We start from the raw sequence: 72089 nt of genomic DNA, 5'->3' as shown, positions 1-72089 counted from the left end.
AGCCATGTAGTATATAGCACAGCCCCCGAGAATGGCCCCACAGTCCAGTACTCACTGTTATAGTAAGAAAACAAAACAAAAAAACACTCTCCTCACCTCTCCTCGTGCCCGCGCTGCTCCGTGCTCCTGTCTCAGCGGCTGCACTGCCTGGCACACAGTGAGTGCACGATGACATCATCACGCACCCGCAGAGTCAGTGGCAGAGCGAGGAATGATGGGAGAAGGAGTGTCAGCTGACATTCTCTGCTCTATCATTTCTTTGAATTGTACCGGCAGACACCAGTATAGTTCAATGCGGCGGCAGGGGAGTTGGCACTGGTGGCAAGCGGCAAGCGGGCCCCCCTAACTCACAGGGGCCCCATAGCAGCTGTGTGATGTGCCACAAGCTGAGGGCCCCTGGGGGAGTGGGGGCCCTAGGCAGCTTCCTGCCCCTAATGACAGCCCTGCCTGGAAGGGCCACCCAGAGCCTCAGTGTACCATACCGTGAATGGGCCCCCCATCTCTCCAGGGCCCCGACACTTGCCCGGGTGTGCCGGGTGCTGACATCAGCCCTGTAGGGGCTCATTATATGGAGTCTGCAAACTATTCTAAAAAAATGTGCTCTCCAAGAGTCAAAATGTAACATATTATGTGGTAATTTTTACCCTATGTCCCATTGTGAAAATGTAACATCTGGGGCTTAAACAACATAGAGGTAAAAAAAAAATTTTTTCTTCTTCGCCGCTCACTGGTATAAAATTTTGTGAAAAATAGTCACTTGTGGGGTGTTTCCACTTTTAAGGCACATCAGAGGCTCTCCAAATGTGACATAACATCCTCTCTCAATTCCAGACATTTTTGTGTTCCAAAAGTCAAACGGTGCTCCTTCCCTTCCAAGCCCTGCTGTGCTCCCAAACAGTAGTTTTCCCCCACATATGGGGTATATGAGTATTCAAGAGAAATTGTACAACAGATTTTGGGGCCACTTTTTTCAGTTACCCTTGTGAAAAATAAAAAAATTAAAAGGGCTAAACATTTTTGTGGAAAAAATTGGATTTTTATATTTTCACAGCTCAACGATATCAACCGGGGGCGTTCAAGGTGCTCACCACACATCTAGATACATTCCTTGAGGGGCATAGTTTCCAAATGTGGGTCAGTTGTTGAGGGTTTCTACTGTTTAGGCACATTAGGGGCTCTCCAAAAGTGACGTCATCAGTTATTTATTCCAGACAATTTTGCACTACAAAAGTCAAGTGGCGCTCATTCCCTTCCGAGCCCTGCTGTGCGAAAATTGCGAAAGTTTAAAATGTTTCGACAAATTTCTGATATTTTGACAAATAAAGGGGCAGGGAAGCAGGACCAGATAGGAACTGATTAACAGGAGGACCTGTGGCTGGTTAGACAGAACAGGTTCCTTATATGACCTTACAACTAGGTAGCAGGATAGCACACTGGTACTAATGTTGCTAAGGTATTTCCCAATAGGGGAGGGTGCCTTAAATATCAGATGTCTCTCTCCCTTTAAGAGGTAGGGAGTGCGCATGCATGCTAAGCATACTCACAGGAGACCTGTGTGCCATGCGCTGGTTTTGGGTGGAAGCAGATGCTGCGGGGACTGACACAGCGCAGGAGGGCATGTGAACACGCCGCTGTCCCTACTGAGAAGAGGAAGGAAACTCACAGTGCCATCAGCGTTGTTCTAACAAATATTCTGCATCTAATAATATACTTGCAGCAGGCTGGAGTAAACAATTAGAATAAAAATTACTCCTTTTAGAATAATGTTAGCAGGCAGAATGGAACTAGGTATCACGTCCATCCACCCCGACGTGCGTTTCACCCTGATTATTCCGGGGGCGGGACAACATGGTTCAGGTGACACTCATTTGCAGATTGATGTAGGAATCTTACTGATACAAGCCAGTGGAGTGGCAGCCATTCTGTACAAATGTTATAAATGGTTAAAATAATCATTAAACAAGATTTATAATGTCTAAGATATTTTGAAAATGAAAAAAGTACTCTTGTTACTTTGAGCAACTCAAATGTTTTTTGTTTTTTTACTGATTTTGATAAATCTCTCCAAATGAGAATCTGTATCTGTATGCCTTTTTCATTAAAAAATAAGTGACATTTATAATTATTTACTTAAAGAGGTTTTAAACATTCAAAAAAGTGGTCCACAAACAATTACTGTAATTTACATTAACAAAACAGATAGTACTCACCCTCCCCGGGTTCAGTGCCACATCTCCATCACTGATACCATTTCTTTGTTTTGGCTGCAGCAGTGATGCAGCCAACTATTGAGCTCAGTAGCTCTACGTATGAGCTGCTTTGATCAGTGATTGGCTGCAGCCCAGCCATGATGCTTGCTGTAGTTGTGACCATGCCGCTGCAGCCAAAACACAGGGACAAGAGGTGAGGTTGAATGCTGGCACTGGACATGTGGAGGGTGAGGATTATCTATCTTTGTTATTTTACATGATTGCAAATGGAAAACCTCTTTAAGAAATCTTTAGCATTTTAGATCTACAATTTCACTTTTCACAAAAATTACAGCAGAAGAGGCCTTTGCTCAATGCACTGTAAAGGCAGCCAAGTCTTTACTTAAATACAAAATCAAAATAATGTTGAGTGAAAGTGACATAAGGCTCTGTTCACACTGCTGCATAGTTTCATGATATTCTATCCTACATGTTAGATTTTTTTAACTCAGCGTGATCTGTCAAATCGGATAAAAATTAAAACAATGATGTGATGCCACACATTACAATTTTTAAAAAGTATTATAGTAATTACGATAATGTTTGTTTTAGATTCTGGACTTTAACATAAGTTTTATTTTAATGCACAATTGTTTTCACCCATAGAAAATCACATAAATCTGTTCTTTATCGAAGATCATTAAGCATTTGTTTTACTGAATCAGGAGCGCCCTCTCGTGGGACTTAAGCTGAGTTAAATCACTGTAAAACAAAAAGTTTTTGAAAACTTTGAGCTTAAAGAGGAATTTTCACATTTGGGTACATGATTGATTTAGTAAATATTTATAGGGTCGGACTGGGGTGTCTGGGGCCCACCAGGGGAATGGACTATAGGGGCCCACCCTACAGCTATATGCAAACATCTGTCAGTCTGAATCTTCATCAGGCTACTTTCACACTTACGTTGTTTAGAATCCGTCACAATGCGTCCTTTTGGGAAAAAAACGCATCCTGCAAATTTGCCCGCAGGATACGTTTGTTTCCCATAGACTTGCATTACCGACGGATCGCGACGTATGGCCACACATTGCATCGGTTGTGCACTGGTTGCGTCGGATTTTGGCAGCCCGTCGTCTGTAAAAAACGTTCAAGGGAACCTTTTTTCTGTGCGTTGTATCCTGTTTTTCTGGCTGCGCATGCCCGGCAGGAAATCTCTCTCCCTGTCTCTTTCCTCCCCGGGAGTGCAGACGGAAATGTGAAAGGACACACTTCCGTTGGTACGTCGCACCGACGCTTTGTGACGGGCAACTACCGACGGAAATGTGAAAGTAGCCTTACAGTGGAGCATCGGCTGTAAAACACAGGTGGCTCCTGCACATCTACTGTGCGCCCCCATAACTGGGATGTATAATTACAGTAGTTTACATTAATGGGGTTCTTTGGTTAAAACAAGTTATTACCGATCCATGGGCTCAACAGGATAGGTGATCGCTTAGGTCCGACCATTAGAAACTGCACCAATCAGAAGAATGGGAACGTTTTATCATTGATAGGACACTTATCCCCATTTTAAAATGGAGCGGCAGGTGGGATATCTGACTGCGGCTCCATTCATTTTCTTTGGGGTTTCTATAAAAAAAAAAAGTGCAGCCACTGAGGGAATGAATGGATCAGAGATCAAATCGGACATGCCACTCCAGTCTAATGGGGACAAAAAGTTCCACATTTTGCTGAATGGGTCCAAGTAGTCTGACCCCCACCAGTCAATACGTTATCACTTATCCTGTGGATAAGTGATTCCTTTTTTACCACAGGAAACCCCTGTAAGTGCATCTCTGCTGCTGTGTACAAAGTATTTAATCTCTAATGGAAATAAAGAATCTCCTAATTAATATCAGAGATAACAAATGACGCCATACACAATGCAATGCCCTATACTAAGACCAATAATACCAGATACAGGGAAGAATGCACCACACCATGACCAGACCACATAGTGACCGAATAGTAATACATACAAGGGACAAATACCGCCACACCATGACCAGACCACATATTACCACCACATAGTGATAGAATAATATAACATATTACCAGCATATAGGGACCAAATGATACCACATGCAAGGAGAAATACTGCCACACCATGACCAGACCACAAATTTCCACCACATAGTGACCGAAAAATACAATTCTGATTATTAATACAAACCACAATACTAACAACACTGTTATTACCACCAGTGACATTATACACAGTACCTCTGTACATAGTGTGAGTGTACAGGTAATACAGTGATCACTGGTGACATTATACACAGGAGCTCTGTATATAGTGTCTGTGTACTGGTAATACAGTGATCACCAGTGACATTATAAACAGAAGCTCTGTATATAGTGTCAGTGTACAGGTAATACAGGGATCAGCAGTGACATTATACACACGAGCTCTGTATATAGAATCAGTGTACAGGTAATACAGTGATCACCAGTGACATTATACACAGGAGCTCTGTATATAGTGTCAGTGTACAGGTAATGCAGGGATCACCAGTGACATTATATACAGGAGCTCTGTATATAGAGTCAGTGCACAGGTAATGCAGTGATCACTGGTGTTATTATACACAGGAGCTCTGTATATAGTGTCAGTGTACAGGTAATACAAGGATTACCAGTGCCATTATATACAGGAGCTCTGTATATAGCTTATAGTGCACAGATAATACAGGTATCACCAGTGACATAATACACAGGAGCTCTATATACTGTATAGTGTCAGTGTACAGATAATATAGGGATTACCAGTGACATTATACACAGGAGCTCTGCGTATAGTTTACAGGTAATACCGTGATCACCAGTGACATTATACACTGGAGCTCTGTATATAGTGTCAGTGTACAGGTAATACAGGGATCACCAGTGACATTATACACAAGAGCTCTGTATATAGTGTATAGTGTACAGGTAATACAGTGACCACCAGTGACATTATACACAGGAGCTCTGCATATATTGTCAGTGTACAGGTAATACAGTGACCACCAGTGACATTATACACAGGAGCTCTGTATATAGTGTCAGTGTACAGGTAATACAGGGATCACCAGTGACATTATACACAGAAGCTTTGTATATAGTGTATAGTGTACAGATAATACAGTGATCACCAGTGACATTATACACAGAAGCTCTGTATATAGTGTCAGTGTAGAGATAATACAGTGATCACTAGTGACTTTATACACAAGAGCTCTGTACACAGTATACAGTATATAGTGTAAGTATACAAGTAACACACTGACTCACCGGTGACGTTTGTAGTTGAGGTCTTTCATCTTCATCCAGTGCAGACCGTCATCACTTCTTCCAACAAGAACTCGTTTCTGCAGAAAATAAGTTATCTATAGCTGATCGTTTACAGCGTACATTCCCCGCTATTTTCTCTGACTTCTACACTATGGAAGATGAAGAAAAAAAGACATAGTGCCGCCCTGCACAGTAGCAGGACCCCTTTTGTTCTCCCCCATGGAAGACAGTAAGCTGAAAAGTAAATTACAGCAGTAATAATGTCCACTGATTGGCTCCTACGGTAATTATCCACACTTGCCACCATAAACCAACAATGTATGTTCCTCATCCTGACCTCCATACAGTAATTATGTCACCCCTTTATTTAATGTCCCTATCCTGGACCCCAATGTCCACTTTAATAAGTAAGGTCCCTATCCTGGGCCCCTTCCAGTAATAATGTCCTCTTCCTGGGCCCCTGTCTCCACTTTAATCACGTCCCCTCCCTGGGCCCCTATGTCCGCCCCTATTGCCACTACCTTGCCCAATAACAGAGGGGGCATTCTTCTCACCTTGCGCTCCCCAGCATCCTCTTGTGGCTTCATATTCAGCGTGGTCGTGAAAATGACTGCCTCTGTGACAGGGCGTTCTGCTCCAACAGGCTGCGTGCTGAAGTCACATAGGGATAACATTGAAAGGCCACCGGCCTAGCAAAGGCTGCAGGATTCATTTAACAAAACTGCTATGTGACGTCGACGCATGGCCTGTAACAAAGCAGAGCGCTCTGTCACAGCAGCAGCCGGTATTCATCTTGATGTGCGTTGTCACCAGGGTCAACACCAGGTTTTCGTGGGCCTCGGGCGACAGTGTGGGCCCCTATAACACATGCCACGATTCCTGAAGCACAGATAAAAAAATATAGGTATAGTACAATACAGTATATGGGCACCACATAGTCCACCATACAGTATTATGGGCAACCACATAGTTCTACATACAGTATAATGGGCAACCACATAGTCCTCCATACAGTATCATGGGCACCACATAGTCCTCCATACAGTATTTTGGGCAACCATAGTGATGAGCAAGTGTGCTCGTCACTCGGATTTTCCCGAGCATGCTCGGGTGATCTCCGAGTATTTGGGCATGCTCAGAGATTTCGTTTGTATCGCCTCAGCTGCATGATTTGTGGCTGCTAGACAGCCTGAACACATGCAGGGATTGCCTGTTTGTTAGGAAATCCACACATGTATTCAGGCTGTCCAGCAGCCGCAAATCAAGCAGCTGAGGCGACACAAAGTAAATCTTTAAGCATGCCCAAAATACTCGGAGATCATCCGAGCATGCTCAAGAAAACCCGAGCAACGAGTATACTCGCTTATCACTAGCAACCACATAGTCCGCCATACAGTATTATGTGCACCAAATAGTCCGCCATACAGTATTATGGGCACCACATAGTCCAAAATACAGTATTATGGGCAACCAAATAGTCCGCCATACAGTATTACGGGCACCTCATAGTCCGCCATACAGTATTATTTGCACCTCATAGTCCTCCATACAGTATTATGGGCACCTCATAGTCCGCCATACAGTATTATGGGCACCTCATAGTCCGCCATACAGTATTATGGGCACCTCATAGTCCGCCATACAGTATTATGGGCACCTCATAGTCCGCCATACAGTATTATGGGCACCTCATAGTCCGCCATACAGTATTATGGGCACCTCATAGTCCGCCATACTGTATTATGGGCACCTCATAGTTCGCCAAACAGTATTATGGACAACCAAACAGTCTGCCATGCAGTATTATGGGCACCACATACACCATGTTCCAAATTATTATGCAAATGATATTTTTCTCGGATTTTCTTAAATGGTCGGTGCAAATGACAGTCAGTCTAATAAAAGTCATCACCCGTTAGATTATACATCGAATTTTATTGAAGAAACCTCCCAATGATAACAGTATAGTCTCCAAAATGAATAAAAACTCAAAATGCACTGTTCCAAATTATTAGGCACAGTAGAATTTCTAAACATTTGATATGTTTTAAAGAACTGAAAATGCTCATTTGTGGAATTTACAGCATTAGGAGGTCACATTGACTGAAGAAAAAAGCTATTTAACTCCAAAACATCCTAACAGGCCAAGTTACATGTAACATAGGACCCCTTCTTTGATGTCACCTTAACAATTCTTGCATCCATTGAACTTGTGAGTTTTTGGAGAGTTTCTGCTTGTATTTCTCTGCATGAAGTCAGAATGGCCTCCCAGAGCTGCTGTTTTGATGTGAACTGCCTCCCACCATCATAGATCTTTTGCTTGATGATACTCCAAAGGTTCTGTATAGGGTTGAGGTCAGGGGAAGATGGTGGTCACACCATGAGTTTATCTCCTTTTATGCCCATAGCAGCCAATGACTCAGAGGTATTCTTTGCAGCATGAGATGGTGCATTGTCATGCATGAAGATGATTTTGCTCCTGAAGGCACGTTTCTGCTTTTTATACCATGGAAGAAAGTTGTTAGTCAGAAACTATATATACTTTGTAGAGGTCATTTTCACACCTTCAGGAACCTTAAACAGCCCTACCAGCTGTTTCCCCATGATTCCGGCCCAAAACATGACTCCTACACCTCCTTTCTGACGTCGCAGTCTTGTTGGGACATGGTGGCCATCCACCAACCATCCACTACTCCATCCATCTGGACCATACAGGGTTGCTCGATACTCATCCGTAAACAAGACTGTTTGGAAATTATTCGTCATGTATGTCTGGGCCCACTGCAACCGTTTCTGCTTGTGGACACTGTTTACGGGTGGCCGAGTAGTAGGTTTATGCACCACAGCAAGCCTTTGATGGATCCTACACCTTGAGGTTCAAGGGACTCCAAAGGCACCAGCAGCTTGAAATAACTGTTTGCTGCTTTGTAATGGTATTTTGGCAGCTGCTCCCTTAATCCAATGAATTTGTCTGGCAGAAACCTTCCACATTTTGCCTTTATCTGCATGAACTGTGTCTGTGCTCTGTTTCAGTCACAAATCTCTTAGTCTTCACAGTATGATGATCACTCTTAAGTTTTCGTGAAATATCTAATGTTTTCATACCTTGTCCAAGGCATTGCACTATTTAATGCTTTTCAGCAGAGAGATCCTTTTTATTTCCCATATTGGTTGAAACCTGTGGCCTGCTTAATAATGTGAAACATCATTTTTAAGTAGTTTTCCTTTAATCAGAATCACCTGGAAAACTAATCAAATGTTTAAGATTGATTTCAGTGATGCATTGAGCCCTGAGACACAATACCATCCGCGAGTTTATTTGAAAAACAAAACAATTAAATCTTTATGACACTTAAATCCAATTTGCATAATAATTTGGAACACGGTGTAGTCCGCCATACAGTATTATGGGCACCTCATAGTCCGCCATACAGCATTATGGGCAACCAAATAGTCCGCCATATAGTATTATGGGCACCTCATAGTCCGCCATACAGTATTATGGGCACCACATAGCCGCCATACAGTATTATGGGCAACCAAGTAGTCCGCCATACAGTATTATGGGCACCTCATAGTTCGTCATACAGTATTATGGGCACCACACAGTCCACCATACATTATTATGCGCAACCACATAGTCCGCCATACAGTGTTATAGGCACCAAATAGTCCGCCATACAGTATTATGGGCATCACAGTCTGCCATACAGTATTATGGGCACCACATAGTCCGCCATACAGTATTATGGGCACCTCATAGTCCGCTATACAGTATTTTGGGCAACCAAATAGTCCACCATACAGTATTATGGGCAACCAAATAGTCCTCCATACAGTATTATGGGCAGCTCATAGTCCGACGTACACTATTATGGGAATCTCATAGTCCACCATATAGTATTATGGGCAACCAAATAGTCTGCCATACAGTATTATGGGCACCAAATAGTCCGCCATACAGTATTATGGTCACCAAATAGCCCGCCATACAGTATTATGGGCACCTCATAGTCCGCCATACAGTATTATGGGCACCTTGTAGTCCACCATACAGTATTATGGGCACCTTGTAGTCCTCCATTGTTATGACCCCAGTGGACAGGGTCTCAGAGGAACGTGTAAGTCTGCGAGATTCAAAAATCCAGCTCATAGGGCTGTGGTATCTGGGTTGACCAAATAGCTACTCCTAACGCCAACACTAGAAGTAGCCGGGGATCATGCCTACGGTGAACGCTAGATGACTCGCGCCAGCCGGAGAATCTAACTACCCCTAGGAGAAGAAAACAAAGACCTCTCTTGCCTCCAGAGAAAGGGACCCCAAAGCAAGATACAAGCCCCCCACAAATAATAACGGTGAGGTGAGAGGAAATGACAAACACAGAAATGAACTAGGTTCAGCAAAGAGAGGCCAGCTTACTAATAGCAGAATATAGCAAGATAACTTATCTGGTCAACAAAAACCCTATAAAAATCCACGCTGGAGATTCAAGAACCCCCGAACCGTCTAACGGTCCGGGGGGAGAACACCAGCCCCCTAGAGCTTCCAGCAAAGGTCAGGATACAGATTGGAACAAGCTGGACAAAAATACAAAACTAAACAAAAGCAAAAAGCAAGGAAGCAGACTTAGCTTGAAATACAGGAACCAGGATCATAGGACAAGAGCACAACAGATTAGCTCTGATTTCAACGATGCCAGGCATTGAACTGAAGGTCCAGGGAGCTTATATAGCAACGCCCCTGAACTAACGGCCCAGGTGAGGATATAGGAAAAGACAGAAGCTCCAGAGTCAAATCACTAATGACCACTAGAGGGAGCAAAAAGCAAAATCACAACAGTACCCCCCCCTTAGTGAGGGGTCACCGAACCCTCACCACGACCACCAGGGCGATCAGGACGAGCGGCGTGAAAGGCACGAACTAAATCGGCCGCATGAACATCAGAGGCGACCACCCAGGAATTATCTTCCTGACCATAGCCCTTCCACTTGACCAGGTACTGAAGCCTCCGCCTGGAGAGACGAGAATCCAAGATCTTCTCCACCACGTACTCCAACTCGCCCTCAACCAACACCGGAGCAGGAGGCTCAGCAGAAGGAACCACAGGCACAACGTACCGCCGCCACAAGGACCTATGAAACACGTTGTGGATAGCAAACGACACAGGAAGATCCAGGCGAAAGGATACAGGATTAAGGATTTCCAATATCTTGTAAGGACCAATAAAACGAGGTTTAAATTTGGGAGAGGAAACCTTCATAGGAACAAAGCGGGAAGAAAGCCACACCAAATCCCCAACACGTAGTCGGGGACCCACACCGCGGCGGCAGTTGGCAAAGCGCTGAGCCCTCTCCTGTGACAACTTCAAGTTGTCCACCACAAGATTCCAGATCCGCTGCAACCTATCCACCACAGAATCCACCCCAGGGCAGTCAGAAGGTTCCACATGACCCGAAGAAAAACGAGGGTGGAAACCAGAGTTGCAGAAAAACGGCGAAACCAAGGTGGCGGAACTAGCCCGATTATTAAAGGCAAACTCAGCCAATGGCAAGAAGGTCACCCAATCGTCCTGATCAGCAGAGACAAAACACCTCAAATAAGCCTCCAAAGTCTGATTAGTTCGCTCCGTCTGTCCATTAGTCTGAGGATGGAAAGCAGACGAAAACGACAAGTCAATGCCCATCCTACTACAAAAGGATCGCCAGAATCTGGAAACGAACTGGGATCCTCTGTCTGACACAATATTCTCAGGGATGCCGTGCAAACGAACCACGTTCTGGAAAAACACAGGAACCAGATCGGAAGAGGAAGGCAGCTTAGGCAAAGGAACCAAATGGACCATCTTGGAGAAGCGATCACATATCACCCAGATAACAGACATGCCTTGAGACACCGGAAGATCAGAAATGAAATCCATGGAGATATGTGTCCAAGATCTCTTAGGGACAGGCAAGGGCAAGAGCAACCCGCTGGCACGAGAACAGCAAGGCTTAGCTCGAGCACAAGTCCCACAGGACTGTACAAATGACCGCACATCCCTAGACAAGGAAGGCCACCAAAAGGATCTGGCCACCAGATCTCTGGTGCCAAAAATTCCTGGGTGACCTGCCAACACCGAGGAATGAACCTCGGAAATGACTCTGCTGGTCCACTTATCAGGCACAAACAGTCTGTCAGGTGGACAAGAATCAGGCCTATCAGCCTGAAATCTCTGCAACACACGTCGCAGATCTGGAGAAATAGCTGACAAGATAATACCATCCTTAAGAATACCAACAGGTTCAGCGACTCCAGGAGCATCAGGCACAAAGCTCCTGGAAAGAGCATCGGCCTTCACATTTTTTGAACCTGGTAAATACGAGACAACAAAGTCAAAACGGGAGAAAAACAATGACCAGCGGGCCTGTCTAGGATTCAGGCGTTTAGCAGACTCGAGATACATCAGATTTTTGTGATCAGTCAAGACCACCACACGATGCTTAGCACCCTCGAGCCAATGACGCCACTCCTCAAATGCCCATTTCATGGCCAACAACTCCCGATTGCCCACATCATAATTTCGCTCCGCAGGCGAAAACTTCCTAGAGAAAAAGGCGCAAGTTCTCATAACAGAGCAACCAGGGCCTCTCTGCGACAAAACGGCCCCTGCTCCAATCTCTGAAGCATCCACCTCAACCTGAAAGGGAAGCGAGACATCAGGCTGGCACAAAACAGGCGCCGAAGTAAACCGACGTTTCAACTCCTGGAAAGCCTCCACGGCAGCAGGAGCCCAATTAACCACATCGGAGCCCTTCTTGGTCATATCCATCAAAGGTTTCACAATGCTAGAAAAGTTAGCGATAAAACGACGGTAGAAGTTAGCGAAACCCAAGAACTTCTGAAGACTCTTAACTGACGAGGGCTGAGTCCAATCAAGAATAGCTCGGACCTTGACTGGGTCCATCTCCACAGCAGAAGGGGAAAAAATGAACCCCAAAAAGGGAACCTTCTGTACACCAAAAAGACACTTTGAGCCCTTGACAAACAAAGAATTTTCACGCAAAATTTTAAAGACCATCCTGACCTGCTCCACATGCGAGTCCCAATTATCAGAAAAAAACAGAATATCATCCAGATAAACGATCAAAAATTTATCCAGATAGTTCCGGAAAATGTCATGCATAAAGGACTGAAAAACTGAAGGGGCATTAGAGAGCCCAAAAGGCATCACCAAGTACTCAAAATGACCTTCGGGCGTATTGAATGCGGTTTTCCATTCATCCCCTTGCTTAATGCGCACAAGGTTGTACGCACCACGAAGGTCTATCTTGGTAAACCACTTGGCACCTTTAATTCGGGCAAACAAGTCAGACAACAGCGGCAAAGGATACTGAAATTTGACAGTGATCTTATTTAAAAGCCGATAGTCAATACAAGGCCTCAAAGATCCGTCCTTTTTAGCCACAAAAAAGAATCCTGCACCAAGAGGGGAAGAAGACGGACGGATGTGTCCTTTCTCCAGAGACTCCTTGATATATGAACGCATAGCGGTATGTTCAGGTATCGACAGATTAAACAGTCTTCCCTTAGGAAATTTACTGCCTGGAATCAAATCTATTGCACAGTCACATTCCCTATGAGGAGGCAATGCACTGGACCTGGACTCGCTAAAGACATCCTGATAATCAGACAAATACTCCGGAACTTCCGAAGGCGTAGAAGAAGCAATAGACACAGGCAGGGAATCCTCATGAATACCACGACAGCCCCAACTAGACACTGACATAGCCTTCCAGTCAAGGACTGGATTATGGGTCTGTAACCATGGCAGCCCCAAAACAACCAAATCATGCATTTTATGTAGAACGAGAAAACGTATCACCTCGCGGTGTTCAGGAGTCATGCACATGGTAACCTGTGTCCAATACTGCGGTTTATTTTCTGCTAATGGCGTAGCATCAATACCCCTAAGAGGGATAGGATTTTCTAATGGTTCAAGAATAAAACCACAGCGCTTAGCAAATGAGAGATCCATAAGACTCAGGGCAGCACCTGAATCTACAAACGCCATGACAGGATAAGATGACAGTGAGCAAATCAAAGTTACAGACAGAATAAACTTAGGATGCAAATTACCAACGGTGACAGGACTAACAACCTTAGATATACGTTTAGAGCATGCTGAGATAACATGTGTAGAATCACCACAGTAGTAGCACAAGCCATTCCGGCGTCTATGAATTTTCCTCTCATTTCTAGTCAGGATTCTATCACATTGCATCAAATCAGGTGTCTGTTCAGACAACAACATGAGGGAATTTGCGGTTTTTCTATCACATTGCATCACATCAGGTGTCTGTTCAGACAACAACATGAGGGAATTTGCGGTTTTGCGCTCCCGCAACCGCCGGTCAATTTGAATAGCCAGGGACATGGTATCATTCAGACCTGTGGGAATGGGAAAACCCACCATAACATTCTTAATGGCCTCAGAAAGGCCATTTCTAAAATTAGCGGCCAGTGCACACTCGTTCCAATGTGTCAGCACGGACCATTTCCGAAATTTTTGGCAATACACCTCAGCCTCGTCCTGGCCCTGAGACATAGCCAACAAGGCTTTCTCTGCCTGAATCTCAAGATTGGGTTCCTCATAAAGTAAACCGAGCGCCAGAAAAAACGCATCAATATCAGCCAATGCCGGATCTCCTGGCGCCAACGAAAAAGCCCAATCTTCAGGGTCACCCCGTAAGAATGAAATAACAATTTTTACTTGTTGAGCAGAGTCTCCAGACGAACAAGGTTTCAGGGACAAAAACAATTTACAATTATTCCTGAAATTCCTAAACTTAAATCGGTCTCCTGAAAACAGTTCAGGAATCGGAATCTTGGGTTCAGACCTAGGATTTCTGGTAACATAATCTTGTATACCCTGCACACGAGCGGCAAGCTGGTCCACACTTGTAATCAAGGTCTGGACATTCATGTCTGCAGCAAGCTTAAGCCACTCTGAGGTAAAGGGGAAAAGAAAAAAAAAAATGAGAGAGGGAAAAAAAAACCTCAAAATTTTCTTTCTTATAATCCCACTTCTGCAATGCATTAAACATTTAATACTGTCCTGGCATACTGTTATGACCCCAGTGGACAGGGTCTCAGAGGAACGTGTAAGTCTGTGAGATTCAAAAATCCAGCTCATAGGGCTGTGGTATCTGGGTTGACCAAATAGCTACTCCTAACGCCAACACTAGAAGTAGCCGGGGATCATGCCTACGGTGAACGCTAGATGACTCGCGCCAGCCGGAGAATCTAACTACCCCTAGGAGAAGAAAACAAAGACCTCTCTTGCCTCCAGAGAAAGGGACCCCAAAGCAAGATACAAGCCCCCCACAAATAATAACGGTGAGGTGAGAGGAAATGACAAACACAGAAATGAACCAGGTTCAGCAAAGAGAGGCCAGCTTACTAATAGCAGAATATAGCAAGATAACTTATCTGGTCAACAAAAACCCTATAAAAATCCACGCTGGAGATTCAAGAACCCCCGAACCGTCTAACGGTCCGGGGGGAGAACACCAGCCCCCTAGAGCTTCCAGCAAAGGTCAGGATACAGATTGGAACAAGCTGGACAAAAATACAAAACTAAACAAAAGCAAAAAGCAAGGAAGCAGACTTAGCTTGAAATACAGGAACCAGGATCATAGGACAAGAGCACAACAGATTAGCTCTGATTTCAACGATGCCAGGCATTGAACTGAAGGTCCAGGGAGCTTATATAGCAACGCCCCTGAACTAACGGCCCAGGTGAGGATATAGGAAAAGACAGAAGCTCCAGAGTCAAATCACTAATGACCACTAGAGGGAGCAAAAAGCAAAATCACAACACTCCATACAGTATTATCGGCAACTAAATAGTCTGCCATACAGTATTATGGGCACCTTATAGTCTGCCATACAGTATTATGGGCACCTCATAGTCAGCATACAGTATTATGGGCACCTCATAGTCTGCCACACAGTATTATGGGCACCTCAGTCTGCCATACAGTATTATGGGCACCTCATAGTCAGCATACAGTATTATGGGCACCTCACAGTCCACCATACAGTATTATGGGCACTTCATAGTCTGCCATACAGTATTATGGGCCCCCTGCTCCTCCATGCAGCACATTATGGGCCCCCCTGCTCCTCCATGCAGCATATTATGGGGCCCATGTAATGCTGCATACATAAAGAAAAAAATAAATAAAATACTTACCTGTCCCGTTCCCACCGCAGGTCCCGTACACTCAGCATCTCTCCCAACTCTGCAACACTCAGGACAGAGAGGCTGAGTGTGCAGTAATGATGTCATCGCACCCTCTGCCCTGAGACATCGCAGAGTCAGAGGGCGCTGAAGACACTGCAGCCGCCGGAATGAGGAGAGGTATTAGAAGCGGGGCGCCGATGCCAGCGCTGGCACCGGGCTCCCCCGACTCACGTACCCCATGCTGTCCCCCCCCCCCCGTTTGCCCAGGGCCCCCAGCGATTACCTGGGTTCGCCTGGTTGGTGCTGCGGGCCATGGTCCTGGAGGTGGGTCGGGACTGCATGCATGCGCACGCGCACGCGCACGCCTCTGCCTCCTTTCATTTTAAAGGGCCCGCGTCCCTAAATGTTTTTTTTTCTTCCTCCTGTCTGGGGCCCAGGGGCCCACCGGGCATTTCACCGCTGTCCTGGTGGACCAGCCCGACCCTGTTTATACTCCCCATAAAAAATCCAAAATAGTGCACAAATTTATTGTATAACTCTCCACTGATCCTTTCTGTTATTCCTCCTAGAAATGTATGACTATTAACTGAGTGCAATTAGCTGAGGGTTGTTCCTTTACACAGACACTGTCCAATCAGTGCTAGCAGTACCTGATTATTTTAGGGACACACTCAGTTGTCAATATATTTCTACATTTCTAGTAGGAGTAACAGAGGACCTATACAATGGTACTGGTACTGGTTGTGAGATAAGATGCTCCAGATCTGTTATAAGTGAGAAAAACAAGATAATCTTGTAGTTATGATATTTTTTAATGGCCAACAAAAATAAAATAAATGATGCTACAAAGCAAGTTTAAGACTTTTCAGGTCTCTTCCTCAGGCATGGTATAACAAAGTATGTGAAGAAACACAAATATATATTTTCCCTAAAAGTGCCATCTTAGCCATCGTGGATGTGGAATCCTATATTCAAACATCCCACACGAAGATGGACTATCCATCTGCCAAATGATTCTTGAAGCTAATTGGTTACCTTCTGAGCCTGTATTAAGACTCACCAGATTTATCCTGACACAACTTTTTCTCTTTCGGGGAGGAGCTAGCTACATCTACAACGCACTGACACTGCTATGGGCAGCAAAATGGCATCCCAGAATGCCAACCTTTTCATGGCTAAACTGGAAAATGACTTTTCGCCATCCTGCTCCGTCAAACCATTGACCTTCTTCCGTTATATTGATGTTATGTCAATAATCTGGAGACTGAACATGAACTTCTAAAATTCCATGAAAAATTCAATACATTTCATCCTACCATAAACTTAACATTGAACCACTAAAAAAGATAAATCAGCTTTCTGGATACCACCATAAAAATTCAAAATGATTCAATCTAGACATCAGTGTATCGGAAACCAATTGACCATCCAACATACCTCAGATGGGACAGCTTCCACCCAAAACATATTAAAAACTACATCGTCTAGAGCCAGGCTGCCACAAAGTGACTGTTCTAGTGTGACCCGACCCGACGAGTGGTCGGTCACCAAATGGCGAAACACACAAAGGTACACTGGGGACATTTTAACAACAGTGGTCCCTGTTGGTAGTGAACGGGGAATGGACACCTCCTGCACTAACCTGAGGATGTCTTACTAGCGTCCCTATATGGGTTCTTTCACCCCGTAGCCGAGCAGGATACCTAAACCCTCACTTGCCCTCCTCCTATTCCTAAGTATGGAGCTGGCAAGTGAGAGCACTGGTCCCACCGCTGCACTAATACAACACAGGGGCGAATACAAACAACAAAGGGACAAAGCAACAATAAACTCCACACTTAGCTTTCTCTGCTGCAATGCACCGCACAACAGAGTAAGGCACCAGATATCAGTATTCAGCTGAAGAACCACTGCACTCAGCAAGCTTCTGTCTCCAGCTAGGTTGGTCTCGAAACGGACCTGTATAACCAACAGTCAGATGATGCATCAGGTGACCTTTTGAAGGATGGTGGGAGTGGTCACCACCCACATCAGCAGAACTAGCAGCAATGCAATTACACCAGCGGCCACCAGGAAAAAACTGAGGCCAGATCTGCCACAGATCCAAACATGGATCGTGACACAGGCACTTAATTAACTTTAATTGTATCTGTTCCAGCCCAACGGACAGGGATAAACACTTAACACATCTTAAAAGTGCATTTCTAATCCAAGGCTACCACCCCACCTCCATTTATGATCAGATCATTTGAGCCACAAGAATCCCTAGAAGAGGAAAATAACCGTGTAAGTACAACCCTCAGCTTGAGGTACTGAGAAAAACTGCTAAAAATTTCACCTCATCCTACACAAGGATGACTGGCTAAAAACAATATTCAAAGACTCTCCCTTTTTTATTTTTCTGTTAATATGGACATGTGAGGGCTTGTTTTTTGTGGGACGAGCTGTACTTTTTGAAAGACACCATTTATTTTACCATATAGTGTACTGGAAAACTGGAAACAAATTCCAAGTATTGTGAAATTGCAAAAAAAGTGAAATTCTACAATTGTTTTTTTAGTTTGCTAAGTGTCTTCAGCGTGCTTGAAAACTATGTTCGAGTCTCCGCAGTTACAAGATTCGTGGCTGTTCAACAGCCGCAACACATGCAGAGATTGTTTGTTAGGCATTGCCTGAAGCACAGATGTCCAGCTTAAAATCAGTGCTGTAAGAGCACTGATCACACCCATCAGAGTGCACAGACGTAACCTGACAAAACAAGTGACTGCTCCATACTTTCTTATTCTAGCTGTGGATGTGTTCATGGCAGTTACTGTGTCGTTCTGTCCCGCTGTGATAGGCCTTGTGGTACCACAGACTTTTTGAAGCCTGCGCCATCACTTCTGCTGGTGCTGCTGCTGCTGAAGTAAGAAGACGTTCCTGATCCTACCATGATCAGTTCCAGATCCCTGATCTTTCCTAACCTAACCCCCATCCTCATCTACCCCCTTCACCCACCCTTTTACCCTCTTTTTTTCCCTCTCGCCCCTACTTGTGCTGATCGATACTTGATCGGTCGATTTTTGTGAATTTTTTTCTTTTTCATGAATACTGCAGCCACCCAGTGCTGATCAATGACGCAAATCACTGATCTGCACTCATGTTTGCTTTTTTGAAGGGCTTTTTTTTATCCCTATTTCCCCCCTGCTCTTTGCACCACCTCCTTGTGTCCTGCAGTCACCGAGCACTGGTCAGTGACACAAATAACTGATGCTCGCTGTTTTCTAGGATTATTTTTGTCCATATTATTCCCTATTATTCCCCCTTCTTTGCACCAATCCGTGTGTGCGTCCTACAGCCGCCGAGCCACTGATAAGATGCACATCACTGATTAGCGTCCGTGCTCTTTGTTGGCAAGGACTTTTTTTCCTGCCTATTTTTTTTATCCCTTTTTTGCACTACATCCATGCGTACTTCCTAGAGCCGTCTAGCGCTGATCGCTGATGCACATCAGTGTCCGGACTCAGGTTGTTTTTTTCGTGTGTGTGAAAAAAGAATTAAAAGAAATAATTTAGATTAGTTGATAAGACTAGATTAAGGACAGTAAAAATCTACTGTGGTAATCGGCGTCTACTACAGAATTTTTTACGGAATTGAGATAGGATTAGTATCAGTTGCGGGTGCTCATTATTTTTTTTTTACCGACGTCCGTTTAGTAACTTTGTTTTCTATTTGACCAAAGTTGTATATTCATTTTTTTTTATTTTTATCTTTTTCCTTCTAGTTTGTTTTCTTTTTTTTCTTCTTCTAAATTAAAAAAAAGTTTACACTAAGCACTTACACACACCTGAATAAAATTTGGTACATACAGAAACGCCACGTATGTGAAAAAATGTCCCGCTCGTCCCAATCATTGTATTCAGGAGGCATATGCCTTTCTTGCCTCCAACATTGATGGTGAGTGAGATGATCTCACCTTCCTTTATTTTTACTCATCCTCGTCCTCAAGTGATACTGAACTGCTATGCAGACACCCTAGGACAGAAAATGAACCAGCCCCATCATTACTGACTCCATGTGAACCTCACCCCCTTAAAACTATGAGCCACTGATTCCTGATTTTGTGGCACAATCAGGAATTAAATTTGACACCACCGGCTTCACAGAAATTGATTTTTTCAAAGTCCTTTTCTCTGAGGATTTTGTAAACCTCATGGTGGCCCAACAAATTTGTATGCTCATCAATTTCTGGCACAAAACCATCCTTCATCCTTTTTTAACTGGACCCCTGTAGACGCATTAGAAATGATGATGTTTTGGGGCCTGGTCTTTCACATCGAGTTAGTGAAGAAGCCAGATATTCGGCAATATTGGAATGTTGATGCTATGTACAACAACTCCAGTGTTCCATATGGCCATGACTCGTAAATGATTTGAGGCAATCCAAAAAATGTTGCATTACAACGCTAATGCACAATGTCCTCCCCGATATAACCCCAACTTTGACTGACTTTTCAAAGTTTGGCCGGTCATTGTGCACTTCAGCAGCAAGTCTGCGGAGGGGTACATTCCCCAAAGGAATATCAGCGTGGATGAGTCCCTAATACATTTCAAGGGGAGACTCAAATTCCTTCAGTACCTGCCCAGTAACAGGGCCGGGTATGGAATTAAACTCTGCAAGCTGTGCGACAGAGCCTCAGGGTACACCCACAGGCAGAGGCGTAGCTAAGGTTTTGGCTCAGGGGGGCGAAGCTTCTGAGCGGGCCCCTAACCAGGTAACCTTGATTACAACTCGGTGTCGCACCCTAATAGTGGAGGAGAACCACAGCAGATGACTGCGCTGTTGCTGAAAATAATATCTATACAAAGACTAACATGTATATTACCGCCATATGGTCAGTGGTAAATACCAGTCCTACAGAACATATAAGAGATCACTGCACAGTTACAGATGGTGACTTACCGCTGACGTTCTTTCTGATGGAATCGTTCATTTTTCCCATCTTTTCCATCTGGCCCAGACCGACATGACAACTTCTTCCAGGCACGACTCGGCTGCAGAGAATACAACAAAGACACGTTTCACTTCTCATATTCCAGCCCCATCACCAACTATTCCCAACCTGTACAAACTCTTCATCCTGCTGATACCCCATTGCTGAGACGCTGCTGTTGTATGTGCCCCTATTACTGCACCTGCTGTGTGGTTCTCTGTGCCTTCTAAATTCTAAAGCAACCCTCTAGAATATAGTAATGCCGGGTGCAAGTGTGCTAGAAAACAGTGCCCATATTTTGCCCCCTAGAAAGTAATAATGCCTTCTGTGTGCGCCTTTGCTAGTCACAGTAACCTGAGTTACCCTATAACCAGGGCCGGACTGGTCATTGGGCACTTCTGGCAAATGCCAGAAGGGCCGGTCCCTCTAATGGGCCGCTCAGTCACCTCCCTCTTCAGCGTGCACGTCAGGCAGCATTAGCTTGCCGTGCACACAGAATCACGCTGCAGTGCACTGATGAAACCAGCAGGACCAGGGGGGCGGCTCTGTGCTGTTCTGTGCTGCCCCCTCCCTTGGCCCTGCTGATTTCATTTCTGCTGCGTGATCATGTACACAAGCAGGGGGCGCTGTGCAGGTCCCTGTGCAGAAGTTGTAGGCCTCCCGGCACTGTACTGTACCATAGAGTTGTACAAGTGCAGGCCAGCCATTCCAGGTTTACAGACACACATGATGGGAGGGTGGACGTCACCTGCGAGCCACCGGGATCAGAGGAGCTTCTGTGATGAGGTCAGCCAGCAGACAGGGGGCCGGGGCTGGAGGTCACTGGCAGGGTCGGATCTTGCCTTTTGGTATCTGCAGTGGAGCTGAGGCAGGTGAGATTTATTGGGCAGCTTGAAGCTTGACTCAGATCTGGTCGCGCTGTCAGTGGGGTCATCAGCTCCAGTGTGGCCTGATCTGTGTGTAAGAACAAGCTGCAGAAATAACTCACAGCAGACTGTTATGACCTGGTGGTTTAGGAGCAACATGGGACGTGCTCTGGAGGAGGTGGTACCTGTACTGACCGCAGACCCTGAACTTAACACAACAACTAGAAGTAGCCGTGGGATGTTCCTAACACTGCCTAGACACCTCGTCACAGCCTGAGGACTAAATACCCCTAAAGATAGAAACAGGAAAGCTATCTTGCCTCAGAGAAAATCCCCAAAGGATAGACAGCCCCACACAAATATTGCCTGTGAGAGGAGAGGAAAATAACAAACGCAGAATGAATCCAGGATTTAGCAAAGGAGGCCACTCTTGCTAGATAGAAAGTATAGGACAGAATACTGTGCGGTCAGTATTAAAATATTAGAAAACTCCACCACAGAGATTACAAAAATCTCCACACCTGACTAAAGGTGTGGAGGGTAAATCTGCTTCTCCAGAGCTTCCAGCTTAACTGAATAAATCCATACTGACAAAGCTGGACAAGAAAAAACATAGAATGCACAGAACTATTAAGTCCACAACATGTGGACTGCAAAAAACCAAGCCAAGACTTATCTTTGATGATTTGGTCAGAATAGCAGGAGAATCCAAGCAGAGATGTGAATCCACAAAGAACAATTGACAACTGGCACTAAGGAAAGGGTCTAGCCAGATTAAATAGCCCTAATAATAAGTGGACGCACCTGATAACTTGCTGAAATCCAAAGGAGCAGCGGTACCACTTATAACCACCGGAGGGAGCCCAAGATCAGAACTCACCACATTAATAATAATAATAATTTTTATTTTTATATAGCGCTAACATATTACGCAGCGCTTTACAGTTTGTACACATTATCATCGCTGTCCCCGATGGGGCTCACAATCTAAATTCCCTATCAGTATGTCTTTGGAATGTGGAAGGAAACCCACGCAAACACGGAGAGAACATACAAACTCTTTGCAGATGTTGTCCAAGGTACTTATAACCACCGGAGGGAGCCCAAGAGCAGAATTCACAACAGCAGACAGCTGTATTCAGGATCATAGGCTGATCACTGAGCCTGGCTGCAGGGCATCATACACTGCATATATACTGTATATAGAGCCACCATATACACTCACTGGCCACTTTATTAGGTACACCTGTCCAACTTCTTGTTAATACTTAATTTCTAATCAGCCAATCACATGGCGGCAACTCAGTGCATTTAGGCATGTAGACATGGTCAAGACAATCTCCTGCAGTTCAAACCGAGCATCAGTATGGGGAAGAAAGGTGATTTGAGTGCCTTTGAACGTGGCATGGTTGTTGGTGCCAGAAGGGCTGGTCTGAGTATTTCAGAAACTGCTGATCTACTGGGATTTTCACGCACAACCATCTCTAGGGTTTACAGAGAATGGTCCGAAAAAGAAAAAAAATCCAGTGAGCGGCAGTTCTGTGGGCGGAAATGCCTTGTTGATGCCAGAGGTCAGAGGAGAATGGGCAGACTGGTTCGAGCTGATAGAAAGGCAACAGTGACTCAAATCGCCACCCGTTACAACCAAGGTAGGCCTAAGAGCATCTCTGAACGCACAGTGCGTCGAACTTTGAGGCAGATGGGCTACAGCAGCAGAAGACCACACCGGGTACCACTCCTTTCAGCTAAGAACAGGAAACTGAGGCTACAATTTGTACAAGCTCATCGAAATTGGACAGTAGAAGATTGGAAAACCGTTGCTTGGTCTGATGAGTCTCGATTTCTGCTGCGACATTCGGATGGTAGGGTCAGAATTTGGCGTAAACAACATGAAAGCATGGATCCATCCTGCCTTGTATGGAGCATCTTTGGGATGTGCAGCCGACAAATCTGCGGCAACTGTGTGATGCCATCATGTCAATATGGACCAAAATCTCTGAGGAATGCTTCCAGCACCTTGTTGAATCTATGCCACGAAGAATTGAGGCAGTTCTGAAGGCAAAAGGGGGTCCAACCCGTTACTAGCATGGTGTACCTAATAAAGTGGCCGGTGAGTGTATTATATCATGTATGCCCTGTAGCCAGGTCCAGAAGCGATCAGTCAGTGCATATATCTTAGAATATACAGTGTTTAGGAGAATATGTCACTGACATATCCTATACTGTGTGCACAGACATCTGATATTATATACAGGATAATCTGTGATGATATAAGACCTGATGTCTATATACACAGTGTAATATATAACACTAGCTAAAGAGCCCGGCGTTGCCCGGGCAAAGTAAGTAACTGCCGTCCCGCTCTCTCCCTCTGCAGCCCCGCTCTCCACTCGCCATCCCACGTTGTCCCTCAGCAGCTCCGCAGCCCCGCTGTCTCCCTCCGCAGCCCAGCTGTCTATCCACCGTTACACTCTCTCCTTCTGCAGCCCCACTCTACAATCACCGTCCCGCATTCTCCTTCTACAGCCCCCTCTCCCCCTCAGCAGCCCCGCTCTCCACTGGCCGTCCCGCTGTCTCCCTCCACAGCCCCGCTCTCCAATGTCCATCTGGCGCTCTCCATCCACAGCCCCGCTCCACTCGCCGTCCCTCTCTGCACTTGCCGTCCCGCTCTCCACCCACCGTCCCGCTCTCCATTCATCCATCCACATGAGGTCTGGCATTGTCCTGCATTAGGAGGAACCCAGGGCCAACCGCACCAGCATATGGTCTCACAAGGGGTCTGAGGATCTCATCTTGGTACCTAACGGCAGTCAGTTTACCTGTGGCGAGCACATGGAGGGCTGTGCGGCCCTCCAAATAAATGCCACCCCTGTTGTGAATTCCACTCTTGGGCTCCCTCCGGTGGTTGTAAGTGGCATTTTTGCGAGTTCTGCTCTTGGGCTCCCTCCGGTGGTTTTAAGTGGTACTGCTGCTCCTTGGATTTAGTAGTCAGCAGCTGCTTCCACTGATTGTCTTTCTGGCTCGGCTATTTAGCCTGGTTCTATCCTTCAGCCTGGGCCAGTTGTCAATGGTTCCTGGTTGGATTCACATCTCTTCTTGGATTTCCCTGATATTCTGACCAGTTCAGCAAAGATAAGTCCTTGCTTGTTCTTTTGCAGTCCACTTGTCGTGGACTTAATCGTTCTGCACTTTCTATGTTTTTTCTGTCCAGCTTGTCAGTATGGATTTATTCAGTTAAGCTGGAAGCTCTGGGAAGCAGATTTACCCTCCACACCTTTAGTCAGGTGTGGAGATTTTTGTAAACTCTGTGGTGGATTTTTCTAGTTTTTAATACTGACCGCACAGTATTCCTTCCTGTTCTATCTATCTAGTTAGACTGGCCTCCTTTGCTACATCCTGGTTTCATTCTGCGTATGTCATTTCCCTTTCCACTCACAGTCAATATTTGTGGGGGGCTGTCTGTCCTTTGAGAATTTTCTCTGAGGCAAGATAGCTTTTTTTTTCTATCTTTAGGAGTAGTTAGTCCTCCGGCTGTGATGAGGTGTCTAGGGAGTGACAGGAACATCCCACGGCTACTTCTAGTGTTGTGTTAAGCTCAGGAACTGCGGTCAGTACAGGTACCACCTCCTCCAGAGCATGTCCCATGTTGCTCCTAAACCACCAGATCATAACACACCCCACACCATTACTGACCCACTGCCAAACCGGTCATGCTGAAGGATGTTGCAGACAGCAGATCACTCTCCACGGCATCTCCAGACTCTGTCACGTCTGTCACATGTGCTCAGTGTGAACCTGCTTTCATCTGTGAAGAGCACAGGGCGCCAGTGGCAAATTTGCCAATTCTGGTGTTCTGTGGCAAATGCCTAGCATCCTGCATGGTGTTGGACTGTGAGCACAACCTCCATCTGTGAACGTCGGGCACTGAGACCATCCTCATGGAGTCGGTTTCTAACCGTTTGTGCAGACAAATGCACATTTGTGGCCTGCTGGAGGTCATTTTGCAGGGCTCTGGCAGTGCTCCTCCTGTTCCTCCTTGCACAGAGGCTGAGGTAGCGGTCCTGCTGCTGGGTTGTTGCCCTCCTATGGCCCCCTCCATGTCTCCTGGTGTCCTGGCCTGTCTCCTGGTAGCGCCTCAAGCCTCTGGACCCTACACTGACAGACACAGCAAACCTTCTTGCCACAGCTTGCATTGATGTGCCATCCTGGATGAGCTGCACTACTTGAGCCATTTGTGTGGGCTGTAGAGTCCATCTCATGCTTCCATGAGTGTAAAAGCACTACCAACATTCAAAAGTGACCAAAACATCAGCCAGAAAGCATTGGTACTGAGATGTGATCTGTGGTCTCCACCTGCAGAACCACTCCTTTATTGAGTGTGTCTTGATAATTGCCAATAATTTAATCTGCTGTCTATTCCATTTGCACAACAGCATGTGAAACTGATTGTCAAACAGTGTTGCTTCCTAAGTGGACAGTTTGATTTCACAGAAGTTTGATTTGCTTGGAGTTATATTCTGCTGTTTAAGTGTCCCTTTATTTTTTTGAGCAGTGTATATACAGTAACTGTACTGTGATCTCTTATATGTTCTGCAGAGCTGATATCTAGCAGTATATGGTCACGATATGGCGGTAACACAGATCTTGGCCTTTGTAGAGATTTTTGGTGGCTTAGTGGTTAGCACTGTTGCTTTGCAGCACTGGGGTCCTGAGTTCAAATCTTACTAAGGACAACATCTGCAAGGTGTTTGTATGTTCTTGTGTATGTGTTTGCGTGGGTTTCTTCTGGGTACTCTGGTTTTCTCCCACACTCCAATGACTCATAGGGAATGTAGATTGTGAGCCCCAATGGGGACAGTAAAGATAACATCTGTGGAATTAATGGCGGTATATCAGTGAGTAAAATAAATAGATAAATATTAGCTCAGTGGGTATATGACTCTTTGCATCATTGTCCATCAGGTATATGAAGATGCCGCAGCATCATCTTCATTATCTATGAGACTCAGCTCTGTGTGTAAAATAGCAGATTTGCCCGATCCTGCACCTAAGAGAAATAAAAAGGACTGAGCTGCAATACTGGGCACAGCTCTATGTTATATAGTCGTGTTACACGCACCTCACTTCTTGTGACCTATAGGTACACATAGATATTACATATTCACCATGCGACAAATGGGCCTGTGTACCTTCAAATGCCAGGGCTGAATTTTAGTCCCAGTCCGGCCCTGCCTATAACAATAAGTGACCACTTTACATTTAATAATGTCCCGAGTCTTCCCAATGTACAGCTCCCCTATAAACAGTATGATGCTCTCTTATACACAGCATAATGCCCCCTCACTGTATAGTATCACCCACACAGTATACTGACCACTTAGTAGCCCCCAAACTGTTTGATGGCTCCAACATTGTAAGATGCCCCCCTCACTGTAATCTTCACACTGTATGATGGCACCCTAGATAGCCTCCATGTAGTATAATGCACCAGATAGTCCTCAATATAGTATAATGCACTCCCCATAGACCTTCACATAGCATAATGCACTACCCATAGGCCTACTCTATATTGTATAATGTACCCCCATAGGCAGACTCTATAGCATAAGGCAGCCCCCATAGGCAGACTCTATAGCATACGGCAGCCCCCATAGGCAGAATGTATAGCACAAGGCAGTCCCCTTAGGCAGACTCTGTAGTATAAGGCAGTGCCCCATAGGCAGACTCTGTAGTATAAGGCAGTGCCCCATAGGCAGACTCTGTAGTATAAGGCAGTGCCCCATAGGCAGACTCTGTAGTATAAGGCAGCCCTCATAAAAATAAATACAATACTCACCTCTCTTCTTCCTAGCTCCTCCGCTGCTCCAAGTGCCCGCACATCTTCGGACAGCGGGCGCCGTGTAGTGACGTCATTGCACCCGCTGCCAGTGTCTGAGTCAGACGCTGACAGGGGGATGATGGGAGGAGTGTAATGCTCCTTCTCTCATCAATGCGATCAGCTGTATCGGCATGTAGCCGATGCAGCTGAACCTGCTATGACAGGTGGGGGGCCCACTGCCGGTACCTGCCCCCCCCCCCCCCCGCCTGATCAGGGGCCCCATAGCGGCCCTGCGGCAGAGCAGAGAGATCGATTCCCCCTGCTCTGACGCAGAATGTAACTGTATCAGCGTGCTGTGCACACGCCTATACAGTTACAGTAGCGTAGCTCCGGGTGGGCCCCCTCAGAGCAGGGGGCCAGGGGCGATGGCCCCCTCTGCCCCACGGTAGCTACACTTCTGCCCACAGGCTTAGAGTTTATAAAGGAACGGACACCCGGATTGAGCGTCCAGCTGTCTTTTGAGAGAGTGGGAAAATTGTGTGGGATGTGGGGCATCCACTGCTGAATCAAGGTCATCACCTCTACATAGATAACTTTTATACCAGCATCCCACTCTTCAAGTCCCTCTCCGAGTGAGCTACCACAGCCTACAGTACTGTCTGAAAAAATCAGATAAGCCTCCCTAAGACGCTAATTGGGCAGCTGCTCAGCAAGGGTGAGAGCAGAGACCTATGTAGAGACAACATGTCAGTGGTCAAGTACAAGAACAAGAAGGATGTCCCTTTTCTTGACCATGGTGATGGCAGAACCCCCATCACTGAACAAGGAACCTCTACACAGGTCCACAAAGCAAACTGTGTACTGGGGTTCAACAAGAACATGGGGCGAGATGGTTCCTCTGATCAAGTCCTCCAGCCATACAGTGCCATGAGAAAAGCCAAGGTGTGGTACAAGAAGCTGGCCATGCACATCGTACAGATGGCAATGTCCAACACTTTTGTGTCAAAGTGATGTGCAGGCCAGACTACTGCGTCATACCTTCAGGGGTAGTGATTAAGACCCTAATCTTTGGAAGTCAGGAAGGAGCACGCCCCAGTACTTCCGGGACTGAAGGTGCTCATATCGTAATAGGACAACATTTTCCCTGGGAGGTCAACTTGACGTACACTACGCAACTCATGTATGCCAACCTGATGCACTCTACACAACTGGCGTGTGCCACTACATTATAAAACTCACATACCAGGAAACACTAGATCAGTTCCAAAATTGGGTCACTTGTGGGCGATTTCCATTGTTTGAGCACATAAGGAGCACCCATCAAAGTCTGCATACCAAAATGTCCCTCCTTACCTTCCGAACCCTGCTGCACGCCAAAACAGTAGTTTTCCTCCACATATGGGGTATCTGTGCTCCCGGTACAAATGGCACAACAATTTTTGGGATCCATTTTATGTTCTCCTGCTACCTTTGTTAAATTAAAAAATTGGGGCTAATAGATCATTTTTGTGGAAAAAAAAGGGGTGATTCTTATTTTCATGGCTCAACATTATAAACTTCTGTGAAGCACCTGAAGGTTCAAGGTGCTCACCACACATCTAGATAAGTTCCTTGAGGGATCTAATTTCCAAAATGGGGTCACTTGTGGAGGGTTTCTACTGTTTAGACACATTAGTAGCTCCCCAAACGTGACATGGCATCCGCTCACGATTCCAACCAATTTTGCGTTCACAAAAACAAACGGTACTTCTTCCTTTTTGAGCTCTGCCATGTGCCCAGTGATTTTGCCCCACTGATTAGGCACATCAGGGGCTCTACAAATATGACATGATGCCCTCAGACCGTTCTATCAAAGTCTGCATTCCAAAACATCACTCCTTTTCTTTCGAGTCCTGCCATGCGCCCAAACAGTAGTTTTCCCCCACATATGAGGTAACGGCGTACTGAGGAGAAATTTCACAACTATTTTTGGGATCCATTTTCTCCTATTACCCTTGTGAAAATAAAAAATGTTTGTCAAAATTAAATTTTTTTGTGAAAAAAGTTAAATATTCATTTTTGTCCTTCCACATTGCGTCAGTTCCTGTAAAGCACCTGAATAGTGAATAAATGAAAAAACAATCTCAGAATAAGTGGGATCGGTTGACTCATTCCAGAGTGATTACCACATAAAGTGACATTGGTCAGAAATGGAAAATTTGGCTTGGTCATTAAGGTAAAAACAGGCTTGGGGGTGGGGTGAAGACAGGGCTGGCACTAGAAATTTCGGGGGCCCCATACAGGCAAAATTTTCAGGCCCCCTTGAGTCTCCACCCAAGCTCCACCCCAGCTCCGCCTCCACCCCTCAAACCATCCACAGTCCCACCACCCTCTCTTGGAAAAACTCCACTTCTGCACCACATCCTCTCCATCCCCAGTCACACATTTACAGTTCCCATCACCACATACATAACCAACAGCTTTTGTTCTGGCCAAAAGATTTTGTAATCCGCCACCATGACAAGGTAGACTCTTTTGGCTGGACTCTACTCTACTGTAACTTACTAAACATTTGTTAAAATATCCAATACAATTTAGGTATATTTTTATTTATTTTTCAATTTTTAAAATGACCAATAATATCACATACAAGGGACAAATATCGCCACACCATGCCCAGACATCATATTACCACCACATAGTGACCTATAATACCACATACAAGGGACAAATATCGCCACACCATGACCAGACCACATATTACCACCACAGTGACCAAATAATAGCAAACACAAGGAACAAATACCGCCACACTAGGACCAGATCACATATTACCACAACATAGTGACCGAATACTACAATACTGATCATTAATAAAAAAAAAACCACAATACTAATATCATCATAAGTGACATTATACACAGGAGCTCTGTATATCTGTATATAGTGTCTGTGTACAGATAATACAGTCATCACCGGTGACATTATACACAGGAGCTCTGTATATAGTGTCAGTGTACAGGTAATACAGGGATCACCGGTGACATTATACACAGGAGCTCTGTATATAGTGTCAGTGTATAGTGTCAGTGTACAGGCAACACACTGACTCACCGGTGACATCTCTAGTTGAAGTCCTTTGTCTTCGCTTTTCATCATCTAGCGCACACCGCCATCACTTCTTCCAGCCAGGACTCGTCTCTGTAGAAAATAATACAGTTATCTAGAGCACATTCCCCAATTTTTCATCAACATCCACACTACACCAGATGTAGAAAATAAGCGACCGTGTCGCCCTGCACACTAACAGGACATCTCCTCCCCAACACTGAAAACAGTATCCTCAAAAAATCTATCCCACATTCTGGACCCCACATGTCCTCCTATTTGACTCATGTCCCTCCATATTGCCCCCAGTCATCCATAATAGTATAATGTATAGTCATATATAATATAATGTGCCCCCATAGCAGTATAATGCACCCTCATAGCAGTATAATGCACCCTATAGTACTATAATGCACCCCCAAAAGAGCATAATGCACCCCCATGGCAGTATAATGCACCCCCATAGCAGCATAATGCACCCCCCAGAGCAGTATAATGCACCCATAGTAAAATGCAGCAGCCTCATAGTATAATGCAGCAGCCCCATAGTATAATGCAGCATCCCCATAGGGATATAACGCACCCCACAGTATAATGCAGCAGCCTCAAAGGGATATAATGCATCCTACAGTATAATGCAGCATCCCCATAGGCATATACATCCCCTTTTCCTTCCTCCCTCATAGTAGTGTAGTATGCCCCATACCGTGGCTTTACAAAAAAAAAAGGATTTTCCTAACCAGGCTGAGCTCCAGCGTTGTCCTCCTCTCCAATTCGGCTGAAGCATGCAATGTCGTTCCCGCGTCAGCTGCCAGCCTGTGATTGGCTGGTGGCTGTTCACTGTTACCTTGCGGGAGGAATCTCCTGCACGGCAACACATTTTTTAACTGATTGTGCGTCAGAGGATACGCGATCAGTTACTGAGCGGCAGCATGCTGCTGCTTGGGCCCGGTGAGCAGAACAGGCCCCCCTCTGTTCATCGGGCCCCGAATGGTAGTAAGGGCAGTAATGCCCCGTTGGCGGCCCATGGTGAAGGGGTTAATGATTGTGTAAGGAATGCTCTACCACACTAAATGCACTTGGGTAAGTAATCATCAAGATCCGCTGCTGGCAGTTCTCCTATAAATTGCAGATTTGTTGAACTAAAATTTTGAGACATTTCTGCTGAAAACTGATGAACCAGACACTATGATAAACTTGGCGCATTTTACGACTGTCTCGTACAAGTTTGCAGTATGTGCAGTTTGCACACTTAGTGACGCCGCCATACTGTAATCTTTGGCAGAACCATAGTAGAAAGTTTTCTCATCAGTACCACTGGGGTCCACAAGGTGGCGCCTCCCTGCAGCCTCTCGCAGAACGCGCTGAGCAGGAAAAGTACCAGAGAGAACGGCCATTCTACTGAGCGGGGGGTGGGCGTGTCATTCTTTCGTGGGTGTAACTGGATATGACCAATAGAATGTGACCCTTTGCACTTTTACCCTCTGATTGGCGAAGACGCGCAGAAGCTGGAGGTTGTGGTAGGTGACGAGCGCTGACGTTGTGTGCGGCAGAGTGTCCAGGATGTAGTGCGGGCTGTGTGCGGGATGTGGTGGCTGTGTGCGGTGTCCGCGCTGCTCCTGACCCGGGCACCTCCTGCGGCCGGCGCGGCATGTGAGGGGAAGCCGGTGAGTACTGGGCGGCGTTCCTGCACTCACTCCATAGAAGTCACTGCTCTGCTGCTGCTAAGGGTATGTCTCCACGTTCAGGATTGCATCAGGATTTGGTCAGGATTTTACATCAGTATTTGTAAGCCAAAACCAGGAGTGGAACAATTAGAGGAAAAGTATAATAGAAACATATGCTCCACTTTTGCATTTATCACCCACTCCTGGTTTTGGCTTACAAATACTGATGAAAAATCCTGACCAAATCCTGATGCAATCCTGAACGTGGACACATACCCTAACTGCGGGAATAACCACGCACTGGTGTCCTGGGAGGCTGCTCACCTTGTGCTGCTCTGTCACCTGATATGGTGGAGTCGCCATGTATGCACTTCCCTGGTGTATCCTTTAGCGCCTGAGACACCATAAAGGGATCTCTGACAGCAGCGAAGACTCACAAGTCTGCGCCGGGGCAGTCCTCCGTCTGCAGAGCAGCTTTATATGGGGTCACGCGTTAGCGCGCTGGAATAACATGCGCCAAACTGGTGACGAGCCGTACGCCACTCCAGGCAGAGAGCGGGGTCAGTTCTACCTTTTGGGGGGGTAATTTGTGATGAATTTGTTTGTCGCGCTCAACCGATCCCCTTTGGACACAATTCCACCAAAAGCTGCAAAATTTTTGTGCAATTACAATTTGTAGGAAAAAAAAAAGTTGTGATATTTCAAGCATTTTTACGGCAGAAAACTATTTGTTGGATCAAAACCTCGGTGTTTGTGGTTTCCCAACCTGCAGCTGCGGCATAAGACACTGCCAGCTAAGTTAGAGACCCTAAATATCTGTAGGTTGCCCTTTGACCTGCAGCACAGATTTTAACTTACTGCGTGTGAGTTCTCTCTGCAGAATTCATTGGTGGAGGAAAGTCTGCAATAAAATTGGAGAATGGGCTCGTGCAGATGTCCGTGGGTCTACTCCGATCATGGCCTGGCCGCGGCTCTCATAGAAATATATGAAGCTGTCACACTGTTCGGGAGACCAGCGGCCGATCCGTGAATGAACTGAGAAACACGCTTGTCTGTTGAGCCCTATAGCGTATGCAGATATACTCAGAAAACTTTATCAAATCTGCAATGTGCGCATTCACACGTTATTTTTTGTTCTACCAAATCTGCTGTAAATATACAGATTTGACAGGAAAATGCTGTGTAAAATATGCGCTTTTTATGCTTTTTTTTTTTAACATGTTTTTTTTTTTTTTCATTCGAATGGGTGAAAAAAGCTACTAAGCCACTAAAAGAATTGTCACGCTGCAGATTTGAGAAAAAAAAACCAAAACACTTAGATGGTTATAATCTGCAAGGAAAAAATCAGCAGCTTCTGCATGAGCTTTCAGAAATATTTCATTTTGTTGGTACTGTAAACTGCATGGTTTTTACCCTTGAAAAACACGAAGGACAAAAGTCCTCCGTATAGCATAATGCACTCCCCATAGTCCTCCGTATAGCATAGTGCACTCCCCATAGTCCTCCGTATAGTAAAATGCACTCCCCATAGTCTTCCGTATAGTAAAATGCACTCCCCATAGTCTTCCGTATAGTAAAATGCACTCCCCATAGCCCTCCGTATAGTAAAATGCGCTCCCCATAGCCCTCCGTATAGTGTAATGCGCTCCCCATAGCCCTCCGTATAGTGTAATGCGCTCTCCCCATAGCCCTCCGTATAGTGTAATGCGCTCTCCCCATAGCCCTCCGTATAGTGTAATGCGCTCTCCCCATAGCCCTCCGTATAGTGTAATGCGCTCCCCATAGCCCTCCGTATAGTGTAATGCGCTCCCCATAGCCCTCCGTATAGTGTAATGCGCTCCCCATAGCCCTCCGTATAGTGTAATGCGCTCCCCATAGCCCTCCGTATAGTGTAATGCGCTCCCCATAGCCCTCCGTATAGTGTAATGCGCTCCCCATAGCCCTCCGTATAGTGTAATGCGCTCCCCATAGCCCTCCGTATAGTGTAATGCGCTCCCCATAGCCCTCCGTATAGTGTAATGCGCTCCCCATAGCCCTCCGTATAGTGTAATGCGCTCCCCATAGCCCTCCGTATAGTGTAATGCGCTCCCCATAGCCCTCCGTATAGTGTAATGCGCTCCCCATAGCCCTCCGTATAGTGTAATGCGCTCCCCATAGCCCTCCGTATAGTGTAATGCGCTCCCCATAGCCCTCCGTATAGTGTAATGCGCTCCCCATAGCCCTCCGTATAGTGTAATGCGCTCCCCATAGCCCTCCGTATAGTGTAATGCGCTCCCCATAGCCCTCCGTATAGTGTAATGCGCTCCCCATAGCCCTCCGTATAGTGTAATGCGCTCCCCATAGCCCTCCGTATAGTGTAATGCGCTCCCCATAGCCCTCCGTATAGTGTAATGCGCTCCCCATAGCCCTCCGTATAGTGTAATGCGCTCCCCATAGCCCTCCGTATAGTGTAATGCGCTCCCCATAGCCCTCCGTATAGTGTAATGCGCTCCCCATAGCCCTCCGTATAGTGTAATGCGCTCCCCATAGCACTCCGTATAGTGTAATGCGCTCCCCATAGCCCTCCGTATAGTGTAATGCGCTCCCCATAGCCCTCCGTATAGTGTAATGCGCTCCCCATAGCCCTCCGTATAGTGTAATGCGCTCCCCATAGCCCTCCGTATAGTGTAATGCGCTCCCCATAGCCCTCCGTATAGTGTAATGCGCTCCCCATAGCCCTCCGTATAGTGTAATGCGCTCCCCATAGCCCTCCGTATAGTGTAATGCGCTCCCCATAGCCCTCCGTATAGTGTAATGCGCTCCCCATAGCCCTCCGTATAGTGTAATGCGCTCCCCATAGCCCTCCGTATAGTGTAATGCGCTCCCCATAGCCCTCCGTATAGTGTAATGCGCTCCCCATAGCCCTCCGTATAGTGTAATGCGCTCCCCATAGCCCTCCGTATAGTGTAATGCGCTCCCCATAGCCCTCCGTATAGTGTAATGCGCTCCCCATAGCCCTCCGTATAGTGTAATGCGCTCCCCATAGCCCTCCGTATAGTGTAATGCGCTCCCCATAGCCCTCCGTATAGTGTAATGCGCTCCCCATAGCCCTCCGTATAGTGTAATGCGCTCCCCATAGCCCTCCGTATAGTGTAATGCGCTCCCCATAGCCCTCCGTATAGTGTAATGCGCTCCCCATAGCCCTCCGTATAGTGTAATGCGCTCCCCATAGCCCTCCGTATAGTGTAATGCGCTCCCCATAGCCCTCCGTATAGTGTAATGCGCTCCCCCCATAGCCCTCCGTATAGTGTAATGCGCTCCCCCCATAGCCCTCCGTATAGTGTAATGCGCTCCCCCCATAGCCCTCCGTATAGTGTAATGCGCTCCCCCCATAGCCCTCCGTATAGTGTAATGCGCTCCCCCCATAGCCCTCCGTATAGTGTAATGCGCTCCCCCCATAGCCCTCCGTATAGTGTAATGCGCTCCCCCCATAGCCCTCCGTATAGTGTAATGCGCTCCCCCCATAGCCCTCCGTATAGTGTAATGCGCTCCCCCCATAGCCCTCCGTATAGTGTAATGCGCTCCCCCCATAGCCCTCCGTATAGTGTAATGCGCTCCCCCCCATAGCCCTCCGTATAGTGTAATGCGCTCCCCCCATAGCCCTCCGTATAGTGTAATGCGCTCTCCCCATAGCCCTCCGTATAGTGTAATGCGCTCTCCCCATAGCCCTCCGTATAGTGTAATGCGCTCTCCCCATAGCCCTCCGTATAGTGTAAAGCGCTCTCCCCATAGCCCTCCGTATAGTGTAATGCGCTCTCCCCATAGCCCTCCGTATAGTGTAATGCGCTCTCCCCATAGCCCTCCGTATAGTGTAATGCGCTCTCCCCATAGCCCTCCGTATAGTGTAATGCGCTCTCCCCATAGCCCTCCGTATAGTGAAATGCGCTCTCCCCATAGCCCTCCGTATAGTGTAATGCGCTCTCCCCATAGCCCTCCGTATAGTGTAATGCGCTCTCCCCATAGCCCTCCGTATAGTGTAATGCGCTCTCCCCATAGCCCTCCGTATAGTGTAATGCGCTCTCCCCATAGCCCTCCGTATAGTGTAATGCGCTCTCCCCATAGCCCTCCGTATAGTGTAATGCGCTCTCCCCATAGCCCTCCGTATAGTGTAATGCGCTCTCCCCATAGCCCTCCGTATAGTGTAATGCGCTCTCCCCATAGCCCTCCGTATAGTGTAATGCGCTCTCCCCATAGCCCTCCGTATAGTGTAATGCGCTCTCCCCATAGCCCTCCGTATAGTGTAATGCGCTCTCCCCATAGCCCTCCGTATAGTGTAATGCGCTCTCCCCATAGCCCTCCGTATAGTGTAATGCGCTCTCCCCATAGCCCTCCGTATAGTGTAATGCGCTCTCCCCATAGCCCTCCGTATAGTGTAATGCGCTCTCCCCATAGCCCTCCGTATAGTGTAATGCGCTCTCCCCATAGCCCTCCGTATAGTGTAATGCGCTCTCCCCATAGCCCTCCGTATAGTGTAATGCGCTCTCCCCATAGCCCTCCGTATAGTGTAATGCGCTCTCCCCATAGCCCTCCGTATAGTGTAATGCGCTCTCCCCATAGCCCTCCGTATAGTGTAATGCGCTCTCCCCATAGCCCTCCGTATAGTGTAATGCGCTCTCCCCATAGCCCTCCGTATAGTGTAATGCGCTCTCCCCATAGCCCTCCGTATAGTGTAATGCGCTCTCCCCATAGCCCTCCGTATAGTGTAATGCGCTCTCCCCATAGCCCTCCGTATAGTGTAATGCGCGCTCCCCATAGCCCTCCGTATAGTGTAATGCGCGCTCCCCATAGCCCTCCGTATAGTGTAATGCGCTCCCCATAGCCCTCCGTATAGTGTAATGCGCTCCCCATAGCCCTCCGTATAGTGTAATGCGCTCCCCATAGCCCTCCGTATAGTGTAATGCGCTCCCCATAGCCCTCCGTATAGTGTAATGCGCTCCCCATAGCCCTCCGTATAGTGTAATGCGCTCCCCATAGCCCTCCGTATAGTGTAATGCGCTCCCCATAGCCCTCCGTATAGTGTAATGCGCTCCCCATAGCCCTCCGTATAGTGTAATGCGCTCCCCATAGCCCTCCGTATAGTGTAATGCGCTCCCCCCATAGCCCTCCGTATAGTGTAATGCGCTCCCCCCATAGCCCTCCGTATAGTGTAATGCGCTCCCCCCATAGCCCTCCGTATAGTGTAATGCGCTCCCCCCATAGCCCTCCGTATAGTGTAATGCGCTCCCCCCATAGCCCTCCGTATAGTGTAATGCGCTCCCCCCATAGCCCTCCGTATAGTGTAATGCGCTCCCCCCATAGCCCTCCGTATAGTGTAATGCGCTCCCCCCATAGCCCTCCGTATAGTGTAAAGCGCTCTCCCCATAGCCCTCCGTATAGTGTAATGCGCTCTCCCCATAGCCCTCCGTATAGTGTAATGCGCTCTCCCCATAGCCCTCCGTATAGTGTAATGCGCTCTCCCCATAGCCCTCCGTATAGTGTAATGCGCTCTCCCCATAGCCCTCCGTATAGTGTAATGCGCTCTCCCCATAGCCCTCCGTATAGTGTAATGCGCTCTCCCCATAGCCCTCCGTATAGTGTAATGCGCTCTCCCCATAGCCCTCCGTATAGTGTAATGCGCTCTCCCCATAGCCCTCCGTATAGTGTAATGCGCTCTCCCCATAGCCCTCCGTATAGTGTAATGCGCTCTCCCCATAGCCCTCCGTATAGTGTAATGCGCTCTCCCCATAGCCCTCCGTATAGTGTAATGCGCTCTCCCCATAGCCCTCCGTATAGTGTAATGCGCTCTCCCCATAGCCCTCCGTATAGTATAACGCGCTCTCCCCATAGCCCTCCGTATAGTGTCACGCGCTCTCCCCATAGCCCTCCGTATAGTGTTGCGCAATGCGGGGGGGGGGAGTGGAGCCAGCTCTGGCATCGGGTCCCCCATCTCACAGGCCCCATACCAGCCATTGGCCAGGGGCCCCAAGGTGAGTTGGAGCCCTAGGCAAATGCCTAGTTTGCCTACCCCTAACGCTGGCCCTGGATACAATGTAGTCGCCTGTTTTAGTACTTTCCCTCCATAAAGCCCCAAAGATCCTGGATTGTCTACATTTATCCACAGATTCTGCAGCCGATCCCTGAGCCATGATTCCTACACATGAAACACGTTACATTTGTTATTCAAAATCTGTTTTGCCTAATTGAGTATACAGATTCGATTACCCTCAGATGACACTGGCAATTTTGGTGAGGACTCCTACTGTACATTTTTTTTATAAAGTTAGTTTTAATTACAAAAACTGTTTTTGTTTTGTTTTTTTGCTGCATTTTTGAACTTTCTCATTGCTTTCTTTGGGTGGAAAAAAACCTGCTGATAAATTGACACGCTGTAGTTCTCAACTTCACTACTTTCTGCTCAGACATTTGTTTTAATATTTATTTTTACAGACTTGTTTTAGGAAACATTACCGAGAATGTTTCCGTACTCCAGGTCAATCGGTGCTGTGTACGTTTCCACAGACGTTCGCGCTCTGAGCCACATGGACAGTTCTTGGTCATGGAAACTACTGTGCTTGACAGATGTTCCAGCTCACATAGTAAAGTGGCCATCAGTATACTCATGTACAGCTGTCATCAGTCTGTTCTCATAAATGTCCTTTACTCTCCTAGTCTGATATACTGCTGGACCTGCCGGATGAGGACGTGTATACCTGCACTCAGGGTTATATGCCTCCGCCCCATCAGGTGAGAATCACTGCAATTCATTCCACAGCATTGTCATAGAAAGTATTAATTTTAATTATGAACACTCCTTCATTATTACTTTTTGTTCCTTTTTTTTTTTTTGGTTTATGTTTTTCTCCTTTTTTGGCGCCATCTTCATCTTTGTATTTGTGCTTTTTTAAAGTCTACTTTCTATATTCTGTATTTATGGTTTTATATATTAATTTTGTTTGTTACAAAATTTGTTGGAAATGTACAACAGTCCTACCCCCACCTGGAGTGATTTTATGTACAGTGTATCACAAAAGTGAGTACACCCCTAAGTGAAAACAACAAAATTGTACCCAATAAGCCTTTTTTCCTTCCTGGTGTCGAATAATAAGTATAACATTAACAGTGGTGCAACTAAATGCGCTGTAAAGCATGCAAGGAACAAGATGGGACAGTTGCGCAAATAACAGTGCACACACCATAAAGTATGAAATAGAAAAAGCTTTATTGAAAGACCAAGTGCACGCAAAACACATTAAAAACATCTAAAAACACTCATGACGTAAAGGCTCCTATAATAAAGGTGCACAGAAACAGGCTGAAATGGGTCCAATAAACCTCATGAGATATTATAATACAATCCCACCAAAAGTGGTGCACCAATTAACATGCAATGAGTGTGCAATGAAGTATGGATACACTATCAACAATTTTAGGTATAGCTAATAATAATAAACATTTTCTCAATAGTTATATTATATCTGGGAGATACCAAACTTGAAGGATTGTGGTTGTAATAGGAGGGTAAAAGGAATAATAAACAGCACTATGTTGCACTGCCAGTAGGAGAGTGAACTACTAGTAAAGTGCAGGAAATAGCTCAGATGTTTACCCCCAACAATGCCAAAAAGAGTATATAGATACAATTTGCCAAAAACCCATCCAATACACATACTTGCCACACTATGGAAGGAAGCCTGTGAATCCCATCCCAATGCATGTCGCTAGCCCATCTAGCTTCGTCAGGGGAAGCTAGATGGGCTAGCGACACGCGTTGGTCAATTGTATCTATGTACTCTTTTTGGCAATGTTGGGGGTAAACATCTATGGGGTAACTGGTGGGGGGGAAACTTTCGCAATCCACTGTAAGAATCACAAAACGGTTTAATGATAAAATAAAAGTATCTGTTTTGTGGCAGAATTTATGAACAGCGTTTGCTGTTCTGAAGAATGTCAAAGAAAGCAACATACCACAAGGAACTTAAAAAAACAAACTAAACAAAATGCTAACAAAGCATCGGACCCATAGAGGTTAATAGGATTCCTATTAAAAGCGATTGTCAGCAGGGTTTTGCTGAGTAAACTACAGATATTGTCAGGTTAATTATCTGGAGAACAATGAGTCAAACAATTACCAACACTATTTTTGTAAACTTAACAATTATTTTTATTTAGTTGCATACAACATAACCATTTATAAATTACACGGGTCTTGTACAAAATCATGTGAATCACACCAAAAGTGTTAGATATGACCCAGGAGAGAACGTGCAGGGCTGAACAAATGAACGCATGTAATCTGTCAATCAATCTATACCAAGTGGTGATGTATCTGCTCAACAAGTATTTGTAATATGCTGCTATTGCAGCTCCTTATACTCGCACTACAACACCATGTATTCATTAATTTACGTGCTCATGTTCCTTCATATATCCATATAAACAACGGTAATAATTACCCATGATTAGGTCCCAGTCACGTTTCTACCTGTGTCTGATTACCCCAATGCGCGTTTCGCGTATTCGTAGTGTCGCTTCCTCAGGGGGCGTGGCTTAAGTGATATATCAGTCCGGTATAAATAGTAATCCGTTCCGGTCATATGACCGCACGGCTGCCTATCAATACCCGGTTACAGTGCGCATGCGCCTCGCGTCCTGTTGCCATACCGACCAGATACCTGAAAAGGACATCCCCCTATGATCACGTGGGCGGGCTGGCGCCTAGCCACGCACCATGCTCATACAGGATGGACGGCAAACCAAGGGCTGGAAGTTAGACAGCATGGGACGAGGTGCGCAATACCGGTTCTTAGTGAGTGTAATATACATTAAAATCAAATTGTGATAAAAGTTACATTTATATTCGTGCTATTTATTATTCCTAAAAGTGCCTATTACTCAATATATAATAGCAATCATTAATATATGACAATGAAATAAAGTGCACTGTGCATCAACACCGTTTCCATTATGTGAATTATCTGCAATTATAAAAAAGACCCTAACTTAGCCAATTAAAATTGTAGAAAAAGAAATACACATACATACTAAATATATATTATTAACATTATATGCGGAATAAAACAAAAAGAAGAAAAAGAGGAAAGAAGCTGCCTATACATAAACAAAATCCCTGGTACTTATATTCAGTGATAACATAACAATACACAAATTTATGTATGTAGGATTCATCCACGATATTGCTACTTGATTGGATGTCCCACATATATCGGACCTCAAGTGTTGTCCATATTCCAATTCTTAGGCGGATGATTGTTTATTCTTCCTCCAACCAAATATATTACAACAGTTCTTCCATGAGGTCCATGTGTATCCTAATTGGCAGCTTTATCTCCTCCTCTCCCCATGCCACGAACATACATTGATAAACTAGACTAAAACATAAAAAATATTATAATAACATAGACTGATCAAACACTTAAAAAATCTGGATGGTATTAGACAGAGATTTTGGAAAGGATAGGATAGAATAATTGGAAAATCCCTCTATTAACACGGATTCATGGATCATATCCATCTATATTTTAGCCATATAGGGAGGTTCAAAGGAAAGATGAAAATCCCTGATTCTCATTTAACCCTTCCGGAGTCATAGAGCCCAGCAGAGTTATCCATCTGCATTCTTTTTGTGCAAGGAGACGTTGGATATTGCCTCCCCTAATCCCACTTTGTACATGCTCTATACCTCTCACCAAAAAGGATTTAGGGTTACATTTATGGTACTGTTTAAAATGGCGTGGAACCATTTTTAATTGAGTAGTCATTCTCTGTTTCTGCCGCCATAATATCACGGACATGTTCCCGTGTGCGTGTGCCCAAACGTCTTGATGTTAAGCCTATATATACTTTGGGACAGCTGCATCTTGCATAATATATGACCTGTGTCGTATTACAGGTAATATGTTGTCTTATGGAAAAAAAATTTCTCCCATCGGTGGATTGAAAATCCACTGCCCGACATACATTCTTGCAAGAAATGCAGCTGCCACATGGGAAGCATCCTGTGGTTAAGCCACTTGAGCCAAATACATTTTTACTGATTAAAGGCACATAGTGACTAGACACTAAAATGTCTTTTAAGTTTTTACTTCTTCTCGATGTCATCATAGGGTATTCAGACAGAGTTTTAGACAATATTGGATCCGTCTTTAGGATATCCCAATGTCTATTTAGACAATCTCTCATTGATGTCCACTTCCCATTAAATGTCGAGATGAACCGAATGGCCTCAGCCCTATCTTTGCTCCTCTGTCTAGGGTACAGCAAAACATCTCGAGGCTGTGATTTGGCTCTCAAATATCCCTTTTTTATGCATTTATTGCTGTAACCACGTTCCCTGAATCTCTCTCGGAGATCCAAGGCTTGATTTTCAAATTTCGACTCGGAGGAGCAAATCCGCCTCATCCTGAGGTGCTGCCCAACCGGGATGGCCCTAATAGTGCTATATGGATGACTTGAGCTTGCATGCAGCAATGAGTTGACAGAGGTGGACTTCCTGTACACATCCGTCTGCAAATAACGGTGTTCATCCACTTCCACCTTGATGTCCAGGAAGTCCACCTCAGTCCTACTCACACAATACGTTAGTTTGATATTGAATCTATTGTCATTTAACTGCTGCATAAATTTATGTAGGTCCTTTTCAGGCCCCTGCCAAATTATAAATAAGTCATCAATATAACGCAGCCAGCACTGCACATGGTCTGCGGCCTGGGCGCCCCCCCCCCCGCCAAATATCTTTCCAATTATTCTATCCTATCCTTTCCAAAATCTCTGTCTAATACCTTCCAGATTTTTTAAGTGTTTGATCAGTCTATGTTATTATAATATTTTTTATGTTTTAGTCTAGTTTATCAATGTATGTTCGTGGCATGGGGAGAGGAGGAGATAAAGCTGCCAATTAGGATACACATGGACCTCATGGAAGAACTGTTGTAATATATTTGGTTGGAGGAAGAATAAACAATCATCCGCCTAAGAATTGGAATATGGACAACACTTGAGGTCCGATATATGTGGGACATCCAATCAAGTAGCAATATCGTGGATGAATCCTACATACATAATTTTGTGTATTGTTATGTTATCACTGAATATAAGTACCAGGGATTTTGTTTATGTATAGGCAGCTTCTTTCCTCTTTTTCTTCTTTTTGTTTTATTCCGCATATAATGTTAATAATATATATTTAGTATGTATGTGCTTTTCTTTTTCTACAATTTTAATTGGCTAAGTTAGGGTATTTTTTATAATTGCAGATAATTCACATAATGGAAACGGTATTGATGCACAGTGCACTTTATTTCATTGTCATATATTAATGATTGCTATTATATATTGAGTAATAGGCACTTTTAGGAATAATAAATAGCACGAATATAAATGTAACTTTTATCACAATTTGATTTTAATGTATATTACACTCACTAAGAACCGGTATTGCGCACCTCGTCCCATGCTGTCTAACTTCCAGCCCTTGGTTTGCCGTCCATCCTGTATGAGCATGGTGCGTGGCTAGGCGCCAGCCCGCCCACGTGATCATAGGGGGATGTCCTTTTCAGGGATCTGCTCGGTATGGCAACAGGACGCGAGGCGCATGCGCACTGTAACCGGGTATTGATAGGCAGCCGTGCGGTCATATGACCGGAACGGATTACTATTTATACCGGACTGATATATCACTTAAGCCACGCCCCCTGAGGAAGCGACACTACGAATACGCGAAACGCGCGTTGGGGTAACCAGACACAGGTAGAAACGTGACTGGGACCTAATCATGGGTAATTATTACCGTTGTTTATATGGATATATGAAGGAACATGAGCACGTAAATTAATGAATACATGGTGTTGTAGTGCGAGTATAAGGAGCTGCAATAGCAGCATATTACAAATACTTGTTGAGCAGATACATCACCACTTGGTATAGATTGATAGATTACATGCGTTCATTTGTTCAGCCCTGCACGTTCTCTCCTGGGTCATATCTAACACTTTTGGTGTGATTCACATGATTTTGTACAAGACCAGTGTAATTTATAAATGGTTATGTTGTATGCAACTAAATAAAAATAATTGTTAAGTTTACAAAAATAGTGTTGGTAATTGTTTGACTCATTGTTCCCCAGATAATTGATGTATTGATGAGTTATTGTACCCGCACGGGTGTAACCTATTTTCTCTGGTGCCATATAAAAAAAAAGATCTTGTCAGGTTGGAGCTGTTATACTGATTAAAATGATACCTGGGGTGAAGAAATCCGTCTTGTGGTTCTTGTGTAATCAGTGTTAGAAGTTTTCAGTTAAAGGGAACCTGTCACCCCCAAATTTGAAGATGAGCTAAGCCCACCTGCATCAGGGGCTTATCTACAGCATTCTGTAATGCGGTAGATAAGCCCCCGATGTATCCTGAAAGATGAGAAAAAGAGGTTATATTATACTCACCCAGGGGCGGTCCGATGGGTGTCGCGGTCCGGGACCTCCCTTCTTCTTACAATGACGTCCTCTTCTTGTCTTCACGCTGCGGCTCCGGCGCAGGCGTACTTTGTCTGCCCTGTTGAGGGCAGAGCAAAGTACTGCAGTGCGCAGGCGCCGGGAAAGGTCAAGAGAGGCCCGGCGCCTGCGCACTGCAGTACTTTGCCCTCAACAGGGCAGACAACGTACGCCTGCGCCGGAGCCGCACCGTGAAGACAAGAAGAGGATGTCATACTATGAAGATATTAGGCCCCGGACCGGACGGCGACACCCATCGGATCGGACCGCCCCCCAGGTGAGTATAATCTAACCTCTTTTTCTCATCTTTCAGGTTACATCGGGGGCTTATCTACAGCATTACAGAATGCTGTAGGTAAGCCCCTGATGCCGGTAGGCTTAGCTCGCCTTCAAATTTGGGGGTGTCAGGTGATATGTCTGTGGCCCGGGGCAGGAATGTAGGCAGGGTCTTATCTTCCTGCTCTAACCAGAGAAACCAAGGAAGGACCTGCCCACAGGCTGCCCCGAAGCACAAACATGTTCCTCATAGAGAGACAGACTGTTTGTGCTTCGGGGCAGCCTGTGGACAGGTCTTTCCTTAGTTTCTCTGGTTAGAGCAGGAAGATAAGACTCAGCCTTCAGGCCCGACCCAGAGCACGGGCATAACATTAATGAAAAACGAACACTCATTATGCAAGAATCACAAGACAGATTTTTTTTTTTTTTTTTACCCCAGGTATCTTTTTAATCAGTATAACATCACCAACGTGACTGCCTGTAGTTTACTCAGCAATATCCTGCTGATAGGTTCGCTTTAACTTATACTGTGGGTACCGAAAGTGTTCAGATCATTTTTCACTCTGTTTCATTGCAGCCATTTGGTAAATTCAAAAAAAGTTCATTTTTTCACATTAATAAACACTCTGCACCCCATCTTAACTGAAAAAACAAATATAGAAATTTTTGCAAATTTAATAAAAAAGAAAAACTGAAAAATCACATGGTGTCACGGGGTGTACATTAATGAGAAAAAAATGAACTTTTTTGAATTTACCAAATGGCTGCAATGAAACAAAGATTGAAAAATTTAAAGGGGTCTGAATACTTTCCGTACCCACTGTAAATGTTTTTGAATTGCTGGATGAAACCAAATTACCTGGAGGAATGTTGAGGCCAGCGCTACTAAATGATATTTGATCTCACAACACAAACTTTTGTTTCCTTCTGGAAGCTGTTTGTGAGGATAGATAAATAGTCGTCCATGACCTTGTTTTCCCTGTGGTAACATTAAGATCACATCACTTTTTTAATTTATTTCTTTTGTTACTATGATTTGTATGTCTCCATGCAGCACTATCTGACATTCATTTCTGTATATTGCTGGGTAGTTTACCAGTTCACGCTCTTCTGTAGTAACAAACCAAATTTTTATTACTTATACTACCATAATGTTTTTTTCACTTTTACTTTATAAGTTGTTTTTTTCTGTGACACAGGTACTTCCCAGCATTGCTTCTGTGTACCAACAGGAGGTAAGTGCCTGACCTGATGTTCAACTAATTTTTGGTGTAGTGCCCTAAAGGGGTTCTCCGTAATATTTTTAAACATTACTTTTGAAAGCTGCCTGGAAAAAGAATGGGGTGGGGGTACCAACATGCAGTGATTACCAATCCACTCCCCACTGTAGCATTGCTGCTCCAACAGTCCCTGACGGAACCATAAGTGGTGACCTCACAACCACTAGTGGCCTGGCTGATAGGATTAAGTCTGCAGCCAGTGATCTCAAGTGACTATGTATATCACCCCTTTGCCCTGAAGCCTGTTTTCACCTTCCTGATCAGGCCAAATGTTCCAATTTTGACCTGTGTAACTTTGAGGTAATAACTCTGGAATGCTTAAACAAATCCCAGGGGTAAGGTTTCTCCTTATGGAGAGTGACATACCAGCTCTGGCTTGTCAAGGTAAGGAGGCTTATTCGCCGTGCAATGCTCCTCTGGGAAATTTAATATGCAAATTGCCTCCAGAGAAAAAGAGGACTCGAACTCTATAGTGCCACCTGCTGGAAGTAGCGATCCTACAAGTCACAATCAACCCTTTAACGAGTCATGCAATATGACTTGGGATAAAAGCTGAATCAGTATCTCAATTCACAGACACGGTGTTTCGGGCTGTTGGCTCTCGTCAGTGCGAAGCATGAGAACCAGTAGCGTAGCTACTGGGGGGGCAGAGGGGGCCATCGCCCCGGGCCCTGTCACATGAAGGGGCCCACCGGGAGCCAGGGCCACTTCTGTGACGAGGCAGAACACAGCATAGGAGCAGAGCAGTATAATGTCTGCTCCCGTCTGACAGAGATTCTGCACGCTGATAGCACAGTGGCGGCTGCAGTCTCCCCCCTGCAGTGAATGGTTTCGCCCCTCTGACCTGATCATGAAGCTTTTCCCCGACTGCAGTTTTTCTTCCCTCTGTGCACGCTGGGATTGGCTCAGGCACGCTGGGTCCTAGTGCCCACATCTTGCATTTCACCTAGACACTTCCTGGTCCTGCCTGCAAACTTTATCAGTAAGTGCTGGGGATGGAACATTTTAGGCTTATTAAATTCAGGTATGTCAGTGTGATGTGAATGTGAGACCATGGGGGTATTGTGGGTGAGGGGGGACAGGGTACTGAGGGGGTGGATGTGAGAGCATGGGGGTATTGTGAGGGAGGGGAGATAGGGCACTGGGGTGTGAATGTAAGACCATGGGGGTGTTGTGGGGGCAGAAGGTGGGTGAGGTGGGACAGGGCACTGAGGGGTGGATGTGAGATGATGGGGGTATTGGGGCTGAAGTGGGGGAGGAGGGGCAGGGCACTGGGGGCTGAATATTATAATGTTTTGTTATGATATTATATGTACTCCATCACATGTAATATTTGCTGTCTGGGGGGGGGGGGGGTAGGGGGCTTTTGATACGTACCACCTGGGTCTTTTATGAGTATTAGTATACGAAGCCCCCATACAGTAACCAAGAGCTGTATCACATTTACAGCACCACTCCAGCATTATTTTTAATTTCATTGCTGGAGCGGTGCTGAAAATCCAAGTCCCCTGCCCCCTGTCTGATACTCCTCTTCTGGCATTTTCATCTGTTTTAGTCTCCGCTCGGCTCCGTCTCCTGCAGTTTGTGACCTGTCCAAGGCTCCAGTGTTTCGTGGAGCAGCGCAGAGGTCACTAATCAATGTGAGTCTGTGGGAGCCTCGTTCTGGCCTCTTTCTCACTCTCAGGCTATGTGCACACGGTGCGGATTGGCCGCTGCGGATTCACAGCAGTTTTCCATGCGGTGTACCATGTAAACCTATAGAAAAACAAATCCACAGTGCCCATGGTGTGGAAAATACCGCGCGGGAACGCTGCATTGTATTTTCCGCAGCATGTCAATTCTTTGTGTGGATTCCGCAGCGTTTTACACCTGCTCCTGTATAGGAATCCGCAGGTGTAAAAATGCAGGTGAAATCCTCACAAAAAAACGCAGGAAATCCGCGGTAAATCCGCGTGTAAAACGCAGCACATTTTACCTGTGGATTTTGCAAAAACGGTGTGGAAAAATCCGCACACGAATCCGCAACGTGGTCACATAGCCTCATAGTCTTACATTGAGCGCTTGTGACATAGCTTCTAACTTCTGGCCAGTCAGAAGCTGCACTCACAAGTTTGATCCGTGGGACTGCAGCAGTGCCGCAAAATAGTGAATACGCCGACGGATGAGTAAATGACTGGGGCAGGGGACTTGCGCTTAAAACACCACTCCAGCGGTGAAAAAAAAACCTGCTACAGTGATGCTTTAATAATAAGCAATTTATTACTATAAAGTTGATAAAGGCTTGGAATAAATATCTGCAGTCACTTTATGTGACTGCAGACTGCCAAATCATGACGGAGCTGTTGGCCCATCATACTGTGTATAAGGGAGCTGTGGGCCCATCATACTGTGTATAAGGGAGCTGCGGGCCCATCATACTGTGTATAAGGGAGCTGCGGGCCCATCATACTGTGTATAAGGGAGCTGCGGGCTCATCATACTGTGTATACGTTAGCTGCGGGCCCATCATACTGTGATAAGGGAGCTGCGGGCCCATCATACTGTGTATAAGGAATCTGCGGGCCCATCATACTGTGATAAGGGAGCTGTGGGCCCATCATACTGTATAAGGGAGCTGCGGGCTCATCATACTGTGTATAAGGAAGCTGCGGGCCCATCATACTGTGATAAGGGAGCTGTGGGCCCATCATACTGTGTATAAGGGAGCTGTCGGCCCATCATACTGTATAAGGGAGCTGCGGGCTCATCATACTGTGATAAGGGAGCTGCGGGCCCATCATACTGTGTATAAGGAATCTGCGGGCCCATCATACTGTGATAAGGGAGCTGTGGGCCCATCATACTGTATAAGGGAGCTGCGGGCTCATCATACTGTGTATAAGGAAGCTGCGGGCCCATCATACTGTGATAAGGGAGCTGTGGGCCCATCATACTGTATAAGGGAGCTGCGGGCTCATCATACTGTGATAAGGGAGCTGCGGGCCCATCATACTGTGTATAAGGGAGATGCGGGCCCATCATACTGTGTATAAGGGAGCTGCGGGCCCATCATACTGTGTATAAGGAATCTGCGGGCCCATCATACTGTGATAAGGGAGCTGTGGGCCCATCATACTGTATAAGGGACCTGCGGGCTCATCATACTGTGTATAAGGGAGCTGCGGGCCCGTCATACTGTGTATACGGGAGCTGCGGGCCCATCATGCTGTGTATAAGGGAGCTGCGGGCTCATCATACTGTGATAAGGGAGCTGTGGGCCCATCATACTGTATAAGGGAGCTGCGGGCTCATCATACTGTATAAGGGAGCTGCGGGCTCATCATACTGTATAAGGGAGCTGTGGGCCCATCATACTGTATAAGGGAGCTGCGGGCTCATCATACTGTGTATAAGGAAGCTGTGGCCCCATCATACTGTGTAAAGGGGAACGGTGAGGGACATCATACTGTTTGACGGAAGCTGCAGGCCCATCATACTGTTTATAAGGGAGCTGTGGACCCACCATACTGTGTATAGGGAACTGTGAAGGCATATTGTGCATATGGGAGCTGTTGGCCCATTACACTGTATATAGGGGAGCTCTGGGGGGCATTATACTTTCTATAGTGGATCTCTGTCAGCATTATACTGTGCAAAGGGGAGCAGTGAGAACGTCATACGGTGTATCGGGGAGTTATAGAATCATCATACTGTGTATAGGGGAGCTGTGGGGGCCTTATACTGTGTATATGGAAGCTTTGAGCTCACCATACTGTGTATAATGGAGCAGTACATGAGGGAACTTAGGGGACATTATTAAATGTAAAGTGGGCACTTAAGCATTATTGTATTGTTATAGGGGCACTCAGAGTATTGCGACCATCAAAGTTGAATATCGTCACAATATGGCGGTAAAATCAATGTTCGTTCTTCTATATAGATTTATTTTCAATAACAGAGCGGTCATATTCTGAGTTTCCACTATATTCACAATTAGAGTGCGCAACCGTAACTGTAATCAGGGTTAACTGGTTAGGGGCCCACTCAGATGTTTCGCCCCCCCTAAGTTGAAACCCTAGCTACGCCTCTGATGAGAACTACTGTAATTTGGCTAGATGAGAGGCTCTGGACCCCAGTCCAGTCCCACAGGTGCTTCACAGAATTGAACTTTGAGCCATGAAAATATTCAATTTTTCCACAAACATGTTCCTTTTGCCCTCACGTTTTCACAATGGTAACCGGAGAAAATGGACCATACAATGTGTTGTGCACTTTGTCCTAAGTACGCCAATACCCCATTTGTGGTGGAAAACTACTGTTTGGGTGCAGGACTTCGAAGTGAAGGAGCGCCAATTAAATTCTGGAGCGCAATTTTGGCATTTATAGATTGCGGATGCCATATCAGACTTGAAGATCCCCTGACGTGCCAAAACATCATAAACGCCCACTTTTGACCCTATTTTGGAAATTACACCTTTTAATTAATTAATCGAACGGTTTAGTTAGCTTTTTTTTTTTTTTTTTAACCCTCAGGTGATTCACTGAATGGTATAACATTGCTCTGTCATTGGTAAATTGCCATTTTTTCCCCCAACTAAAATGTTACTTTGGACTCAAGCTTTCAATTATCAAAAGGAATAATAGAAGAAAATGGACCAAAAAATAGGTTTCACAATTTCTCCTGAGTACACCAGTACTTCATATGTGGTCAAAAACTACTTTTGAGGCACAGGGCAAAGCTCAGGAGGGAAGAAGCTCCATATTATAGTGCATATTTAAATCTAAATCTCGGAGTGATGTGATTCAGATGAGACTCCCCCCGAGGGATCCATTATCCACTATGAGGCAGCAGAGTTACTCTGGACTCAGTCTGGCTTCTGTTCAACGGTGTCCTTCTTTTCAGAGGTGCACAAAACTGGCTAACCATGCTTTTATGCACACTTAAAAAGATGGGCACTGCCGGATCACAGGCCACATGGCGTTCAGTGCCTCCATCTGCCGCTTTATAGGGAATGTTCCATTCGTGGTTCTGTCTGAATCACATATTTCAGAAATGTACACAGAAACCCAAGTGTAAGTTCAGAGCACAGGATAAATTCGAGCCTGGTCTTACTGTGATATTTGGGAGGCAGAACGAACAAATCAATAGCAGGAGAACTGGTTAATCTGCTCAGTTGAGAGCTCTTGGTAAACTTTCCTGCATTAAGGCTCCCAGCTGTTCACTGTCGGGTCACTCCCCTCTCCAATATATATTTGATCCCTGGCAAACTCATTGCCAGAGATAGCTCATGCTGCATGGTTAGGAGATGGTGGCTTGTGGTTGTTTTAGGTGTTTGGTGGATTTATCTGAGACTGTTGCTGGGTTTTGGGTGTGTGCTAATTCCCCCTCCTCCTTCTTTGCTTTTACCCCATCTTCCACCTCTGTTATTTGTGTGAGTATATTTGTATGTTGGGTATTTTCCTTTATCCCTGTTATCTTGTTAGTCTAGTTGGTGTATTACGGTACACTAATACTCCCCTCTTCCCTGGGTCGGGGAAGGGTACAGACGCAGGGCGGTTTCAGGAGCTAAGGTAAGGTACGTGGCTCTGGCATCTTCGCCATCAGAAGTAATCAGGGGAACAGGGCGAGCTAGGGCATCCCTAGCATTAAGGACAGGGAAGCTAGCCCCTTGTCATGGGTATTCCGACAAGAGTTGTGACACAGTTTTTGCATCGCCATATTTTGAGAGCTATAACTTTTCTATATTCCTGCCGACAATCATGTGAGAGCTTGCTTCTTTATGGGACTAGTTGACTTTTTTTATTGGTACAGTTCTAGGTCACAACTTTATTCGATCGCTTTTGCAGTTCAAATTCACCGCAGTGAAATTCTCCCGGTGAACTCGCCTCTGCAGCGTGAGGCTTTCTCATTGTGCTAGCAGGGATCTCACCGATGTAACTGCAATTCAGCCTGGCTGGCACCGCTAGTCATTGATACTGCTCTCGCAGTAGCTCAGTCAGCAGTGGTTCTTAGCTTGGACGGTCGCATCTTGGCATAGTCCAGGTTGAAATCTGTTTATTCCCCAGACATGTATTGAAGTGTGAGACAGAACGATGGACAGGTGAGGGATACTGTCTTTTATTTTTGTTTTTATTACAGGAGATGAGGGATTTGGTGGAATTGGGTGAGTATAACTGTGTTTGTTATTTTTAAATATAAGTCAGTGTTTTTTCTTTTATTTCAAATAAAAGACTTTATTCTAGCTGTGTCTTTATTTACCATACAACTATATGATTAGTAATGGACAGGTGTCTTATAGATGCCTCTCCATTAGTAATCCATGGGCTTGATGTCACCTCAGAATACAAAGGTGACCTCAACCCCACAAATATGAACCCCATTTGCCACCACTACAGGGCAAGTAGGAAGAGCCAGGCAAAACGCCAGAATTGGCGCATCTAATAGACGCGCCTTTTCTGGGAGGCTGCGGGCTGCTATTTTTAGGCTGATAGGTGGGGCAATATTCATGGCCCCTTACCAGAATGAGCATACCAGCCTCCAGCTGTCTGCTTTAGCTTGACTGGATGTCAAAAATAGGGAGTACCCCACGCCATTTAAAAAAAAAAAAAAAATTAATTAAAAAATACGGTGTAGGGACCCCTCTATTCTTGATAACCTGCCTTGCTTAAGCTGACAGCTGAGGGTGGTAGCCCCCAGCTGTGAGTTATGCCTGGCTGGTTATCAAAAATGCAGTGCCACCCAAGCCTTTTTTTCTATTTTTTTTTATTTAACTATAGTGCAGGCACTGGCTGATGAATACTCCATCATCTGATCTTGCTCACTGCTATTAGCGGCAGCAGGCATTGGCTGATGGGAACAGTAGTCCCATCAGTTGACACCAGTGCCCGGAGGTAAACTTTATACCTCCAATCACAGCTGCTGGCTCATGCTGTCTTTTGATAGCGTGGGAACCGCGACTGTCTGACCGGCGGTGATTATTTTACTGTTGTTCAGAAGCGGTTTTTGCTATGTTGTCATGCACATAACAGCGTGACAAACACATCGGTGTTTGAGGGGCCGAATGTGAAAAGTGACACAGACTTCCTGGTGAAGTTCGTTGTCTGTGCCCAAACAGTAGGTGTTTGGTATGGACGCTGAACTTTACTGTTCGGGTTCGACCATATCTAAAGCCTAGGGAATTTGTAATTAAAGGGAACCTGTCACCCCCAAAATCGAGGGTGAGCTAAGCCCACCAGCATCAGGGGCTTATCTACAGCATTCTGGAATGCTGTAGATAAGCCCCCGATGTATCCTAAAAGATAAGAAAAAGAGGTTAGATTATACTCACCCAGGGGCGGTCCCGGTCCGGTCCGATGGGTGTCGCGGTCCGGCGCCTCCCATCTTCATCAGTCTTCATCTTCTTGTCTTCACGCTGCGGTGCAGGCGTACTTTGTTTGCCCTGTTGAGGGCAGAGCAAAGTACTGCAGTGCGCAGGCGCCGGGCCTCTCTGACCTTTCCCGGCGCCTGCGCACTGCAGTACTTTGCTCTGCCCTCAACAGCCGCAGCATGAAGACCAGAAGAGGACGTCATCCTATGAAGATGGGAGTCACCGGACCGTGACGCCCACCGGATCGGACCGCCCGCCCAGGTGAGTATAATCTAACCTCTTTTTCTCATTTTTTAGGATACATCGGGGGCTTATCTACAGCATTACAGAATGCTGTAGGTAAGCCCCTGATGCCGGTGGGCTTAGCTCACCCTCGATTTTGGGAGTGACAGGTTCCCTTTAAAGTGTATTCGGTTTTGGACCACTCCTGTAAGTGACTCCACTGGATTAGATGGGGTGACATCCCAGTCAGACTGTCATAGCTGGAGTGTGGAGCAGATTCTGGTGATTAGAATATGTTTTTGTTTTTTTTTGTCTGTCTTTCTCCTTGCTGGCTTCATGTGACCTGTTAAAATATAGCGGCTAGGCCCTTTCTGTAGGGCAAATCGACCAATGAATTTCCAGACTGTCAGACATTTAATGGCCACAAAAGAGGCAGTAAATCTCTAGTAGCTGAAACCCCCACCAATTAGGAGTATGAAGAGTTCCTCCTCTTAGTGGTTTGGATGGAGCGGCTTGGTCACATATGACTGCATCTGCCCCGTTCATGGCTTTAGGGCTTATGAAGCAGCCAAGCGCTGACATTTATCTTTTAGTTCTATAAGCATTGAATGCAGTGGCGGTAGTAATGTGATCATACTGCTTCATCCAAACCGAACCACAAAGGGATCAGAACCCTGTTCTAGTGATTAGGCTCCCAGAGATTAGACATGAAGGTGTGGGGGCTCACCAATGGTGGCGATTGTGGTGCTGGGTATATAGATGTATAGTCTGTGTTACATCTGTAGGGTGGTTTTTGTTATAAATGGAAGCAGTGACACAGCACCAGATAAATCTCACCTGGGACACAAACAGTCCCCCAAAGGCGTTTAACGGGGTCTGTGAGATTTCGTCAGTCGGTATAGTGCAGCATAAGGCTACAGAATATGACAAACTGTCGCTCCACATTGTCCCTGTGAGGCGGATTTTAATACAACCTTTCTCTTCTCTAAGCAAAGGTTCTCAAAATAGATTACAGTTTAGTATTAACCGGAGATAACGGTAGCCAACATTTGCAGTTATAACATATGGTGTGTCCACGGTATCCCATGAGCTCAGGACCCTGTGATAAAATCCAGCTCTGTGCTCAGGATATATGAGGGTAACGTGGCTTTATGAATGAATGGATGTTGGAGTCATTGTGTTGTATGTTCTCTTGTAGATCTCCCCTCAGGTGTGCACGGACACTGCCATAGTTTTCACAGCCGCAATACCCAATAGGTAAGTAGTGAGATGCTGTTATCAAACAATGAGGTGCCGGTTGACTTCTGACCAAGACTGGCAGCCCTGGGGTTGGGTCGCCTCTCTGCGACCGTCTCTTGTATATGAACTGTGTGTCTTAAAAGAGGTTCTCTAGTTTTGACATAGAGAAGCCATGGAAGACTCTTTAGACTACGAGTTTTTCCAGGTGCGGCCGCTACACAGTGCACAGAGCTATCTTGTTCTCTGCATACACTTCTGCTCACATCTGACTAATGCTGACCTTTGTACCGGCTGATCTGTGGAGGTGCCAGACACCCACTTAGCTTATATTAATATCCTAGGCCATTAGTATCCCTGAAGCATTAGCCATTCAAAATGCAATAAGGAATCCATAACGGAGCACAAAATGCACCACTGCTTAGGTTTTTTTTTCCACATAGATTTAGTATGACTGAAAGTGAGACGATCCATTTAAATCTGAAGTAGTACACCGCTCCTCTGTCTCCAGGCTTCTTACTCCCCTGATGATTGACAGTTCAGGCTGGCGGCATGCTGCAGGTAGAGGAAGCTTTGATTCTGCTGCATGCAATGGTCCGTCCAGCTTCAGAGCAGAACTTTACAAGGTTTATAGCAATCTGCTTGAACTCATTGTAAGTAAATTTGCAAAGTTTATAATTTCTTTTTTTACAAGCACTTTGCAATTTCTTCTTATTTAAGAAGTTGAGACCACTTTTTGAATACAGTAAATTGCCTTATTACCAATGAAGGTGTAACGAGTTGGAAGCCGCCTTACTATGTGTGTGTATACACATTACGTATGTATGCATTACATATCTAAGTTACATTAGTGACTTGCCATAATATATCATTTCTAACTTCCTGTTTATTCGCAGTGGGGCACATAGACCTACATGGGCCAAATATGGAGAATATATCTACTGCCCACCTCAGCAATGGGTTCATAATCTCCAGGTGAGTCCTTGGAAAGCCTACAGATTGAGACCTTTTTATTAAGCAGACATGTGTTATTACTAAACCAGATCTGTACGCGTCCTCTTTATATGTATTTATTTGAAGGTGCCTTGTTCAGATAATTGTCTCTAGTGTCTTCCCATTTTCCTTTATCTACGCTGGAGATTTCCAATTTAGAAAAGGGTACATCTGAAATTGATGAGCTGCCTCAGGAGTTGTACTGTGTCCGTGATGTTCTCATGATATAATGTAGTTTGCAACTGCTGGGATTGGAACTAGCTCAATCCCAGTAATTTAATTCTTCAAATGCTGCTGTCACTATCCACAAAGTCAGCAACATTTGAATAGTTGACAGAGGAAGAATGCTCCCCCTGTCACTGACACCCTTCCCCCACATTGTGATTGCCAGATTGCCATAGTCTGAGGAATATTCGTTTCTGGAGGGGAAGTGTAGTAGGCTACTTTCCAATATAATACATGCAGGCTACGATACCCCTTGTGGGACTCGTAAATATTGAAAAAAATAGTTTTCACCGTATGGACATGTCGGCTTTATTTATTTTTGTTCCCGCCTCTTTGTTTTCTGGTGTCTTTATTTACATTTCTAATTCCTGATAAGAGAATATTTTACCCTATCTGGGAATTGTGAGATTACTAAAGGTCACTGAGGAGACACCCTACTGTTTAGAGGTTGTAAGGCTGGAGGTCAAATACTTTGGGATTGTTCATGTTTAGAAAACATGGCTGCTTCTTCCCCCAGATATCTCCACACCTAATATAATAAACCCCAAAACCTTACAACTCAGCTGTCCTCTGTCATGTGTAATGTTACCAGAATCCGAACCAAACGTATTCATGTATTGTGCCACCAGTGAAAGTGATGTGTGCCCCTTCCCTGTGTATTCCAGCACCACGGTGTGGCCTTCCTGTACCATCCATGTGTGGAACCAAAACTGAAGGAAGCTATAGCCACATTGGCTAGAAGTTCCATAGTAAAACACATAATTACCCCCCTCCATACTCTCTCCAGAGACAGGGTAAGAATCTTTGTAGGATTTGCATTTATTTGTTTAGATGAAGTGTGAAATCAACATCACTGGACCAACTGGTAATCTGCGTCATCAGAAAATGACCTAATGTTTTTATGTTTAATGTATTTTTTTGTTTGTTCAATGTTCCATATCACAATCAATGTTTTTTTATTTAAAATATAGTTATAAATTCCTGTTTATGTGTAGAAGACGTTTTTGTCCGTTTTTTGCTTCTTGGCTAGAGCTGAGCGTACCCTGGATGCTCTGGTTCGACCACATACAGTAAAAAGTTTGGGCTCAAACTTGACCACGAACCAGGACCCAATAGAAGTCAGTGTGGACCTGAACTTTTGTGCTTTAAAATACCTGTGAAATGATCATAGTCAGGGTTAGGGGGCTTCAAAAGGTAGTTGAATGGGAGTAAGGGTACCGTCTCACAGTGGCACTTTTGTCGCTACGACGTTCCAGCGATATCCATACGATATCGCTGTGTCTGACACGCAGCAGCGATCAGGGACCCTGCTGAGAATCGTACGTCGTAGCAGATCGTTTGGAACTTTATTTCGTCGCTGGATCCCCCGCTGTCATCGCTCGATCGGTGTGTGTGACACCGATCCAGCGATGCGTTCGCTTGTAACCAGGGTAAACATCGGGTTACTAAGCGCGGCCCTACGCTTAGTAACCCGATATTTACCCTGGTTACCCGGGGACTTCGGCATCGCTGGTCGCTGGAGAGCTGTCTATGTGACAGCTCCCCAGCGACCACACAACGACTTACCAACGATCACGGCCAGGTCGTATCGCTGGTCGTGATCGTTGGTAAATCGTTTTGTGTAACGGTACCCTAAGAGCAGAACTGTCCTGCAAACAAATGTGAATAGGGAAATTACCTCAGAAACCACTTACAGATTTCACCCTCAGAGCATGGTGCATAGTACCCCTACAATAGCAGTTTACAAACTTCACCCTCAGAGCATAGTGCACAGTACCCCCTCAAAAGCAGCTTAGAAATGTCACTCACCTAGCATGGGGCAGAGTACGCCCTCAGAAGCAGCTTAAAAATTTCACCCACATTGCCAAATCTTTATCTTCAGTAGTGTACATTAGAGCAGCCACAGATAAAAAGCTCCTAGTTTGATTCTGTATACAGCTGGTGGTCCACCGAGAGACCTGCTACCTCCAGTCTCGGCCACTTTGCCTTGGGATGTCTCTCCAATGCTGTTGCCTTAGGGACCCAAAGCGTTTCTTTTGAAAAAATTATTATTTAAAGCAGGCAACCATGCCTGAATGGAATTGTACTCACTTTCTAGTTTTTTTGTTTGTTCGAACTGGGGCCATGATTAAGAGTGGACTTGGTGGAACACGAAGTGAAGGAACTGGAGGCACTCTCAGCCGTCCAATATCAAACCACCCACAGGTGGGATTGCAGAGTACACACGTAACGGAGAATCGGGTTTCTATTCCAGAGAGGCAACCTGATAAATGTGTATGACATCCAAGGAAGGCAGCAGTCAAGCAAATTAACCACTTCTCAACTGAGTCTGCATTTGTTATGGCTAGACAGAATATCCATCCTGTACAATTTAGAAGTTCTGTAATAGGAATGAGGAGTTAAATTCTTTGATTAGCTTTAGGCCCGGCCACAAAGGTAGAGTAGAAGTACACAGAAGCTTTTGGGCACAGTATCCCCACAGAAGCTAATAATAAATTTCACCCAGAGAGCATGTTTTCACATTTTTTTGTTTTTTGTTTGTTTGTTTTTTAACCCCTTCATGACCCAGCCTATTTTGGCCTTAATGACCTGGCCGCTTTTTGCAATTCTGACCAGTGTCCCTTTATGAGGTAATAACTCAGGAACGCTTCAACGGATCCTAGCGATTCTGAGTTTTTTCGTGACATATTGGGCTTCATGTTAGAGGTAAATTTAGGTCGATAACTTCTGAGTTTATTTGTGAAAAAAAAAGGAAATTTGGCGAAAATTTTGAAAATTTCGCAATTTTCACATTTTGAATTTTTATTCTGTTAAACCAGAGAATTATGTGACACAAAATAGTTAATAAATAACATTTCCCACATGTCTACTTTACATCAGCACAATTTTGGAAACAAATTTTTTTTTTTGCTAGGAAGTTATAAGGGTTAAAATTTGACCAGTGATTTCTCATTTTTACAACAAAATTTACAAAACCATTTTTTTTAGGGACCACCTCACATTTGAAGTCATTTTGAGGGTTCTATATGGCTGAAAATACCCAAAAGTGACACCATTCTAAAAACTGCACCCCTCAAGGTGCTCAAAACCACATTCAAGAAGTTTATTAACCCTTCAGGTGTTTCACAGCAGCAGAAGCAACATGGAAGTAAAAAATGAACATTTAACTTTTTAGTCACAAAAATGATCTTTTAGCAACAATTTTTTTATTTTCCCAAGGGTAATAGGAGAAATTGGACCCCAAATGTTGTCCAGTTTGTCCTGAGTACGATGATACCCCTTATGTGGGGGTAAACCACTGTTTGGGCGCACGGCAGGGCTCGGAAGGGAAGGCACGCCATTTGGCTTTTTGAATGGAAAGTTAGCTCCAATCATTAGCGGACACCATGTCACGTTTGGAGAGCCCCTGTGTGCCTAAACATTGGAGCTCCCCCACAAGTGACCCCATTTTGGAAACTAGACCTCCAAAGGAACTAATCTAGATGTGTGGTGAGCACTTTGAACCCCCAAGTGCTTCACAGAAGTTTATAACGCAGAGCCATGAAAATAAAAAATAATTTTTCTTTTCTCAAAAATGATTTTTTAGCCCACAATTTTTTATTTTCCCAAGGGTAACAGGAGAAATTGGACCCCAAAAGTTGTTGTCCAGTTTCTCCCGAGTACGCTGATACCCCAGATGTGGGGGTAAACCACTGTTTTGGCACATGTCGGGGTTCGGAAGGGAAGTAGTGACGTTTTGAAATGCAGACTTTGATGGAATGGTCTGCGGGCATCACGTTGCATTTGCAGAGCCCCTGATGTGCCTAAACAGTAGAAACACCCCACAAGTGACTCCATTTTGGAAACTAGACCCCCCAAGGAACTTATCTAGATGTGTAGTGAGCACTTTCAACCCCCAAGTGCTTCGCAGAGCCGTGAAAATAAAAAATAATTGTTCTTTCCTCAAAAAATTATGTTTTAGCAAGTAATTTTTTATTTTTGCAAGGGTAACAGGAGAAATTGGACCCCAACAGTTGTTGCCCAGTTTGTCCTGAGTATGCTGGTACCCCATATGTGGGGGTAAACCACTGTTTGGGCGCACGTCGGGGCTTGGAAGGGAGGGAGCACCATTTGACTTTTTGAACGCAAGATTGGCTGGAATCAATGGTGGCACCATGTTGCGTTTGGAGACCCCTGATGTGCCTAAACAGTGGAAACCCCTCAATTCTAACTTCAACACTAACCCCAACACACCCCTAATCCTAATCCCAACTGTAGCCATAACCCTAATCACAACCCTAACCCCAACACACCCCTAACCGCAACCCTAACCCCAACACACCCATAACCCTAATTCCAACCCTAATCCCAACCCTAACCCTAATCCTAACCCTAATCCCAACCCTAACCACAACTGTAACCCCAACACACCCCTAACCCTATCCGTAACCCTAACCACAAGCCTAATCTTAACACTATTTCCAACCCTAGCCCTAATTCCAACCCTAACCCTAAGGCTATGTGCCCATGTTGCGGATTCGTGTGAGATTTTTCCGCACGATTTTTGAAAAATCTGCAGGTAAAAGGCACTGCGTTTTACCTGCGGATTTACAGCGGATTTCCAGTGTTTTTTTGTGCGGATTTCACCTGCGGATTCCTATTGAGGAACAGGTGTAAAACGCTGCGGAATCCGCACAAAGAATTGACATGCTGCGGAAAATACAATGCAGCGTTTCTGCGCGGAATTTTCCGCACCATGGGCACAGCGGATTTGGTTTTCCATAGGTGTACATGGTACTATAAACCTGATGGAAAACTGCTACGAATTCGCAGCGGCCAATCCGCTGCGGATCCGCGGCCGATCCGCTACGGATCCGCGGCCGATCCGTGGCGGATCCGCGGCCAAATCCGCACTGTGTGCACATGCCATAACCCTAACCCTACCCCTACCCCTAGTTCTAACCCTAGTTCTAACCCTAGTGGAAAAAGAAAAAAAAATATTTTGTTTATTTTATTATTGTCCCTACCTATGGGGGTGATAAAGGGGGGGTTATTTATTATTTTTTTTATTTCGATCGCTGTGATAGGTTCTATCACAGCGATCAAAATGTACTTGCAACGAATCTGCCGGCCGTCCGATGCGCCCGCCATTTTGGAAGATGGCGGCACCCATGGAGAAGACGGACGGACATCGGGAGGCCCGGTAAGTATGAGGGGGGGGGGATCTGAACATGGGGGGTGGATCGGAGGACGGGGGGGTGGCATCGGAGCACGGGGGACCGGGCAGGAGGACGGGGGAGCAGACAGGACAACGGAGGGGAGCGGGCACCGGACGGAGGACCGGGGAGGAGATCGGTGGGGTGGGGGGCGGTCACATCAGTGTTTCCAGCCATGGCCGATGATATTGCAGCATTGGCCATGGCTGGATTGTAATATTTCACCAGTTTTTTAGGTGAAATATTACAAATCGCTCTGATTGCCAGTTTCACTTTCAACAGCCAATCAGAGCGATCGTAGCCACGAGGGGGTGAAGTACCACTCCCCCTGTCCCTGCATGTCGGGTGAAATGGGAGTTAACCCTTTCACCCGATCTGCAGGGACGCGATCATTCTGTGACACAGCATATGCGTCACAGGTCGGATTGGCACCGACTTTCATGACGCATACGCTGTGTCACAGGTCGGGAAGGGGTTAAAGAAGGGTTATTCCAGGCACCAAGTCACTTTTTTTTTTCCTATGTGCTATTTCAACCCAAATCCTCAGAAATGGCCTCATTGGATCTCTTCTGGGTGGTTCATGCATAAAGAACATGTATTAAATTGGAAAAAGTAACAAGAAAAACAGCACTCACCCGATCCTTCTTTCAAGATGTGGTTTTAATCCATAAAATTGGTTACATTGATATTTGTGGAGGTGCAGGTGTCAGGGGAGTTTTTTCATGAACCCTGAAAACCCTGACACCTGCATCTCCACAAATATCAATGTAACCAATTTTATGGATTAAAACTACATCTTGAAAGAAGGATCAGGTGAGTGCTGTTTTTCTTGTTACTTTTTCTGATATGTTTCCACATTTATCCCACAGAAGCTGAAAACAAATTTCACACCCAGACAATGGCCCACAGTACCCCCACAGGCAGAGTTGCAGAGTACACACAGCAGCTTTAAGGCACATTAGGCCTCTTTCACACTTCCGTCGTTTTGCTCCCGTCAAAATCCATCGTTTTGTGAAAAAAAAAAAAAAAAAACTGATCAAGCCAATGTTTCTGCTGGATCCGTTTTTTCTCATAGACTTTTATTAGCGACGGATTGTGATGGATGGCCTTCCGTTTCATCCTTCGTGTGCAGGATCCGTCGTAAAATCGCTGTCCTTCGGGCGGAGCCAACACAGATAGAAACGTTTCTTCTGTACCTCGGAAAATCGCCCAGCAATGAATCCTGCGCTGTCCTTCGTTGGCTATAATGGAAGCCTATGGACACAGGATCCGTTCCTGACCGTCAAAACCAGGAATCCAGTGACGGATCGATCTCTCTCTCCCGTCAAAACCAGGAATCCAGCGACGGATCTCTCCCCCTCTCTCTCCCTCTCCCTCCAAATTCAGGCAGCACCTCATTTGATGGATCCGTCAAAAAAACGGATCCAGTGCATCCGTGTTTTTACAATCGGCAAAGGATCTGGCTTTTCAACATTATGACGGATCATTACTGATTGTAAAAGACAGAAGTGTGAAAGAGGCCTTACTCACACAGATATGGGTTAAAGAATACACACAGCGGCTTTTGGTACAGTACTATCACAAACCAGGTTGCCTTAATAATATGTTTACACACACATCACTCCCACTGACTCAGTTGAAGATTATAAAAACTCTTGGTTAACCATGGTACGGTCACATACATGGGTGCAGAGTACACAGTGTTTTTTGTAAAAGTGCGCACACGTAAAATCTAATACTGTCCCACACTACAGCTGCGTCCTGTCCCTACGCTAAACAGAGTTGAAATAAAAAATAAGAATCTTGAACCAGGAGGAACAGGTCCAAGTGGAGGAGGTGGACATGACGGTATAGGCGGAGGAGGAGGTAGCCAACACAGGTTTTGTTTTGTTGTTTTATTTGGGGAGGAGGCCCCCAAATGAAACAAATGGCAAATAGGGTTGAAGACTGTCTGGGTGCAGCTGTTTATGGTTGTCTAGTCATCCAACAGAGTGCCTGTCTGTGATGACAACCCCTGCTGTGCTAAACACGTGTTCCGACAGTACACTTGCTGCAGGTCAGGCCAGCACCTCCAAGGCATAAAGGGAAAGTTCAGGCCATGGGTTCAATTTGTAGACCCAGAAATTAAATGAGGTAAACTAATCTGTTAATATGTGGAGACGTTCTCTTCCAGCATCTAGTTGTATATCCTGCCTTTTGCTAATACAGACCGTATCAGACGGTGGTGCCGGATTTTGTGGTGTGTTCTAAGTTTTGCCACATTTTGACTAACCCTGCCTTTCGTGGTGCTGGCGGTGCCCCAGCTGCATTGGCATCTTCCTCCTGTGCTTCTGCCTTGTTGTTCCACTGAACTCCCCTCTGTCAGGTAGGAAAGCCATTAGTAGTGTTTCTACCATTTGCTTGTATTCATGCATTTTGCATTCCCTCTCCAGTGCCCTGAAGTAATGATGGTACGTTGTCCTTGTAGCGCTGATCTATCAGGGTGGCCACCCAGTAATCCGCACTGGTAACAATACGGGCAACTCGGCGGTCATTCTGCAGCCAGTGCAGCATGCATTGGCTTACAAATTAAGCAAGCTGATCGATGCTTGCTGCCATTCATTTATATGTCCCAATAATCATATAACAATTTAGACATTTGTTTGCTCACCTTCAAAAATAATAAAAGATTCAATTGACATTAAACAAGTGTTGTTTTTTTTTCGTTCTATCAGTAGGCAGGTTTACATAAGGCAAAGATTGGGAATGGACTTGTAACAGGCTCTTTACTACTCAGCCTTATCAAAGTGGCTAATACAAAAAATACTTCTGTATCATGTGAGATCCCACACTGACGATTGCTCTAGCATAAATGCTTAAAGGGAACCTGTCACCAGGGTTTTCCCATACCTTTCAGCACTGATACACATAATTGTAATATGCTGTATATCTGCCCCAAATCCGTCACGCAAGACAAGAAAAAGACCTTTTTATTATACTTGCCTAAGGGGCAGACGGGTCTGATGGGCGTTGCTCGTCTTGGTCCAGTGTTTCCCTTTTCCGATGCCGTCCTTCTTCTTGCTTCGTATGGATGACTCCTCCTACGTCATCCACAGGGAGTCCTCTGCGCAGGCGTACTTCTCTGCCCTGTCGAGGGCAGAGCAAAGTACTCCAGTGCTCATGTGCAGAAAAAGGCCAAAGAGCATGCGCACTGCAGTACTTTAGTCTGCTCTAGTCAGAGCAGAGAAGTATGCCTGCGCAGGAGCACAATGTTGGGCACACAGTGTGGATGATGTAGGACGCGTTATCCATGCCAATGAAGGACGACATCGCAAGTACAGTAAGGCATCAGTCCAAGACAGCGACGCCCATTGAATCTGACCACCCGTAGGTGAGTTTTGTAAAAGTTGTTTTTCTTATCTTGCAGCCTGGAGAAATACGTCATATTAACATGCTGTCTATCAGGGCTGAAAGGTCAGTGTCTTACCTCCATATAGGACAAACCTGGTGACCAGTTCCCCTTAAAGTGGAGATAGACTTGAGTGAAATCTGCGATCATAGAATTTGCAGGATAAAAGAATTTATAGTAAATGCAAAACCTTTTTTACCATATTCCCAACACACTGTGTCTACAGAGTCCATCATTTTGAGACTGGTCCTGTTTGCATTTTGTGGTCATTACCTGTGTTTTTAATAATTTAATGTCTTCTTTTCTTAGCCACTTGCGCTGGCAGCTTGGTGCTCGACTCTTGAGATGTCTCACATAAATAGGACAGAAATAATTGGTTGGTTATTGGACAATGTGCACTTTGAACGACAGTATGAAGAAGGATCCTACCAGCATTTGCTCATCCGACCATCTGTGGCTGCAACTGACGAATCCAGTATCTACTTGCAGGTAAAACACCGATACATCCATTTCTATATGTACTGGTTTCCATTTATAGAAAAAAAATTATCTTCAAACCATAGTTTACAAGAAACAGGGAAAAAAGTAGGAAAGTTTTAAGAAATAAAACTGATTGTGCTGATCATAAATTTAAAAAAAAAAAATCAAGGAAAGAGCCGTGCCACTTAGCTACATGCTGGCTCTGTTTGACAGTCTACAAATGGGTCTTTGACTTCTGCAAATGGGACAGTTCGGTATTAGAATATTTGAATAAAGGGATTTTAGAAAAGTTGTCCAAGTGTTGGGAACATCATAACAATAAGTAATACACATTACTTAACTGGTTACATCCCTGCTTTTCCAGTGGATCCGCTGCTCCTATGGTCTTCACTGGTTCTGCTTTGATGATGCTGTGTCCATCATTCACGTGACCACTGCAGCCAATTTCTCTGGGTCACTTTTCATTCATTGAATGTGACTACGGAGGCCAGTTATTGACAGCCACGGTCAGTTTGAATGTTTGATTGGATGTCATCACTGCAGAGATTTGCATCAGGAAAGATGAATGGCATGAGGTGGCTGCCTCTCCTCGGTGGTCAGTACAATGCCAGTGCAGCTTTATCAGGATTGACAGTCTAGTTGCACGTAACCTCTACTGTTTTTAATCTGAAGACCAAACTAAATTTGAGCAAAGACTGGGGAAGGAATCGAGTCAGTCGTTAAACCACTGAATTCTCTCCTGCTCTATTAATTGAATTTTGGTAACATTAAACTAGGGACCATTAATGATTTTTTTCAATATTACATTAGTTTTTTTATTTTTAAACACAACACACTACATCTGGTATTTATACTTTACTCCAAATTAGAAAGGAGAAGAGCTGCAATCCCAGACATTGCCCATGGACAGGCGTGGTGCTGTTTTTGGAAAAATAAACTACTTTGATACCACAATATAAACTTATTGTTTAATTCGTTCAGGTACTACGTTCCCGCTTGAGGAAACGCACTTTAAAGCAGAGGTGGAAGAGATTAGTGGTACCAGTCACCCCAGATGCCCATGAACCATTTGATAATGTATCTCACGGTGTCTACACCACACTAGTTGATCCACAAACTGGAGAACATGCCAACAATCGGACATCAAGCTCGCTTGTATCTGTGACTGCCAGCATCCGTTCTCCACCTGATCCTGTAACACCAAGGCCTCCTGTGTATGTGCCTCAGGATGCAGACCCTGAAAGTTTAAAGGTCGACATACACAGCAGAGATTTGGATGGGAATCGCCAAGCTGAAATGCTGGAACTGCCTGCAAACAATAGTCTTCACCCTTTTTTAACAATCACGCCTGGCTTATCTGGAGTAACTTTCAGCCATTCTGTTAGAGAAAGTACCACCCAGGAGGTCATCCACCATGAGGAGAAGGAGCAATTGCTCAATTCTAAAGAAATGCAACATGTGGACTCTCCTGAATCAAAGCAAAGTGAGGGGTCTGTAAGTCCCGTTCTCCTTCCTACACCCACTCCTCAAAACAGAAGTACATCTACTGACAAGCATGCAGTATCCCCTGAGAAGTTGTCAACTGATGGCGAAGGGCAGAAACCAAATTGCAAGTGTCTGGAAGATACCACATTACAGTTACCAGCCAAGGCCCAGAGGAGGTTGGGTGCCGGACAGCAGAAGAGCGCTGGAGTGTTTGTTTCCACTCCTCGCACTGAAGAAGCAAAGTGGGCAGCGGCATCTCTCATCTTCCTCTTCGCCTTGCTCGTTTTTTCAGTCTTGTACACACAAATTTATAAAAAATTCCGCAAAAGTCAGAGTTTGTACTGGACCCCAGGAAGCCACTCGGAAGAGAAGGAGTCAGTGGCATGTAAGTTGTGTTCTCTCTGTATGTGTTACAAAACAATAATGAAAAATATAGCATACAATAGAGGTCTGTCGTCTAAAGGCTTGTCCACTCCTGCCTACTGTAGCTTTCTCTTACTGTTCTTTTGCTGTTCCTCCTTTTTGTACTGCCCTGGTCACCTGCAGGTCTCTGTTCCTTCTCTTCTGGGGAGGCAGACTGCTGAAGCCAATCAGTGGTCGCATCAGTAACAAACACATCAGCAGTGATGATCAATGATTGCCTGCAGCGGTCAAATGTCCATTCGGCCAGAAAAGGATGCACAGAGACCGGCGGGGGACACAGACTGCGCTGGATTAGTAGTGCTGGACGATTCTTAATGTGATTATAATTTATCTTTTTAAGCATTCTGAGCTTTTTTTTTTTTTGTTTGTACATCTTCAATTATGTAAATAATCTCTTTAGGAATATGGCTCGTACTAAAATTAATGCTTCATATGCTGATATATTCATAAGGCCGCACTACCTGAGTGGTGCTGGGAGCATGGTTAGCAAATGTGATTTCTGAGCCAGGCTTTGGTTTTCTAAAATAGTCCTACTTCACTTAATTACTCACCAGAGAATTGTTGTCTCCTTTTTGGTGCTCCATCTGGCACTGGGTTTATTTGGTTGCCAATATGTCTGTAGACATCTTTGAGTAGGTGGCGCCCATATTTGTACCCATAAATGTGCTGTATTGTTGCTGCATCGTCACCTGTGATTTTTAGATCTTTGTCCAAGGTACTAGGGAGAATTAATGAAAGAAAGTAGCTGCTCAGGCTACTTTCACACTAGCGTCGTACGACGCACGTCGCAATACGACGTACCGACGCATACTGTGCAAGAAAAACACAACGGGGGCAGCGGATGCAGTTTTTCAACGCATCCGCTGCCCCATTGTGATGTCCGGGGAGGCGGGGGCGTAGTTCCGGCCACACATGAGCGGTCGGAAAAGGCGGACATGACGCACCAAAAAAGTTACATGTAACTTTTTTTGTGCCGACGGTCAGACGCAACACGACGCATCCATAGCACGGCGGATGCAACGTGTGGCAATCCGTCGCAATGCGTCGTTAATGCAAGTCTATGGAGAAAAAACGCATCCTACAAGCAATTTTGTAGGATGCGTTTTTTTTCCAAAACGACGCGTTGCACGACGCTAGTGTGAAAGAGGCCTTAGCGGGCTCTCTGAGACTTCTATAACTGTTTCTCAAGTACCTCTAAAGGCTTCCACACATTATAGATAGGTGTTTTCTAAAAAAATTTTTGGCTGACAACGATTTCTCTCGACTCCTCTATACACAAGATTCCATGGCTTAGCTGAATGCTTCTGTGTTGTTCTGAGAGAGGCACTACTAGATTCTGCTGGTGGTGGTTTATATCTTGGAGAACAAAAGAATTGATAATTGAAAAGCCAATTTGTGGATTCTTCTCTGCCGACATCACCTGTCAGTCGGGACACAAACTGTTGGCCAGTCCTGCTGATTTTAGTAGTTTTGACTAACTTCAGTCTAATATATATGGAGGCTTTAACTTTTTTTTTTTTTTTTTAAAGGATTAATTTGGTATTGCACTGTGTGACGAACCCACACCTCGCCACCCCGCCTGACGTCACTATTACGTCAGAGGGATGACGTGGTACGGTCTTCCTCGCTTGCACCAAAGTGACGTTCCGCACCCCCTGGGGACATGTAAGGTCAGCTTGACATACTTTTACACAGATACCCCCACTCCCCCCATCCGCACGGGAAGTGAGAGTATTTGGCCCATGCAGCTGCTGAAGTGGCACCACACCCGCTTACAACCCTGACAGGCCCCTTTCACTTACACCATTGAAACAGAACCTTATCAGCCCTGTAGGACTGCCACCAATTCCTTGTTAGATATAAGCAGATTCGTTAACGGGATTACATTGGGCCAGAAACCAACCCCTGTAGTATGTGACCTTAAAGCCAAGAACAAGGATGTGTGAATTCATAGATTGAGATAACAAAGCAGTCCAAGGTTAAATTATATATTTTAATCGCCTTAAGGGCACACTAGAGAAAGCACTACATACACAATGGTTATACAAATACATGTGAAGGACAGATATAAGCAGATGAACCATGACAATTACCAGCTTGATGTTTGTCCGTTGGATGATTGGCTGCCATCTAATTCAGTTCCTTCCAGCAGGATACATGACATGGCTCCCCTTTAAAAGTGAACGGCAAGCGTGACAGAGAACAAAGAGAGAGTGAGCACATGGTCATGCATAAGCATTTATTCTCTTTGTTGGTCACACCCTTTTTGCCCCTGGAAGGGGTCTTATCTCCCTCCCTTGGGTGTTTGGAGTTAAAACTCCCAAAACCTGGGAAGGATCATAACCTCCCAATGGACGGTCATAGGGCTGCGGTTCTGGCGCCATCGGATCTGACCGGGCCCCCGTTACACTTGGAGACCAAACACTACTTCACTACCCGTTTTCTACTTTGGCATATCTTCCACCCTGTGGTGATAGAATGTATCGAGACCCTGGAAGTCATTTGGCCCATTCCAGAGATCTCGACAATGTAACTGGTATGTAGCTTGGATGTACGATAACTCCATATTCACCTTAAATCTCCTTATGAAATTCCCCTCTAACTGGAGAGCTACACAGGGTAGGCTCTTCAGGAGGTCATCTTGTATGACTTGGATACGATCTGTTGTGGCTGGACCACCTGCTGAGACAGGTTTCCTGTTACAATTCTCTTTTAGCATGTGTAACTGTACTCTGCCAGTAAATCCAAATCCTCTCCCCCCCCCCCCATATTCTTCACACACTGCCAAATATATATAGAAATGGCTACATGTAGTATTGAATAGCCTTATACCTTGACACATTTAAGGTACTTGAAAACTGAAATTAAAACCATTCTCCTTCTGTCTGTATACATGTTCATATTTTTTAAATATCTATATGCACATAGTTTGAGGTGTGAAATCCTTTTGACAGTCCCTTTAAACTTATAAGTTCAATAATATTGTTACATGGCCAAGTCCTTTCCTCTGTTACTGAGAAATCACCATTTAAATGTATATGCAAAGAAGAAGATCTGTTGTAGATCTGAAGCCTCTGTCTCTCCAGCTCTGCTGCCGCCTGTTTGCGGTGAAATTTCCCAAAAAGAAGCTCTCAGTCATAGTCTGCCAGAAAAGTGGTGGCGAATAAGAGCTGGAGTGATGGAGGCGTCGGATCTACGAAAGTCTTCAGCCTCATTTACATATCAATTCAAAAGCTGATTTCTCGGGAACAGAGGAGTGGACTGGTAATGTAAAGGTATGGATGGACTTGTCTTTGAAAGAACTACACAAGATATACATAGTTTTTGGGGGCGAAATCCTGCTGACAGATTCCCATTAAACATGACACAACGAGTCTGTTTTTGTCTTTTTATAATTATTTTTTTTCTCCTTTCAGCGATAATCAAGAGGAGGTTGGTTCAAGGTCACAGCATACGCAAGAAATGGATTGGACGCAAGAAAAATCCTGTGGTCTTGTATGAAAGTCTGAGTGACAGTTCTGACTGAAAACAGTGACTGCCATCAAAATTAGGTCAATTTACACTGTCTGGATGTAGAACGATGTTCGATTGGCGCCGAGAAATGTTCTTATTAGGTCAACCTCAATATTGATGAAGAGGTCGATTGTTTAGAATGTGTGAAGCAAACCTACTTGTTTTTAACTATGCCTAGTATTGCCGCTTAGTTCCAGTTATTATTAAACCTGCAATACCAGACATAGCCCATGGACAAAAGTGCCTGTTTTAAGAGGTGGGGAGGGACAGACCTTTTATTTCTATTCTCCTCCCATCGGGGGCAGATTGATTGGTGGTCCATGTATCACAACTATGATGTTGATGGCAGCCTTCTTTTTTTTTTTTTTTTTTTTTAAAGATTTGGTGGTCTTTTCAACACTGTCCTCTCTCTGTAACAGAGAATTACCTATTACCGCCACCTGCGGCTTTCTGAATATGAAAACTTAGTGTTGCGTTTGGCAACTATTTATAAATTACAGTATATTTTTATACTTTTTGAAGTTTGCCAATTGTATTTTGTGGTGGTCTTGTATGTGTTTTTATACATAATCGCTTGCATTTTTTTTTCTTAAAGATTGCTTAAGAAGTTTATTGTGTACTTGTATTCTTTCATAAATTAACTTGTACTCTTCTGTTCTTTATACGGCAGAAAACTTTACAGTTCGCCTCATGATTAAAGGGGCATGTTGTTTAAAATTAAATATGGACATTAATATGTTTGATCCATGGCCAAACACGATCTGCTATATTATACATGCAGATTGCCACAGGTTTATGAAGAGCTGCATGTTTCACACACACTTTACCATGTGCATCCAGCACATGTAGAGGGGGAAGAAATACTGAAATAACTACATATAACTAGAATATTATATGTACATCATTTTTGACACTAGACTTCGTATAATGCAGTATATAAAGTTTTTCCCGTAGCATTCCTCTAACTTGAAAAGTTATGACTGCGACTCCCTATGAAGGAGAACACCCACTAAGTGCACAACCTGCAGCTTCACAATCTGGGATGGCCTAGAAGAAGGTTTTGAAAAGAAAGTAAATAGAAATCTGTTACGCTATGCTAGTAAGTAGAATTCATACACATACGGTACTAATAAAAATACTTCTCATGGCAATTGTTTATGCTGTCATGACAAAGATTTACAATCTACTTTTCAATTTTGTTAACATCTTAAGTTTTTTTGTTTTTATGTGGTAGAGTTGAAAACTAGTTACCCAATGGTCAATAGATAAAACATGGCTCCCACCTAATGGGGAACGATGTAGGTGGTTAAGACCGCCAGATGGCAACATGAAGAAGAATGATGCATCTAGTAGTGGTCAGTGGGTC

General features: G+C 45.1%; 1 protein-coding gene across 1 annotated transcript; it reads left to right on the top strand.

Annotated features, from left to right (window-relative positions):
- The first annotated feature begins 31975 nt into the window (after positions 1–31975).
- Positions 31976–71333, top strand: TP53I13 (tumor protein p53 inducible protein 13). Its single transcript, XM_077294301.1, has 9 exons — positions 31976–32138; positions 38826–38900; positions 46137–46172; positions 54984–55042; positions 55918–55996; positions 56905–57033; positions 65132–65311; positions 66284–67172; positions 70627–71333. The coding sequence occupies exons 1-9, from the start codon at positions 32058–32060 to the stop codon at positions 70734–70736; spliced, it is 1638 nt and encodes a 545-aa protein (XP_077150416.1). The 5' UTR covers positions 31976–32057; the 3' UTR covers positions 70737–71333.
- The last annotated feature ends 756 nt before the right edge of the window (positions 71334–72089 follow it).

This window comes from Ranitomeya variabilis, chromosome 3 (genome assembly GCF_051348905.1).
Source record: "Ranitomeya variabilis isolate aRanVar5 chromosome 3, aRanVar5.hap1, whole genome shotgun sequence".
In the NCBI taxonomy this organism is placed as follows: domain Eukaryota; kingdom Metazoa; phylum Chordata; class Amphibia; order Anura; family Dendrobatidae; genus Ranitomeya; species Ranitomeya variabilis.
The sequence above is the reverse complement of the archived record's forward strand: the minus strand, read 5'-3'. Positions and strand labels throughout refer to the sequence as shown.

What these genes read in the sequence shown, in the direction of transcription:
- TP53I13 (XM_077294301.1), top strand. Translation starts at nt 32,058, where the DNA reads ATGTGGTGGCTGTGTGCGGTGTCCGCGCTGCTCCTGACCCGGGCACCT. An exon ending in ACAGCCGCAATACCCAATAG is followed by an intron (nt 55,043 to 55,917) that starts GTAAGTAGTGAG and finishes GTTTATTCGCAG; the next exon opens with TGGGGCACATAGACCTACAT. An exon ending in AATCCAGTATCTACTTGCAG is followed by an intron (nt 65,312 to 66,283) that starts GTAAAACACCGA and finishes TAATTCGTTCAG; the next exon opens with GTACTACGTTCCCGCTTGAG.